The sequence below is a fragment of the Rhinoraja longicauda genome, chromosome 19 (genome assembly GCF_053455715.1).
Source record: "Rhinoraja longicauda isolate Sanriku21f chromosome 19, sRhiLon1.1, whole genome shotgun sequence".
Classification (NCBI taxonomy): Eukaryota; Metazoa; Chordata; class Chondrichthyes; order Rajiformes; family Arhynchobatidae; genus Rhinoraja; species Rhinoraja longicauda.
Genome location: NC_135971.1, coordinates 23458220 through 23530308, shown reverse-complemented (window position 1 = coordinate 23530308; position 72089 = coordinate 23458220). Strand labels below are relative to the sequence as shown.

General features: G+C 48.8%; 1 long non-coding RNA gene across 1 annotated transcript; it reads right to left on the bottom strand.

The window, feature by feature from the left end:
- Nucleotides 1–19039: 19039 nt before the first annotated feature.
- On the bottom strand, nucleotides 19040–26976 carry LOC144602804 (uncharacterized). Its single transcript, XR_013548513.1, has 3 exons — nucleotides 26952–26976; nucleotides 26216–26273; nucleotides 19040–19142 (listed from the first exon to the last, which is right to left on the bottom strand). It is a non-coding gene; the product is annotated as an uncharacterized LOC144602804 (long non-coding RNA).
- Nucleotides 26977–72089: the final 45113 nt, after the last annotated feature.

The window sequence follows — 72089 nt, the reverse complement described above, 5'->3', positions numbered from 1 at the left end:
GTGTTTAGAAGGACGAGGGGGGGGGGACACCTCATTGGAACTTACCGAATAGTGAAAGGCCTGGATAGAGTGGATGTGGAGAGGATGTTTCCACTAGTGGGAGAATCTAGGACCTGGGGGTTACAGCCTGAGGAATAAAGGACGCTCTTTTAAGAAGGAGATGAGGAGAAATTTCTTTTGTCAAAGGGTGGTGAATCTGTGGAATTCTTTGCCACAGACGGCTGTGGAGGCCAAGTCAATGGATATTTTTAAGGCAAGGATAGATTCTTGATTAGTACGGGTGTCGGTGGTTATGGGGAGAAGGCACGAGAATGGGGTTAGGAGGGAGAGATAGATTAGCCATGAATGAATGGTAGAGTACAAATCTACTCTTTACAAAATGTCCATTGACTTGGCAATGAATTCCACAGATTCACCATCCTCTGACTAACAACATTCCTCCTCGTCTCCTTTCTAAAAGTACTTCCTTTTATTCTGATGTTATGGCCTCTGATCCTTGACTCTCCCACCTGTGGAAACATCCTCTCCACATCCACTCTATCCAGGCCTTTCACTGATTCGGTAAGTTTCAATGAGGATCCCCCTCATCCTTCTAAACTCCAGCGAGTACAGGCCGAGTGCTGACAAACGCTCATCATATGTTGACCCACTCATTCCTGGGATCATTCTTGTAAACCTCGTCTGGACCCTCTCCAGCACCGGCACATCCTTCTTCAGATATACGGCTATCTGCTCAGGAGATAATTGCTCGCAATAATCCAAATGTGGTCTGACCAGTGCCATATAAAGCCTCATCATTACATCCATGCTTCTTGTATTCCAGTCCTCTTGAAATAAACGTTTCTCCAAACAAAGCTCTTCCCTCAGTGCAAGTGTACAGCAGTCCAGTGCCGCAGCTTTACTTCCCCATATCTTCTCTACGACACCGGGTGGCGCCACCAGCACTGGCTGCATCGCCAATAGTCTGTCTGACCTTTCTACTGCTTTGTTATTTTATGCATGTGTTAAAAGTATGTTTTAGTGTTTTTTAGTTTGTTTTGGGGGGGGGGAATTGGGGGAAACTTTTTTTTTCAATCTCTTACCTCGACGGAGATGTGATTTTTCTCCGTATCGCCTCTCCGTCCCCACTGCGGCCTAACATCGAGGAGTCGGCGGCCCTTCCTGGAGACCGGCCTGGCGCCTCAAGCCGCGGGCGCAGCGCGGACGTTAACAACGCGGAGCTTGCGATCCTTTGCCGGGGATCAACTGTGGAGAGCTCCAACCGCGGGGCCGGTGGACTTTAACACCGTGAAGCACGCGGTCTCTGGTGAGAAGAGGCCGATTCGGGAGCTCCATGCCACGGAGTGTTTTTTCCAACTGTCCCGACGTGGGGAGTTTCGATCGTCCCGACGCGAGGGCCTCGGACATTTGGCAGCGGCAACTGCGGACGGTTCAACAGCCCCAACCGCGGGTGAACAAAGAGGAAGCTGATTGAACTTTATTACCTTCCATCACAGTGAGGAATGTGGAATCCGCTGTGGTGGATGTTTATGTTAAATTTTATTTTATGTAGCTGTGTGTCTTGTTGCTTTTCACTTAGTATGGCTGTATGGTAACTCAAATATCACTGTACCTTAATTGGTACATGTGACAATAAATTGATCTTGAAATCTTGAAATCGTGACTGACGTTAGGATCAGAGCCCTGGAATTACCTGGTTTATCCCCGCTGCCCTTCTCGAATAAAGGAACCACATTTGACAATAGACAATAGGTGCTGGAAGCCATTCAGCCCTTCGAGCCAGCACCACCATTCAATGTGATCATGGCTGATCATTCTCAATCAGTACCCTGTTCCTGCCTTCTCCCCATACCTCCTGACTCCATTCAAGAGAGAGCTAGATAGAGCTCTTAAGGATAGCGGAGTCAGGGGGTATGGGGAGAAGGCAGGAACGGGGTACTGATTGAGAATGATCAGCCATGATCACATTGAATGGCGGTGCTGGCTCGAAGGGCCGAATGGCCTACTCCTGCTCCTATTGTCTATTGTCTATCCTTAAGAGCTCTATCTAGCTCTCTCTTGAATGCATTCAGAGAATTGGCCTCCACTGCCTTCTGAGGCAGAGAATTCCACAGATTTACAACTCTGACTGAAAAAGTTTTTCCTCATCTCCGTTTGCTGTCCTCCTGACCTCTTGTACTTCACTCGTTAAAGTGAACAGTATGGATCGCAGCCAGGTACAAAGCAATCTCCTCCCATAGCAGCCTGGGCTACAACCATCGTAAATCTCCTCTAAGGTATCTAATATTTCCTTTTTAATGGTAACATGTTCTAATGTTCAAGAAATGCAATATCCTTCCCTTCAGTAAATACAGAGCAGAGGTCAGTGAAACCCAGTGCAAATTGGAGGAGCAGCACCTCATATTTCACTTGTGTAGTTTACATCCCAGCGGTATGAATTTTGACTTCTCTAACTTCAAGTAATCCTGCTTTCCCTCCCTCTCCATCCTTCCCCTTCCCAGTTCTCCGACCAGTCTGACCATCCCCCTGATTACATTGTATCTCTGTTTGCTTTGTTGTCACCTTCCCCTAGTTAGCAGTGATCTATTCAGTCTGAGGAAGGGTCTCGACCCAAAACGTCATCCATTCCTCCTCTTCAGAGATGCTGCCTGACCCCCTGAGTTACTCCAGCTTTTTGTGTCTATCTTCGTTGTAAACTAGCATCCGCAGTTCCTTCCTGCACAAAGGAGAGGTTTTCATTTCAGACTTCACCTAGACCTTGTGGTTCCATATAGAGATGGGTCCCTAATGGGTCCTATCCTTTTACTGGATACACGGTGGCGCAGCGGTAGAGTTGCTGCCTTACAGTGCTTGCAGCGACGGAAACCCGGGTTCGATCCCGACTACGGATGCTGTCTGTACAGAGTTTGTACGTTCTCCCCGTGACCGCGCGGGTTTTCTCCAAGATCTTCGGTTTCCTCCCACACTCCAAAGACGTACAAGTATGTAGGTTAATTGGCTTGGTGTATGTGTAAAATTGTCCCTAGTGTGTGTAGGATAGTGTTAATGTGCGGGGATCGCTGGTCGGTGCGGGCTCGGTGGGCCGAAGGGCCTGTTTCCGTGCTGTATCTCTAAACTAAACTAAACTAAAACATAAAATGCTTTGGACCTATCCTTAATCTTGTCTGCCAATGATACATTTGTGTCCCTCTTTGCACTTGTAATGATTTTTTAATTACCGCTCTATACTTCTAACACTCAAAGTATTGACCCTGGGTGGCACGGTGGCGCAGCGGTAGAGTTGCTGCTTCACAGCACCAGAGACCCACCCGGTTCGATCCTGACTACGGGTGCTGTCTGTACAAAGTTTGTACATCCTCCCCGTGACCCGCGTGGGATTTCTCCAGGATCTCTGGGTTCTTCCCACACTCCAAAGGCGTGCAGGTTTGTAGGTTAATTAGCTGGTATAAATGCAAATTATCCCTGGTGTGTGTAGGATGGACACACACGTTTCCATCAGGGAATATCAGTGAGGGAAATGTGACGGAGGGGGGGCCACAGAGAGAGGGGGGCAAAAGAAGGAGGGAAAGGTGATGGTGGAAGGGAGAAGGGGGTAGGTAGAGGGAGGAGGTATTTAGACAGAAAGAGAGAAAGACACGGCAGAGAGAAAGAGAAATGAGCGAGAGACATCAGAGCATGGGAAAGGCATTTGGGGAAGAGAAGGGTGTTGGTGGGCAGGAAAGATGATGGAGAGAGGTGACGGGAGGGTGAGGGGTAACAGAGAGAGGGAAGCAAAGGTGATGCGGAGCGGTGAGCAGTGTCGGAATAACGGAAAGAGGTCATGGAGAGGAACAGAGAGAGTGGTAGAGAGAGATCATGGAGATAGGCGTGATTAAAAAGAGGGGTGGTGCAGATGCAGAGGGGGAGAGAGGTGACAGAGGGGGCAGTGGGGAAGATTACAGAGAGGGGCAGTGGGAGAGATTACAGAGAGTGGGGCAGTGGGAGAGATGACAGAGTGGGGCAGTGGGGGAGATTACAGTCATTAGAGGGAAATAGAATAGGGCAGCATGGAGGCGCAGCGGTAGAGCTACTGTCTTACAGCGCAAGAGACCTGGGTTCCATCTTGACTACGGGTGCTGTCTGTACGGAGTTTGTACGTTCTCCCCATGACCTGCGTGAGTTTTCTCTGAAATAAACTGAATATCCTCCCTGTACACTTCATGGAGCCCAGAATAAGGCACAATACCCAATGACCTGGGTCAGCATAAGTTCCAACCTTTGTGAACCAGTTAATAAAGCCCCAGATTATTTTTTGTTAATTCATCTTGCTTCCTTCAGCCTTTCCTTGTGTTTCCCTTTACCACATCCTCGCCTCAATACCAGTGTCTGGTTGTTATTTCTTTTCTGCAAGAAACAAAAACATCACGTGATTTCTCAGAACGTTCTGATCAAGATTGCTGTAAATAGAGCAGTCAGTTACAATAATCTCCAGAGGAAACACAGAGTGGTGAAATAGGCAGGTAATTACAATGATGATGTGACTTTAAAAAGGGCAGTGTTAGTAGTCAGTGACAAGATGGTATTACTGGGGGTTGCTGCCGTACAACGTCAGAGACCGGGGATCGATCCTGACTACGGGTGCTGTCTGTATGAAGTTTGCACGTTCTCCCAGTGATGTGCATGGGTTTTCTCCGGGTGCTCCGGTCTCCCCCCACACTCCAAACGCGTACAGATTTGTAGGTTAATAGGCTTGGTATGAATGTATATGTAAAATTGTCCCCAGTGTGTGTCGGACAGCGTTAGTGTGCGGGGATCGCTGGTCGGTGCGGACTTGGTGGGCTGAGGGGCCTGTTTCCACGCAATATGTTTACAGCATTACATTCCGTGTAAAATTACAGCTAATAATTTTAGCTGTACTAAAATTATATACAGCTAATTATGGATCAAAGTTCTCATCATGTCACTGTGTGGAGTTACTGTATACTGAGGCAAAGGTCCATTGTTAGTGCTGTGATCAGGATGAACCCATGCCTTTAGCACTAAAAAAACAAACACACAGATGGATACACCCCCCCCACTGTAGATACCCTGATACATGAACAGAACACAAAGTGCTGGAGGAACTGTGGTTTGTAGGCTCATTGGCTTGGTATAATTGTAAATTGCCCCCAGTGTGTGTAGGACAGCGTTAGTGTGCGGGGTCGGCGTGGACGTGGTGGGCCGAAGGGCCTGTTTCTGCACTGTATCTCTAAACTAAACTAAAGACTGATAACGGGCAGGTGGAGAGATGCAGAGGGTGGTCGTGGAGAAAGCACAGTCCTCAGGTTCTTGCTCATGTTTGGATGAGGGCGGGAACTGCAGAGGGGATGCGAAAGCATGTCATGGTACTTACGACCATGCAAGTGGAGGGTTGAAAGAGTAATGCAGCGGTCACAGAGGGTGGCATGTTCAAGGAACAGGCAATGGTATCTGCAGCGGAGACAGAGCAACTGTGCCTCGCTGTGCTTGCCAGCAGTGTGTTTGAACTGCATCAACCCCCATGAGAGACATAAAATCCTCATTAAATCCCTTCCAAAACTGGTACTCCTCACTTGAGCCCCATGCCCACTGGTTGCAAAGGCCACAACAGTTAAGTGGAGACTGGCGGTGGGAAACGTGCTCATCACCAGCAATGTCCTGAGGCGATGACCAGAGAGGCAACATGCCCATCTGCCAAGATGTCCCATCTACACTAGTCTCAACTGCCCACATTTGACCCATAACCTTTCCTCTCCATGTACTTGACCAAATGTCTTTTCAATGCTGTTATAGTACCTGCCTCATGTATCACCTCTCGCAGCTTGTTCCTTACACCCACCACCTTCTGTGGCTCCTATTAAATCTTTCCCCTCTCACCTTAAAGCCATGTCCTCTGGTTTTTAATTCCCCTACTCTGGGTAAAAGGCTCTGCACCCTACCCTATGATCAGAGATACCTCTATAAGATCACACCTCATCTTCCTGCGCTCCAAGGAATGAAGTCCTAGCCTGCCCAACCTCTCCCTATAGCTCAGGCCCTCAAGTCCTGGTGACAAGGTCCTTGTTGAGGTAACAGGACTCTCCGATCCCCATGCTGCTCCCAGGGATGTTAACCAAGATTAGATCTCAAGTCTTACTGGAAGATCATAACCTTGGAGAAAGAAGCACTTTGGTCTGCCTGAAACCTGTTGGACATTCGGTACAAGGGAAAGTTGCCAAACTGCACATTCTAGGCTTCTGGAGTGCATGCTGAGGGACACACTGAAGCTAATGCAGCCAATACAAAGAATTTGTGGGGAAGAACTACAACACCAGGAGATATTGTTGAGAGGGGCAAGATTTAGCAAAGAAGTCCTTCTGCAGTTGTATTGGGCCCTGGTGAGACGACATCTGGAGTATTGTGTGCAGTTTTGGTCTCCTAATTTGTGGAAGGACGTCCTTGCTATTGAGGCAGTGCAGCATAGGTTCACAAGGTTAATCCCTGGGATGGAGGGACTGTCATATGAGGAAAGATTGGAAGGACTAGGCTTGTATTCACTGGAGTTTAGAAGGATGAGAGGGGATCTTATAGAGACGTATAAAATTATAAAAGGACTAGATAAGCTAGATGCAGGAAAAATGTTCCCAATGTTGGGGGAGTCCAGAACTAGAAGCCACAGTCTAAGAATAATGGGGAGGCCATTTAAAACTAAGGTGAGAAGAATTTTTTTCACCCTGAGAGTTGTGAATTTGTGGAATTCTTTGCCACAGAAGGCAGTGGAGGCCAATTCACTGGATGAATTAAAAAGAGCGCTAGATAGAGCTCTAGGGGCTAGTGGAATCAAGGGATATGGGGAGATGGCAGGCACAAGTTGCTGATTGTAGATGATCAGCTATGATCACAATGAATGGCGGTGCTGGCTCGAAGGGCCAAATGGCCTCCTCCTGCACCTAGTTTCGATGTTTCTATGTTAATTGAGCTCCGTAAATTGAACCTGATGTGTAGGATAGAACTAGTGTATTGGTATTCGCTGGTCGGCAGACTTGGTGGGCTGAAGGGCCTGTTTCCACGCTGAGTGTCTAAACTATACTCCTACACAGATCAGTAAACACAATCAGAGCTTGTGGAATTGTTAGGTACCATGCCAGTTTAAAATGACGTGTTTTCCAAATATTAAGCAACGTTCAATTCACTCAAATTACACATGTACAATTAATTAGTTTAGTTTAGAGGTATAGCGCGGAAATACTTCGGTCCACCGAGTTAACACTATCCTACACATACTCGAGGCAATTTTCACTCACACCAAGCCAATTAACCTTCTAACCTGTACGTTCTTGGAGTTTGGGAGGAAACCGATGATCTCGGAGAAAACCCACGCAGACACGGGGAGAACGTACAAGCTCTGTACAGAACACCCATATCCAGTATCGAACCCAGGTCTCTGGTTTTTATTAACGGTTTGCAATTATTGGGACTTTTTTGCTAGTTATTTATTACCGTGGAAGGTGTGGAATTTCTGGATATTAAAGGCATTAAGTGATGCGAGGGTGACACAGCATCAAGTACAGTCCAGCTGAAAGGAGCAGGGTTGAATCCAATGACTGATAATCTATGCAGTAGAACCAAGGAACTGCAGATGATGGGCTACACAAAGGACAAAGTGCTGGAGTAACTCAGCAGGTCAGGCAGCATCTCTGGAGAACATAGATAGGTGATGTTTTGGCCCGGAACCCTTCTTAGGAGTCACGATGATTTAAGTTTATTATGTTTAGGAAGGAACTGCAGATGCTGGTGTACACCAAGTGTGACTACCTGCTGAAGTTCTATCTGTCCCCGGTGTTGCAGATGCCACGCAATGTGCCAGTCAACTGTACATTGCTGCACCATCAGTCGTTCTTGGAAAGGTTCTTCTGGACCAACACCTTTGACCACAAATCACGGGCAGGGGTCAGCACAGAACATCTTGCAGGCACTGCAGGAAAAGGACTCGATGGATCCTGTGGCGTGGTTCCCTGAGCAGAATGCCCAGCTTGTCAGGCAAAATGGCTCCACCAGAACTTGCCAACGAGCACCAAGACGTGGCTTGGCTGGTGGTGAGAGGGCCCCTCCCAGTCAGATCCTTCCCGCAACGGTTTATTAATGGTGGAAGCAATCTTACTACAAGTGCACGCTGCCCTCAGGACGGCTGCTGCAGAGAGGAGACGGTTGCCCACCTCTTTGCAGAGTGCGGATTCGCGAAGAGAGTCGGGAGAATGGTAAATCAAATTTCACTGTACCTTAATTGGTACATGTGACAATAAACCGACCTTGAAACCTTGAGAATGATGCAAGGGTCCTTTTTTACAGTTCATCACAATCAGCTCCATAACATAGGACACTCTGATCTATGGACTGTTCCCAGGGACACATTCGGAGAGCACGACATGTTTCTGGAAGATCGTCAACTCGGTGAAAGATGCCCTTTCGGCGACTGGTCCAGTCCAGACTACAGGAGCACATGCTGAGGGACTCGCTGAAGTTCAGTGCAGCCAATGCCAAGGCGCCATGGGGAAGGACCACAGGCTGAGTCCTTCTGCTGCTGGACATTGGTGGACATAGTCCTTGTCTCAAACAAGAGAATGGATATCAACCCAGGGACCTCATGCGTGGCAGGGGTGGTTGGTATAAGAATAGTTTGCAAACACTACATAATATAACAATAATGAATATATAAATGCTGAGAATGTCAGAAGAGACTTTTGCACTTTATTTGGTAGATATATTTTTTCAGAATGGAGTTAATTTTAGGTTAAAAAATCTGCACTTTGTAGAAAGGAACTGCTAATGCTGGTTTATACCGAAGATAGACACAAAGTGCTGGAGCAACTTGACGAGAGTTAATCCAGCACTTTTATCTTCTGCACTGCCACTGAGAAAGGCAAGTGTCCAGTTGCAAGGGGAGGTTTCAGGGGCTTCAGTCTTGGATGAGTTTGGATGGGATGATGGTGTTGAACGGCAAGCTGCATTCGATGAACAGCAGCCTGACATGTGCGTTTCTGTTATACAGAAACATGTGCGTTTCTGTTACACATCTGTGGAGTCATTTAAGTTCATTGGAACCATCATCACCAAGTACCTTAAATGGGGGGCCACCATCGACTCCACAGTCTAAAAGGCCCAACAGAGGATGTACTTCCTGCGGCAGCTGAGGAAACACAATCTGCCACAGGCAATGGTGGTCCAATTCTGTACTGCCATCGTTGAGTCCATCCTCACCTTCTCCATCGTGGTCTGGTTTGGCTCAGCCACCAAGACGACATCCGGAGGCTGCAAACAAATTGTTCGATCAGCTGAGGAGGTTGTTGGCAGCAACCTTCCACCCCCATTGACGAACTGTACACTGCAAGGGCCAAGAAGTGAGCGGGCAAGATCATCTCTGACCCCTCTCACCCTGACCACAAACTCTTTGAAGCACTTCCCTCTGGAAGGCGACTCCGGACTGTCAAAGCAGCCACAGCCAGACATAAAAACAGCTTTTTTTCCGCGAATAGTAGCTCTACTCAATAACCAAAAGTCTGTAGTCTCTTTTTGCTCTGGTTTATTTCACTCACATGTTTAAACGTAATGTTGTATTCTTAATGTTTTATGCTTTATTCTTAATTACTTACTGTATGTTCGTGTTGTTACTTGCGAGCGGAGCACCAAGGCACATTCTTTGTATGGGTACATACTTGGCCAATAAACTTATTTATTCATTCATTCAGATGATGCAGAGCAGAGAGCCACTGAGATGCCATCTGTAGTTGACCCGTTTTAGTGATCGGCAAACTAAAGCGGTGCTGAGAATGGAATTCATTTCTACCATAGCCAACCTCTCCAAGCACTTCATTTGGTGGATGTACATACCACCATATGGTAATCGAAAATACTCGCTTCTAATAGCACGTACAGCACAGGAACTTGCCCTTTGACACGCAACGTCCTTGTTGAACACGTTTCCAGGTTAAACTGCATAAGATTCATATCCCTCCATTTCCTGCCTATCGAAAAGCTTCTTAAATGCCATTCTCGTATCTGCCTCCACTACCAGCCCTGCCAGCACATTCCAGGCACCCTCCACCCTCTCGTGTTTAAAAAAGAAACTTACCCTGCACGTCTCCCAAGTGTCTTTCCATTCAACACAGAAACGTAACGGGCCAATCTCAGTTAGGGTCAGCTGCTCAGTGCATATTTTAGCCTGGCTGTGGGCAGTCGTGGCTGGCACATGTGTTCTCCTGAGATGTTGCCTGACCCGTTTAGTTCCTCCAGCACTTTTGCGTCTTTGTTTTGCAAACCAGCTACTGCAGTTCCTTGTGCTTCCAGTGAAGCATGAAACTCGGGTGATTACTGTAGCTGTGAAGGGTAACTGTGCCCCACACAACTCTGCCATTAGCTGTACGTCGCACAGTACATTACACAAAGTGCCCTCATTTGGCACTTTTGTGATCTGATGCTTGTCATTAGTTGTTCCGTGTTTCTAGGAATATTAAGACTGAAACTGCCCTTCTTCATTCGAGTCTAGGAAGAGGAACCCACTACAACTCTTGAACAAGTTCAGAATATCCTTTCTCTGCAGATATCGCAGCTGGCATTGGAGTAAGCTCTAGTACTTGCTCCAGGCATCTCGGTACATCAGAGCACCCAGCGCAAGGCTTGTGGTCAGTCCAGTGAGGTTCTGGCTCTGTACTCAGCACTGACTGTGCCCAGCGAGACCATTTGTCCCATCGCCAGCGCTGCAATCCCCTTACAACTGCAGACGGTCGCTTCCTTGATCGGTGAGTGAAACAGATTCACGTCCCAGAGAGGCTCAAGAACCTAAACATGCGGGAATCTTCAGCAAAAGAAGCACTGGAGGAACTCACACTGTAGGAGGGTCCCGACCTGAAATGCCGTCTGTCCATTTCCCTCCACAGATGCTGCCTGTTCCTCCAGCACTTTGTGTTCTGCTCATGTATCAGGGTATCTGTGTAGTGGGGGTGTGTATCCACCTCTGTGTGTTGGTTTTCTGAATGCTAAAGGCAGGGGTTCATCCTGCCACAGCACTGATAGTGCACTACAGTGTAGTCACTCCACACAGTGGCTACGTGATCAGAATATTGCACCATAATTAGCTGCACATTTCTGAACATAAAATAGATAAAACAGATATTGAAGGTGTGTTGCGTTTTACAGCAGCAAATAGCAGGGCTGTGAACACCGAGGACACGTGTTATATTTAGTTTGAAGAAGGGACCCGACCCCAAACGTCACCTATTTATGTTCTTCAGAGATACTGCCTGACCTGCTTAGTTACTCCAGCACTCTGTGTCTTTTTTTTTAAATGTTCCAGCATCTGCAGTTCCTTTGTGTCTACCTTGTATATTTTGCTTCAGCTGATTTAATGTTGCTTTCGCCATCCCATAAAGCTACCAGTTAGAACAGTTGGGGCCTGCCTTGATCTCAGGTATAAGAAAATAATTGCAGATGCTGGTACAAATCGATTTATTCACAAAATGCTGGAGTAACTCAGCAGGTCAGGCAGCATCTCGGGAGAGAAGGAATGGGTGACGTTTCGGGTCGAGACCCTTCTTCAGACTGATCTCGGGTCTTGTTGCTTTGGATGGAGGTTTCCTGTTGAACAACAGGCTTCTGGGTGGGGGATGTGTTAATTTACCCAGGCAGACGTCTCGGACAAACACTTGGGTTCAAGCCTGCAGACATTAGTGGGCGGGTGATTTTCTTTATTTAAAATATAAATTTTTCTCAGAATAAATGATATATACGGAACAGAAATTGTGCAAAACTCTATACAGTAATGTCACAATCAGTAGTATTTGCTTCTAGCTTTAAAGAAATCACCTTTGCCATTCCCAGCAGATTGTGACCCCCCTTCTCCCCCCCCAATGCCCCACAGCGGACAGACCCTAGACTGTGGTCCACCCACACACAGCCTTGCCGTCGACCGCACCGAGCTTCAGTGCGTCCCTCAGCACGTACTCCTGCAGTCTGGAATGGGCCAGTCGGCAACATTCCCCGATGGACGTCTCGCGGTGCTGGGAAGTCACAAGATTTTGTGCGGACCAAAGAGTGTCTTTCACCGAGTTGATGATTTTCCAGCAGCACTTCAATGTGTCCTTGGGTACATCCCATGAATCAGAGAGCCCTCTGTTATGGGGCTGTTTGGGATGAACCGTGACAAGGACCCTTGCATCGGGATCTGAAACCCCTCTCTGCGACGAGGTGGGCAACTGTCTCCTCTCCGTAACAGCCGTCCTGAGGGCTGTGGCATCAGATGTTCCATGCTGACCACTGCACATCACTTCACTTTCTCTCCAATCTCTGCCCCTCCTAATTTTGTCCATCATTTGACCCCACAACCTCTCTGCAGTCTCTCTTCATAACTCTCAGACAACACCCACATAATGTCCCAGGATATCTCCTCTGCATCCTCTCCAGGGATCATGCCTTTCCTATTGTGTGGTGAGCAAACTGCAGACCATAGTACCGACGTCATGTGGCGATGAGGATATAATGACTCCCCAATAGGGTACAGAGCAACGTTTCTCAACCAGGGTTCCCAGTTTTAATTTCATATTCGTAATTTTATTATACACGTACGGCATATACTAGGACAAAATCTTGGGTATTAGAATAAAGTCTTCAGCCTGTTATCTATATACTAAAACTCTCGTTTGATTGTTTGTTTGTTCCTGAACTACAGCCAAAACGGTACACGATAGCGCAACAATTTTAGGCCCACCTTACTCACCGTCGTCCCTTTGGTGCTAATGGAAGAAGTTTCATTGAAATCAGTGTTATATTTTTAACGTTATTCACATTTTAAAGTTTAAATCTATCTCCTAGGGAGGGGGGGTGTAAGGGGGGGTTGAGGGGGGATGGAGTGGGGGGGAGAGGAGGGATGGGGGGAGGGAGGAAGGGGGGAGGGAGGAAGGGGGGATGGGAGGGGGGAGGAGGGAGAGCGGGAGAGGGGAGAAGAGGGTGCTGCAACATTGCTGGAGAGGCTTGGGCCCAACGGGTCCACATCATTTAAAAGTATAATAATCCAAGGGGATATATTTAGCAATGTCTATACGGCGTCAGTGTGAAACGGCCTTTAGTGGTCAGTGGACAGGAGCTGTACGTGACAGATTCGTGTATCATGAAGTGACTCACTCGAGTACAGACGCATGCACGGTCTCCATCAGTCTTGTCTGTGCTTCCTAGCGTGCACGTACATCAACACGGTCATCCTCACCAAGCTCATCACCAAACTCTACCAGCTAGGCCTCAGCTCGTCATTATGTGACTGGATCCTGGACTTCCTGCGGGAACGACCGCAGGCAGTGAGAATGGGCCCGCACCTGTCCTCCACTATCACCCTGAGTACCGGCACACCACAGGGCTGTGTTTTGAGCCCCATGCTCTACTCCCTCTTCACACACGACTGTGTTCCTGCATTCGACACCAACACCATTGTCAAGTTTGCAGATGACACAACGGTGATCGGGCTGATCACCAACGGGGATGAAACAAACTATAGAGCGGAGGTGCAGAACCTGGCGGACTGGTGCTCGGATAACAACCTGTCCCTAAATACCACCAAGACCAAGGAGCTGATCATCAACTTCCGTGGATCACATAACGGGGAATATGCCCCGATCTCTATCAACGGGGACAGTGTGGAGAGAGTGTCCAGCTTCAAGTTTCTGGGCACTCACATTTCGGAGGACCTAACATGGTCCAATAACACTGCTGCGCTGATCAAGAAGGCACAACAAAGACTGTTCTACTTAAGAACTGAAAAAGTCTGGTCTACCCCAACAGCTGCTGACGACCTTCTACCGCTGCACCATAGAGAGCATCCTAACGCATGGCATCCCTGTGTGGTACCTCAGCTGCACGGAGGCAGAAAGGAAAGCTCTACAGCGGGTATTCCATAGAGCTCAGAGGGCCATCGGAACACCAGACTTCGAGGGCATCTACAACACACGATGCCTCAGAAAAGCCACCAGCATCCACAAAGACTCTTCACACCCCTGCAACAGTCTGTTCGAACTCCTTCCATCGGGCAGACGATACAAGGCCTTCTATGCCCGCACCTCCAGACTCAGGAACAGCTTCATCCCCAGGGCCATAGCTGCTATGAACTGGTCCTGCTGAGCCGGATGGCCACAACGCATAGATCAACTTGCACTTTACCCTGTCCAAAACTGTTACAACTGTTTCGTTTCGTTGGGTTGCTGCTGTCTAAATTACCTAAATTATTGCATCGTATGGGAGGCGCATTCCCAATCTCGTTGTACCCCTGGGTACAATGACAATAAAGATATATTGTATTGTATTGTATTGTATTGTACAGTCCCTCATTCACCTATGTTTTTGTTAGTTTATGAAAAGTTTGTGTGCGTTGTTTTCCCTCTCTCTCCTTATGAGGTCTCTTGAACAAGCAATTTGATTTCAGTCAGGTTTTTTCTGCATTGTCAATAAATTTGAGAAAAATGCAGGGGTTCCCTGAGACATGAAAATTATTTCAAGGGTTCCGCAAGGGTAAAAAGGTTGAGAAGCGCTGATACAGAGAGACTGAGTGAGGGGATGTGTTAAAGTTTGTTTTCTCTAGACAGACAACAATGCAACAAAGTTAGTGGTAAAACAGTAAAGTCTTTATTACTCCAGGCGGGAGTGGGGAGGTCAGCACCGGGTGTCTTCAGATACCCAAGCTCAGCTCGTGTCCCACTCCCCGAAACAAAGGACAAAACGGTATAGTTATATATTTTTCTTATCAGTGAATGAGGTGGCACCACTCACATCATGCCCATACAAGGTAGAGAAACAAATAGGACCATGTCCATATAAGGTATTAAGAAGTCATCAGTAAGTCATTTTTCTTTTTAGAAATAAAGCAATCTCAGCTGATTTGAGGGGTATCTCCACTGGACACTGCCTCCCAATGTCCAACAGTGGAAGGACCCTAGACGGTGGTCCTCCCCCATGGAGCCTTGGCGTTGGCTGCATCGAGCTTCAGTGCGTCCCTCAGCACGTACTCCTGCAATCTGGAGCGGGCCAGTCAGTAAAAGTCCATTTAAAAAGAGCGCCAAAGGGATGCTACCAGTCAGTCAGTAAAGGTCAGGAGAACTGGAGCAAGGACGACTGTTGGCTGAAAGAACGTAAGTGTTAATTGCAGGAAAAAGTCCGTTGAAAAAGAGCACCAAAGGCACGCTAGCAGTCAGTCATTAAAGGTCGGGAGAACAGGAGCAAAGCAGTCCAACCTTTCTGACTGTCCCCGCTTACATGTTATCTCTGCCTTGTTGTCACTGGCTAACAGCGATCTATTCTCCATGTTCCATGATCTCCACCCCCTTTACCTTGTTGTCACACCTTAACCTTCCTTCGCCCTGTGTCACCCTCTCCCCTGACTCTCAGTCTAAAGAAGGGTCTCGACCCCAAACGTCTCCCATTCATAGAAACATAGAAAATAGGTGCAGGAGGCCATTTGGCCCTTCGTGCCAGCACCGCCATTCATTGTGATCATGGCTGATCATCCACAATCAGTAACCCGTGCCTGCCTTCTCCCCATATCCCTTGATTCCGCTAGCCCCTAGAGCTCTAATTCTCTCTTAAATTCATCCAGTGAATTGACCTCCACTGCCTTCTGTGGCAGAGAATTCCACAAATTCACAACTCTCTGGGTGGAAGTTTCTTCTCATCTCAGTTTTAAATGCCCCCCCACCCCTTTATTCTTAGACTGTGTGGCCCCTGGTTCTGGACTCCCCCAACATTGGGAACAGTTTTCCTTCTCTCCAGAGATGCTGCCTGTCCCGTTGTTACTCCAGCTTTTTGTGTCCGTCTTTGATTTTAACCAGCGTCTGCAGTTCCTTCCTGCATCTTTATAGGTTTATATGTGGGTTAACACGGGTGTCAGGGGTTATGGGGAGAAGGCAGGAGAATGGGGTTGGGAGGGAGAGATAGATCAGCCATGATTGAATGGCGGAGTATACTTTATGGTTGATCTAGTCCAGAATTGAGTCCAGTCCTGGACTCTCACACTAGTGCAAACATCCTCTCCACATCCACTCTATTCAAGCCATTCACTATTCTGTACTTTTCAATGAGGTCCCCCCTCATTCTTCTCAACTCAAGAAGTTAAGAATGATCCATATCCCTCATATCCATGTACCTGTCTAACTGTTAAGAAACAGTTGCAATAGTCCTTGCCTCAACTACCTCCTCTAGCCGCTTGTTCCATACACCCACCACCCTCTGTGTGAAAATGTTACCCCTCAGATTCTTATTAAATCTTTTCCCCTTGGATAGAGTGGATGTGGAGAGGATGTTTCTACTAGTGGGAGAGTCGAGGACTAGAGGTCATAACCTCAGAATTTAAGGACGTTCTTTTAGGAAGGAGATGAGGAGGAATTTCTTTCGTCAGAGGGTGGTGAATCTGTGGAATGTTTTGCCACAGAAGGCTCTGGAGGCAAAGTCAGTGGATATATTTAAGGCAGAGAAAGATTCTTGAATAGTGCGGGTATCAGTTATAGGGAGAAGGCAGGAGGATGGGGTTACTAGGGAGAGATAGATCAGCCATGATGAATGGCGGAGTAGACTTGATGGGCCAAATGGCCTAATTCTACTCCTGTCACTTGTGATCTTCACCTTATTTCCCTTCCCTTGTTTGAGGGGTATCTCCACTGGACCCTGCACCCCCAATGTCCATCAATGGAAGGACCCAAGACTGTGGTCCTCCAAGCTTCAGTGAGTCCCTCAGCACGTACTCCTGCAGTCCGGAGCAGGCCAGTCAGCAACGTTCCCCGACGGATGTCTGACTGAAATTTCCTTACTGAAAGGAAGGGATTTTCAAGGCAGGAATGTGGGACCAGATGGATTGTTCTTACTCAGAGCTAGTCGTCACTCAATGGGCAGAATGGGCTTCATCCACATGTAAATCATACTGTACAATAGTTAACATCCCTCTACATAAACTGGCGCAGCGGTAGTTGGTGTCTCACAGTCTCAGAGACCCTGGATGGATCCTGACTACGGGTGCTGACTGTACGGAGTTTGTACGTTCTCCCCGTGACCTGCGTGGGTTTTCTCCGAGATATTCAGTTTCCTCCCACATTCCAAAGATGTACAGGTTTATAGGTTAATTGGCTTGGCATAAATGTAAATTGTCCCTAGCATGTGTGGGATAGTGTTAGCGTGCGGGGATCACTGGTCGGCGCGGACTCGGTGGGCCGAAGGGCCTGTTTCTGCACTGTATCTCTAAACTAAACCTTTTTGGTCACATCTTCAAAAAAACATACGTCGAGTGGATTCAGCTTTATGTTTTATTCCTCTTTCTGTTTCAGATCGCTGGATTTTGTTGAGTGTCCACTTCCGGTTTAGTGATGAGTGAGTGCTTGCAACTGGCCACTCTGGGCCGGCCTTTCCAGTTGGGAATGCTGTACGACTGCCGATCAGACACCCTGATCCCAGGTACTGGAATGTCTTCACACAAATCACAAAGTCACATGAGCCCAGAGTAGGTGAATCGAAAGACATGATAAGGGAATAACGTGAATAGTGCAAGGTAAAGCCAGCAAAGTCCAATCAAGGGTAGTCCAAGGGTCACCAAGGAGGTCGATAGTGGTTCAGGACTGCTCTCTGGTTGTTGTAGGATTCAGATATACCTTCCACTCAATGCATTTCAACATGAGGGATTTTGTCAATTGTCCTATGATATGGGTTGATATGAGGGGTGATTTTATAGAGCTGCATAAAATCATGAGAGGTCTACATCAGGTAGATTCACAGAGTCTCTTGCCCAGAGTAGGGGAATCAAGGACCAGAGGACATAGGTTCAAGGTGAAGGGAAAAAGACTTAATAGGAATCTGAGGGGTAACTTTTTCACACACGGGTGGTGGGTGTATGGGCCAAATACAGGCAGGTGGGACTGGTGTAGCTGGGACATGTTTGTCAGTGTGGGCAAGTCAGGCATCTTTACAGGTATAACAGGTATAACAGAGCTTTATTTGTCGTTCGGTACCGAAGTACCGAACGAAACTACATAGCAGTCATAGAAAAAAAAAAAAGAACACAAGACACATAACCCCAACACAAACGTCCATCACAGTGACTCCAAACACCCCCTCACTTCCACTCTCTTCCCCACGCCCACGGACAGACAGCTCGTCCCCGACCGACCCGCACAGTCCCCGCACCGGGCGCTGAAATGTCTCGCGGCCGAACCGGGCGATGAAAGGCCCGCGACCAAGCCTTGCGCAGCTAAGTCCCGTGGTCGAGCCGCACCGGGCGATGTCAAGTCCGCAGCCGAGCCGCACCAGCGATGAAAAGCCCCGCAGCCGAGCTGCACCGGGCGATGTTAAGCCCGGCAGCCGAGCCGCACCGGGCGGTGAAAAGTCCCGCAGCCGAGCCGCACCAGCGGTGAAAAGTCCCGCAGCCGAGCTGCACCGGGCGATGTTAAGCCCCACAGCCGAGCTGCACCGGGCGATGTTAAGCCCCGCAGCCGAGCTGCACCGGGCACTGTTAAGTCCAGCGGCCAAGCCGCACCGGGATGTAAAGTCCAGCGGCCAAGCCGCACCGGGATGTAAAGTCCAGCGGCCAAGCCGCACCGGGATGCAAAGTCCAGCGGCCAAGCCGCACCGGGATGTAAAGTCCAGCGGCCAAGCCGCACCGGGCGATGTTAGGCCCCGCAGCCGAGCCGCACCCCGCGCCGTGAGGAAGAGAAAAGTTCCCCCCACACCCACCCACACACACCACCACCCCCTCCCACACATACACAACCAAAAAATATATATATAAAAACCATCCCAACACCGACACACAACAAAAAAAGGGAAAAAAAAGACAGACAGACTGCTAGTCAGCCGCTGCCGTTAGGCGCCGCCACGTGATACATGCTGTATCACTCTATGATACAGTGGTGGTCAATACAGCGTCATGTTCAAGTGATCAATCTCATAATGGTGACCACAACTTTGTCAGTTCTAGTCCAGTATGCAATGGATTGAACATTTGGTGACACGATGGCGCAGTGGTAGAGTTGCTGCCTCACAGCGCCAGAGATCCGGTTTCGATCCCGACTACAGGTGCTATTTGCACGGAGTTTGCACTTTCTCCCCGTGAGTCTTCTCCAGGATCTCCGGTTTACTTCTGCTCCATGTCTAAACTAAACTAAACATGGATATGTGAAGAATATTTAAAGATGATCCAAATCACCGTCTATTCATGTTCTCCAGAATTGCCTCCTGACCCGCTGAGTTACTGTACCACTCAATGTATTTTTCATTCCGTTTAGTTTCGAGATGCAGCGCAGAAACGGGCCCTTCGGCCTACCGAGTCCGCACCGACCAGCGATCCCCGCACATTGTCCTTAATGTGTGTAGGATAGAGTCAATGTTACATTGATACCAAGTCAATTAACTGACAAACCTGTGTGTCTTTGGTGTACGGGAGGAAACCGAAGATCTCGGAGAAAACCCACGCGGTCACAGGGAGAACGCACAAACTCTGCACAGACAGCACCCGTAGTCAGGAATGAACCCGGGTCTCTGGCGCTGTGAGCGCTGTAAGGCAGCTACACTACCGCTATTGTTCACGTGATCAGTCCAGTGAGTGTAGTTTTGTACTTTCAGCCCAAGACACAGCCTGTACAGAGATCGAATCTACTGAAGGAATATTATTCACGTTGAGTAATTTTCACAACATTAACTGTTTTCATCGCTGATTTATCCTGTAGGCATCACCTTGTGGGACTTGCAGAAACTGCAGAGCCACCTTGACCACCGTGACCAGCCCAGCACTGAGTTCCACATCATTGCGTCAGACTCCATGGAGAACAAAGCCGCTGCCCTCAACGTGTCAGGGTCACTGAAGGCAAGTCTGCTGGGTGGGTTAGTGGAGGTGAAAGGGTCGGCAAAGTATCTCAGCGACACGAAGACATCAAACCAACAAGCACGAGTTACCCTTCAGTACAAAGCCACAACCAGGTTTGAACAACTGACGATGAGTCACTTAGGGAGGCAGAATATTACCTACCCGGGTGTGTTTGATGAGGGCTCAGCCACCCATGTCATTACAGCAGTGCTGTACGGGGCCCAGGCCTTCTTTGTGTTTGATCGAGTGGCTTCATCAGCAGAGAACATGCAGGATATTCAGGGCAACATGGAGGTGATGATTAAACGTCTGCCGAAGATTGCGATTGAGGTAGAGGCCTCCCTAGCAATGACAGACGAACAGAGTTCTCAAGCCGTGAAGCTTAGCTGCACCTTTTACAGGGGACTTCTCGCTGAAGAACAATCCCACCACCTTCCGAGATGCCAGACCTGCCAGAACAATCCCAGGCCGAGAGCAGGCAGGGTTTACCATCGACTGCTCTCTGACTATCATCGACACGCCAGGGTTCGGGGACACCAGGGGCATCAGCCGGGATCAACTGATCACTGACCACATCCACGAGTTCTTCAGTTGCCCACAGGGCGTTGATCAGATCAACGCGGTCTGTTTCATCGTCCAGGCCGCCCTGGCTCGCCTGACCCCCACACAGAAATATGTCTTTGATTCCATCCTTTCCATTTTTGGCAAAGATGTCGCGGAGAACATTCAGATACTGGTGACGTTCGCGGACGGGCAGCTGCCCCCAGTTCTGGAGGCCCTGAAAGCCGCTCAAGTACCCTGCTCCAAAGACAAAAAGGGATTGCCAGCGCACTTCAAGTTTAACAATTCCACCATTTTGGCCCAGCGTCTGACCTCTGGCGATGGGGGGAGATCTGACTACAGCGGGGAAGAGGATAATGGCTTTGACCTGATGTTCTGGAAGATGGGGACAAACAGTATGAAGAAGTTCTTTGTAGCCCTGAGCACGATGCAGGCGAGGAGCCTGCGCCTGTCCAGAGATGTTCTGAAGGAGCGTAGGCAGCTGGAGTCTGTAGTGGCCGGGTTGCAGACTCAGATCCAAGCAGGGCTGCCCAAATTGGAGGAGCTCAAGAAAACCCAACAAGTTCTGAACCAAACCCAGTCCAACCTGGACGAAAACAAAGATTTTGAGTACGAAGTCAATGTGACTGTTAAAGAACATAGGAAACTTCACAAAGGTGCTCCATTAATAAACAACTGTACGGTTTGTGAATACAGTTGTCACAACCCTTGTCCGTATGCAGGTTATATTTTCAAATACTGGTGTTCATCAATGGACGGGTGGGGAAATTGTAAAGTCTGTCCTAACAATTGCGCTATGCGCAAACACCTCAGGGAAGAGTACAGGTATGTCTGTGTAACATAAAAAGAGAAGAGGACCTACAACGATCTGAAGGAAAAGTATGTGGTGGCATACGGTGAGAAGATGAGCCAGCAGAAGGTTATGGAGTCACTTGAGAAGGACTTTACTGAGGCGGAGAACACAGTGCTGATGCTGATTCAAGAATTATCCCAGGGCATTAGACGACTTGAAGAAATAGCCCGGAGACCAAACCCACTGTCCACGCCGGCTTACATTGACCTCCTGATTCAGGCTGAGAAAGACGAGGCGAAGCCAGGCTTCATTGAGCGAATTCAGGCACTGACCGCTGTGAAGAAGCAGGCAGAGCTCCGAGAAAGAATCGCCAACAACGAGAAGCTGTTGCCAGAGTATTTGAAGGAAGGTGTGGCGGGAGGGAAAAATACTGGAGAAAAGTTAAAGGACAAAAGGTCAAACGTGATGAGTTGGTTCTCCAATCACTCCTCCTTCCCAGCTCTCCTACCACCCTGACCATCCACCCGATTACATTGTATCTCTGCTTGCTTTGTTGTCACCTTGCCCTGGCTAACAATTATCTATTCAGTCCGAAGGGTCTCGACCCGAAACGTCACCCATCCTTTCTATCCAGAGTTGCTGCCTGACCCGCTGAGTTACTCCAGCATTTTGTGTCTATCTTCGGAGTAAACCAGCAACTGCAGTTCCTTCATACACAGAGGAGAGGTTTTCATTTCAGACTTCACCAATACCTTGTGGTTCCACATAGAGATGGGTCCCTAATGGGTCCTATCTTTTTACTGGATACATAGTGGCGCAGCAGTTGAGTTGCTGCCTTACAGCGACAGAGACTCGGGTTCGATCATGACTATGGATGCTGTCTGTACGGTTTGTACGTTCTCCCCATGATAGCATGGGTTTTCTCTGAAATCTTTGGTTTCCTCCCACACTACAAAAACGTACAGGTATGTAGGTTAATTGGCTTGGTGTACGTGTAAAATTGGCCCGAGTGTGTGTAGGATAGTGTTAATGTGCGGGAATCGCTGGTCGGTGCAGACTCGGTGGGCCGAAGGGCCTGTTTCCATGCTGCATCTCTAAACTAAACTAAAACATAAAATGCTTTGGACCTGTCCTTAATCTTGTCTGCCACTGTGTGCCTTTTTGCACTTATAATCAATTTTTAATTATTCACTCTGTCGGTATGGCGGCGCAGCGGTAGCGTTGCTGCCTCACAGCGCCAGAGACCCGGGTTTGATCCTGACTACTAGTGCTGTCTGTGCAGAGTTTGTATGCGCTCCCCATGACCCGTGTGGGATGTCTCCAGGATCTCCCAGTTCCTCCCACACTTCAAAGACTTACAGGTTTATTGGCTGGTATAATTGTAAATTGTCCCTGGCGTATGTAGGATAGAGTTAGTGTCGGAATCTGTGGTTGGTGCGGACTTTGTGAGCCAAAGGGCCTGTTTGCGCACGGAGAAAACTAAACTACATCTCGTGGTTCCACATAGATTGATCTCCGATGGGTCTTATCCTTTTACTGGATAAACATAAAATGCTTTGGACCTGTTCTTAATCTTGTCTGCCAGTATTATTTTTTAATGCTCGTTACTTCTAATACAATTTTATCCCCTATTCCTTCTACATACTTCCCCCTTTCAATTCAATTTTTAGTAACTTTTCTCTTCCAAAACCAATAGGATAAATGGTAGACATCGATCTCGTGACAATTATATCTTATACCAGACATTATTCTTTCTGAAGACACAAAGAATCCACCAGGTGGTGCCAGCAATGGCTGCCTCGCCAACAGTCTGTCCTTTCCTTCTTTGTGTTTTAATTCTTTGTGTTTTAATTGTATGTGTTAAATGTATGTTTTTAGTCTTCTTTAGTTTGTTTTATGTGTGTGGGGGGGGGGGTGGGGTGGGTTGGGGGAAACCTTTTTCTAACCTCTTACATCGACGGGGATGTGATTTTGTTCCGTATAGTATCTCCATCAGCATTGCAGTCTAACATCGAGGAGCTGGCGCCCTTTGATGGAGATCGATTTTGAGAGCTCCAACCGCAGTCCCCTACGGGACTTTAACATCAAGGAGTTCGCGATCCCTTGGCCAAGGGCCGACCTCAGAACTCCAACTGTGGGTGCTCGCGGACTTAACAAAACGGAGCCCGCGGTCTCTGGTCAGAGACCGACTTTGGGAACTCCAAGACACAGGAGCTTCGACCGCCCCGACGCCGGGGCTTCGACCGCCGGCTGCGGGAGCTTCGATCGCCCCGATTGTGGATGATTCGATTGCCCCGATCGCGGGAGAATAAAGAGGAAGAGGCTTGGACTTTTTTCCCATCCATCACAGTGAGGAATGAGGAATCCGCTGTGGTGGATGTTTATGTTAACTTTTATGTAGTTGTGTGTCTTGTAACTTTTTCTTTCGTATGGGTGTATGGTAATTCGCATATCACTGTACCTTAATTGGTACACGTGACAATAAAGACCTTTGAAGAATTGCAGATGCAGGACTTTTGCTTACAACAAAGTGTTGGAGTAATTCAACGGGTCACGCAGCATCTCTGGAAGACATGGGTAGGCGACATTTCACGCTGTGCTGCTTTTTCAGATTATTGTAGTAGGAGGGAGAAAGCTGGAAATAAAGTGGGGATGGGGGAGAAGATACTTGACAGGCTTTGTCCTGTCCCATCCCTTCAGCTTTCTCCCGCCTATTTTGAAACGTCACCTGCCCACATCCTAGAGAAATGCTACTTGACCCGCTGAGTTACTCCGGCACTTTGTGTTTCTACGCATTATCATTTCAGACATAATCTGTAACTTTCCAACGGACTATTGTTTCAGATGATACTACGTTGTTGCTTCTGCATTTTAATGTATGTATGCCTGCTTTACATTGTATTGCAATTAATATATGGCTTATTCCAATAGAAGCTAATTTTTGAATTAAAAATTACAGATGCACTTGGATGAATTAATGTGTGTGTGTGTGTAAACTTTGACGATTTGTTCGGAAATCAGGTTCTTGATCTGGGACAATTGAGTAGTCACCGGAAGCTACAAATCAAGGAGAATGTACACTACCTATTGAGGAAGGACTAGCCACGTCTTCGCATCTCCACCCCTTTTCGCCTTCCGCAGAGACCGTTACCTCTGCAATTCCCTATTTAACTCATCCCTTCCCACCCAAACCACCTCCTCCCCAGGTAACTTCCCTGCAACCACAGGAGATGCAACACCTGTCCCTCTACCTCTTCCCACGACTCTGTCCAGGGACACCAACAGTCCTTTCAGCTTAGGCAGAGGTTCATTTGCACCTCCTCCAACCTCATCTACTGTATCAGCTGTTCAAGACATCAGCGAGACCATATGTATACTGGACGATCGTTTTGCTGAACACCTTCGGTCAGTCCGCCTGGACCTACCTGATCTCCCGGTTGCTGAACACTTTAATTCTCCCACCCATTCGCATTCTGACCTTTCTGTCCTAGGCCTCCTCCATTGTCAGAGTGAGGCTAAATGCAAATTGGAGGAACATCTCATATTTCGCTTGGGCAGCTTGCAATCCAGTGCTATGATTTTTAATTTCTCTAACTTCAAGTAACCCCTACACTCTCTCTCCATCCCACCCCCACCTAAGTCGCACCAGCTTCTCGTTCTCATCCAACAATCAGCTAGCAATGATGGCCTGTTTCCTTCATTTCTCTGAAAGTTCTGATCAAAATTGCTGTAAATAGAGCAGTTAGTTACAATAATCTCCAGATCAAACAGTGATGAAATAGGCAAGTAATAACAATGATGATATGATTTAAAGAAGGGCAAAGTGTTAGTAGTCAGTGACAGGATGGTACGACTGGGGCTGCACAGTGGCGCAGCACGAGAGTTGCTGCTGTACAGCGCCAGAGAGCGGGTATCGATCCTTACTAAGGAGTGCTGTCTGTATAAAGTTTGCACGTTCTCCCCGTGACCTGCATGGGTTGCCCCCGGGTGCTCCGGTTTCCTCTCACGCTCCAAAGACGTGCAGATTTGTAGGTTAATTGGCTTGGTATAATTGTAAATTGTCCCTTGTGTTTGTCGGATGGTGTTTGTGTGCGGGAATCGCTGGTCGGTGCAGACTCGGTGGGCCGAGGGGCATGTTTCTGCACTGTATCTCTGTATGCAAAAAATTATCTCATTGCACCTCGGTAAGTGGCAAATAACATACTGTACCATAATTGCAATAGAAGTTGTGGAATTTCTGGATATTAAAGGCATTAAGTGATGAGAGGGCGACACTCGAGTCCAATGACTGACAATTTAAATTGAAACAAGGAACTACAGATGATGGTCTTCCCCATAGGACACAAAATGCTGGAGTAACTCAGATCAGGCAGCATCTGTGAAGAACATGGTCAGGCTGCATCCGTGGAGACGGACACAAAATGCTGGAGTATCTCAGCAGATCAGGCAGCATCTCTGGAGAATATGGATAGATGATCTTTGGATTCAAGACCCTTCTTCACTCACATTGACTGACATTCAGGAATGAGTAGGAAGGAACTGCAGATGCTGGTTTACACTAAAGATAGTCACAAAAAGCTCAGTGGGTCAGACAGCATCTCTGGACTTTAATGCGGAATAGCGCAGAAAGAGGCCCTTTGTCCCACCGAGTTCATGCCGACCAGCGATCGATCCCTGCACACTCGTACTGGTGTGACGATGATAAAGGAAAGGACATTGTTAGCTGTTTGCTCGGTGAGAACTAGTTAGACAATATGACTCAACAAGACGAGCACCATTATCTGTACTTAAGATAAACGCAAAAAGCTGGAGTAACTCAGGAGAGAAGGAATGGGAGATGTTTTGGGTCAAGATTCTTCTTCAGACGAAGGGTCTCGACTCAAAACATCACCCATTCCTTCTCTCCAGCGATACTCCCTGTCCCGCTGAGTTACCCCAGCATTTTTTGTCTATCTTCGGTTTAAACCAACATCTGCAGTTCCTTTTTACACATTATCTCTACTTATTCTCACCTTGCAAACAGCTGTCAGTGGCCGCTGTTTCCTTTATCATCATTACTTTTTTGCATGTCTGAGAAACAGAGAAACACAGAAAATAGGTGTAGTCCATTTGAGCCATATTGATCATGGCTGATTATCCAGACTCACTTCCCCATTCCTGCTTTCTCCCCATATCTCTTGATTCCGTGAGCCCTGAGAGCTAAATCTAACTCCCTCTTGAAAACATCCAGTGAATCGGCCTCCACTGCCCTTCTGTGGCAGAGAATTCCACAGATTCACAACTCTCTGGGTGAAAATGGTTTTCCTCATCTCAGTCCTAAATGGACAGCCTCTTATTCTTAAACTGTGACCCCCCTGGTTCTGGACCCCCCTCCCCAATCCCACTCACCCCACCCCCCCAATACCACCCACCCCCCAACCCAAAACACCCAACCCCCCAACCCCATCCGACCACACCCACCCATCCCCCCAATCCCAAATACCCACCCCCCCCCAATCCCAAATACCCACCCACCCACCAACCCCCCCCCCAATCCATCCCACCCCCCTCCAACCACACCCACCCCCAATCTCACCACCCCCCCCAAAACCCCACCCCCACCCCCAACACGGGGAACATTTTTCCTGCGTCTAGCCTGTCCAATCCATGAAGAATTGCACATGTTTCTTTCATTCATTTGTTATCTCCACATCAGAGTTAATTATGTGCGTCGGCATCATTGCCATTGCACTGACATGTCCACTTCACCTTGGTCCTTGCTTTCGCTTTCACAACTGGTCGGAGCTTCCCCCGCCGAGCCCACAACGCCTCTGGTTTCCCGGCTGCTGTCCAGTCCCGGCTGGGGTTCATCGAGCTCCCGGGCCCGGGGAGAGTCTCGCCGTTCACCTCGCCGGTCCTCAAGAGCCCGCACTGGCAGCCTGGGTGGGGCTCCCGCTCGGACATGTTGTGTGTCGCCCGTCGGCGTCTCTTGCTGCTGCTGTTGCTGCTGCTTTCACTGTTCGCGGTTTGTGCGCTGGACGCGGAAGGTAAGTGGACAGTTTAATTCAGGACTGGACAAGGGATCAGCTTCAAAAGATGGGTTATTATTATTATTTTACCCCCTGTCAAAAGCGCACGGAACCCCCGACCCACACGTCCGCCGGCCGGTCGACTGACCGACGGAATGGCGCCAACAAGCCCGGGCAGCTCGAGCAGGAGTGTTGTCCACTCGTCACGTGACGCTCCCGGCGATGGCCAAGCGAGGGTCTGATGGTCACGTATCGCGGGTCGAGCCCGGGCGGGGGGCGGGGTTACGGGATGGTGACGTGACGCGCCCGCAGGGAGCCGAGCCGGAGCGGCTGCGGGAGGTTTCATTGATCACGTGGCGCACGCGGAGCGGCCGTTGCTGCCCCTGGCGCGTGAGCCGGGCGCGAGCGGGGACCGTTGTCCCATCACGTGTCGCGCTCGGAGATGCCCGAGCGGGGAGGGTCACGTGGCGCACGCGGAGTGGCCGTTGCACATTGGTCCCAGTGTCCTCCATTGGTCCCAGTGTCCTCTTTTGGTCCCAGTGTCCTCCATTGGTCCCAGTGTCCTCCATTGGTCCCAGTGTCCTCCATTGGTCCCAGTGTCCTCTTTTGGTCCCAGTGTCTGCCCGTTGGTCCCCGTGTCCGTCCGTAGATCTTGTTGTCCGTTGGTCCCGGTGTCCGTTGGTCCCGGTGTCCGTTATTGAATGGCGGTGGTGCTGGCTCAAAGGGCCGAATGGCCTACTCCTGCACCTATGTTTCTATTTCCTTCACAACGCCTACTTTGTTGTCTCCTTTTTCACACCTTGTCCTTCCTTAAGTCCTTGTCTCCCTCATCCTTGACTCCCAGTCTGTAGAAGGGTCTCCACCTGAAAAGTCACCTATTCCTTGTCACCAGAGATGCTGGTCTGACCCCTGACCTACTGCAGCTTTTTGTGTCTATAATTTCTTTAACTGCTGATGAAAGGATAACCCTCACATTCCAACAATTAGCCCAGTGAACACGCAAGGAACTGCAGATGTTGGAATTAGCTCAATTAATCTCTTTTGGTCTTTCTCTAAAGCTGGTTGGTGTACCCTATCTGAAAATATGCACTGTATTCCAGCAGACAAAACTGCTCAACCTGGTATGCAACCATTTCTCCCACTATCTCCCTGTGGGAGCAAGATCTAGATAATCTAGAAAGGTGCACAAAATATTCACAAGGAAGTTGCTTTGATTGGAGGATTTGAATTATCAGGTTAAATGAGATACATTGGGACTTGGAGGGAAGGAGACTGAGAGTTGACATGATACAGGTTCATAACATTTGAGAGGCATAGATAACCAGTGTTTGTTTCCCATGCTACGGGGCCTCTAAAACTAGAAGGCAGAGGTTTAATATGAGCTTTAAACGAGATCTGAGGCACAAATTTTCACACAGTTTTTGATATGTGAAAATCAAAAGCTAGGATATTATTTTAAACCAATATAAAGGTTTGGGGCAGCTGGAGTATTGTGCCCAACTCTGGGGTATATTGAAAGGTTATAATGCTGTGCAGAGGGGATTCCCCTCATGAAGATTACTGCTCTGTGGAATGACTGAAGGAGTTGAGGTTTGTGAACTGGTGCAGGGAAGTTTATCGGAAGATTTTACAGAGGTGGTTAAATTCAGCAGAAACTATGGGGCCAACAGAATCGTATGAATAAAGAAACGCATGAACTTGAGTGGTTCTTACTGTTGCTCATTTATATTTAAACTTTCCTCAACGTTTGTTCTCTCTCAAATAATTGGTGAAGTAGTTGACCTTATCCATTTCATCAAGAGAAAACTACAAATAGCCAGATCCAGAATACCAACTAAATAACCACAAAGTAGAGTCACAAACAGCTGGGCACAACTCAGCAGGTCAGACAGCATCTCTGGAAAATAGGAATAGGTGATGTTTTGGGTCAAGACCCTTCTTCACCGTACTTGACTGTTGCATTTGTTGCTGCATTTCAACGTTTTATTGCCTCAACAGTTCAAATGATTGTTTTCTTTTTATTCTATTCAGCAGAAACGGATGAAGTGGTGGGTTTCCTTGGTTCGTCATTTTTACTGGATCCCAAAATCACGGTTTGATCCCAGCAATGAGATGTTTTGGACTTCTCATGGCAGCAATGAAAGCATTGTTATTTTGGATCACGTCCCAGGTCTTTTCACAATGGAACCAAGTGAACAGTTCAAGAACCGGTCACAGTTCAATGCTACTAATGGCGCGCTGATGATAAATGGACTAAAAGCCAGTGATGAGGGAAATTACACCTTTACTGTCGATGGCAAAGATTTGAAAACAATACAACTGCTTGTCATTGGTAAGACTTTTCACTTTTTGTGGTGAAGCATGTGAAATCTGGGGCTGTTGGTTTCAAGAAAGGTTTTGTAGGAAGCCTGCCCTGGTAGAACAAGCACTGTAATGTTAGACATTCAGTCAGCTATGATGTTCCTGCCATCTTATGGAGCGGTTCACTTGGGATTATGATTCAATGTCCACCGCTGCGCTTGTGAGTTCAAAGTCGTTGAAAAGAAGATGGGGGAGGGAGGGAGCGATAGAACAAAGGCTAGATGCAAAATATTGGAGTATCTCAGCGGGACAGGCAGCATCTCCGGATAGAAGGAATGGGTGACGTTTCGGGTGAAGACACTTCTTCAGACCAATGGGAATATTTTTAATAGGGTGAGGCTTGAGAGGCCTCAGTGATAAAATGTTTACAATGTAATCTGTTTAAAGAGGGTAGTTCGAAGGAAGAGAGATAACATAAACAAAGGAGTGGAAACACTATGAAACCTCCAGCATGGCATCCCATACTAGTGGATAAAGAAAGACTGAGTCAATATTACAAATAGAAAATGTACATCGGAACTGGGTGGCCAGCTTCAGTACTGTCATGGTTGGCCAGGCCTGGTAAACACAACAGACTCCTCTCACTGAGAGCACGTGAGCCAGGTGAATAATTATGTAAATCCGTTAGATTCATTGTCACCATTCTTTTCATAATGTGAATTTAAATCTTGCAGTTGACAAGGTCAATTCCAAATTATTTAAACATCCTTTGCACCACCTCGCCCAGGATTCACAGCAACTGGGACCTCAACGCCTGTCATCTCGTCGCCCTTTCTCCCGTCATGCAGTGACCCTCTGTGGCTCCGGTTTCAACATACTAGGAGCATGGAGAACCAGCTGGGAACAGATTTTGCGACCTCCTCAACTCACTGTCGCACCGAACACCACAGCCTCACCCGGCTCGGACATGCCCCGCAAAGAGTGGGTCACCCTGAACCGGCTCCACACAGGGGTCGGACGGTTCAACGCCAACATGCATCGTTAGGGGTTGCGTTCATCAGCAGCCTGCATGTGTGGAGCAGACCAGCAAACAGGGCAGCACGTCATTTTTGACTGCGCTGTCCTCCGCCCCCTGGTGGAGGGGTAGACGTCACGGCCCTCGACAACAACACATTGCACTACAGCGCCTGGAGGGCGTTACATAACTTCTGCTGCCTCAAACGCAAGAAGAAGACAACTCTCTGGGTGAAAAAGCTTTTCCTCATCTTAGTCCTAAATGGCCAATCCCTTATTCTTCAACTGCGACCCCTGGTTCTGGACTCCCCCAACATCGGGAACATTTTTTCTGCATCTAGCCTGTCCAATCCCTTAATAATTTTACATGTTTCTATTAGATCCCGTCTCATCCTTCTAAATTCCAGTGAATACAAGCCAAGTCGACCCATTCTTTCATCATATGTCAGTCTCGCCATCCCGGGAATTAACCTGGTAACGCTGTACTCCCTCAATAGCAAGAACTCGTGTGAATGGGTGATAGATGGCGTGGATTCAGTGGGCCGAAAGTTCTTTTTCCATGCCGTATAGCTAAAACTAAAAAAATTAAAAGCCAAGCCTCACGCAGATATATAGTTACTGAATTAATCTGATATATAATTACTGAATTAATCTGAGCGTTGGTCAACATTCAAATTAATAACATTGTTTGAAATGAAATATGATATCGCAATTGGCAGAGAACTCCACAAATTCACAACTTTCTGGGTGAAAAAGTTCCTTCTCACCTCAGTTTTAAATGGCCTTCCCTTTATTCTAAGACAGTGGCCCCTGGTTCTGGACTCGCCCAACATTGGGAACATTTTTCCTGCTTGTCCAGTCCATTTGTAATTTTATACGTTTATATAAGATCCCCTCTCATCTTTCTAAACTCCAGAAAATGTTTGCTGTAAATATCCCTGGAGTGGTGGAAACTTGGGGAGTTGATGGGAACGTTGGAAAGTGTAGAAAGCAGAACCTAGATCAGTACGGAACAAGGACAAAGTGGCCACAGGGTGGCGCAGCGGTAGAGTTGCTGCCTCACAGCGCCAGAGACCCGGGTTCCATCCAGACTATGGGTGCTGTCTGTACGGAGTTTGTACGTTCTCCCCGTGACCTGCGTGGGATTTCCCCCACACTCCAAAGATATACAAGTGTGCAGGTTAATCAGCTTGGTAAAAGTGTAAATTGGCCCTTGTGTGTGTAGGATAGTGTTAGTGTGCGGGAATAGAAACATAGCAACATAGGAAATAGGTGCTGGAGTAGGCTATTCGGCCCTTCGAGCCAGCACCGCCATTCACTATGATCATGGCTGATCATCCACAATCAGTATCCTGTTCCTGCCTTTTCCCCATATCGCTTGATTCCATTAGCCCTAAGAACTGTATCAAAATCTCTCGAATACATCCAGTGAATTAACCCCTACTGCCTTCTGTTGCAAAGAATTCCACAGATTCACACCTCTTTGGGTGAAAAGGTTTATCCTCATCTCAGTCCTAAATGGCCTACCCCTTATTTTTAAACTGTGACCCCTGGTTCTGGACTCCCCCAACAACGGGAAATTTTTTCCTGCATCTAGCCAGTCCAATCATTTAAGAATTTTATGTGTTTCTATAAGATCCCCTCTCATCCTTTTAAATTCCAGTGAGTATAAGCCCATTCAATCCATTCTTTCACCATATGTCCGTCCCTCCATCCCGGGAATTAACCTGGTGAACCTACGCTGCACTCCCTCAATAGCATCGGCTCACCAGGTTAATTCCCGGGATGGCGGGACTGACATATGCTATTGCTGGTCGGTGAGCAAATGGGCCTGTTTCCACACTGTATCTCTACACTAAACTAAACTAAACTAAAGTAAACAGGCCCTTCAGCCCACACAGTCTGAACCCTGTCAGATAACATGTTGAATTAATCTTTGCCTGCACCTAATCCACGGTTGAATGGTGGACTAGACTTGATGGGCCGAAGGGCATAATTCTGCTCCTAGAACATGAACTCGTGAATCCATATCTCACTTTAGAGATGCAGCACGGAAACAGGCCCTTTCAGCCCACCGGGTCGGTGGCCACCAGCGATCCCCGCACACTAACACTATCCTATACCCACCAGGGACAATTTTTACCTTTACCAAGCCAATTAACCTACATACCTGCACGTCTTTGGAGTGTGGGAGGAAACCGAAGATCTCGGAGAAAACCCACGCAGATCACGGGGAGAACGTACAAACTCCATACAAACAGCACCCGTAGTTGGGATCGAACCCGCTGTAAGGCAACAACTCTACCGCTGCGCCACTGTGACCGCCCTATATCCCTACATATCCATATTTTTAAGTCTCTTAAAGCCTCTTAGAACCACTTAGAACCTCTTAAAGCCTCTTAGAACCTCTTAAAGCCTCTTAGAACCTCTTAAAGCCTCTTAGAACCTCTTAAAGCCTCTTAGAACCTCAAAGCCTCTTCGCCTCAGAACCTCTTAAAGCCTCTTAAAGCCTCCTTGAACCTCTTAAAGCATCTTAGAACCTCTTAGAACCTCTTAGAACCCCTTAAAACATCTTAGAACCTCTTAAAGCCTCTTAGAACATCTTAATGTCTCTTAAAGCCTCTTAGACCCTCTTAAAGTCTCTTGGAACCTCTTAGAACATCTTAAAGCCTCTTAAAGCCTCTTAGAACCTTTGAAATGCGTCTGAAATGCATCTGAAATGCCCGTGATAATAATGGGATTAGCATAGGATTAGTGCAGGTTAGGATGCTGAGTGCCGGCACGGATTCAGTGCCGAAGGACCTGTTTCTGTGCTGAATGACTCTAACTCGCCAAAGGTGAAATGACTTTACACGATCTTGTACAGTTCAATTTGTGACACTGACTGAAATATTGTCAGGGCTTTGAGAATTACAGCACAGAAACATTACCACAGACAGCTGTGGGGGCCAAGGCAATGGGTATTCTTAAAGCCTTTCCCCCCCTCCCTCTACCCCCCTCCACTCTCCACCCTCTCTCCCCTTCCCTCTCCCCTTCCCTCTCCCCCTTCCTTCTCCCTCTGCCCTTCCTCCCCCTCTCTCCCCCCTCTCTCCACCCTCTCCCCCTTCACTCCCCCTTCTCTCTCCCCTCCACCCTCTCTCCCCTCCCTCCACCCTCCCCACCCTCTCCTGCTCTCTCCCCTCTCCACCGCCCCTCTCTCACCCTGCACCCTCTCCCTTCCACCCACTTTCCCCCTCCACATCCTCTCACTCCCCATCCCCCTCTCCCCCTCCACCCCCTCTCCCTCTCCACCCCCTCTCCTCTCCCCAACCTCTCATCTCCCCAACCTCTCCCCCTTCCACCCTCTCCTCCTCCACATTATCTCTTCCCTCCACCCCCTCTCCTCTCCCCTTCAACCTCTCCTCCTCTCCCCTCCACCCTCTCTCCTTTCCATTCTACTTTCCCCCCTCTCCCCCTCCATTCCCTCTCCCCCTCTGCCCCTCCACCCTCCCCTCCACCCTCTCCCCCTCTCCCCTCCACCCTCTCCTCCACCCTCCCCTCCACCCTCTCCCCCTCTCCCCTCCACTCTCTCCTCCACCCTCTCCCCTCCAACCTTTCCACCTTCTCCCCCTCTCCTTTCCACCCTTTCCACCTTCTCCCCCTCTCCTCTCACATTTCCACCCTCTCCTCCCCCTCTGCCCCTCCACCCTCTCCTCCACCATCTCCCCCTCTCCCCTCTCCCCTCCACCCTTTCCACCTTCTCCCCCTCTCCTTTCCACCCTTTCCCCCTTCTCCCCCTCTCCCTCTCTCCTTTCCATCCTCTCCCCCTCTGCCCCTCCACCCTCTCCTCCACCATCTCCACCCTCTCCCCTCCACCCTCTCTTCTCCACCCTTTCCACCTTCTCCCCCTCTCCCCTCTCCCCATCTCCTCTCACCTTTCCACCTTCTCCTCCTCTCCCCCTCCACTCTCTCCCCTTTCCACCCTCTCCCCCTCTCCCGTCCACCCTCTCCCCTGCAAGAGGTGCCCAATGATCAGGAAGGCGTTACACACAAACTCACCGTAAAAGCAGTGACGTTCCTCTGGAGAAGAAAGGGGCCAAGTAACAGCGTTTGGCAGCAGGGCATCGATTCAAAACGAAAGTCAGATGTAAAGGGTATCTCTAGTGTTTTTCAAGGCGGTCACTTGTCCTGGAACTTTCCCCAGTGCCCTGAAGCAGTTCAGCTCGTACATTGACCCTGTGATGAAACCCTAACAGTTACATCGCCCCCACATTTTGCCACATTGACCTTCATCAGTCAGAGTATTGAGTATAGAAATTGTGAGATCATGTTACAGTTGTATAAGACGATGGTGAGACCACATTTGAAGTATTGTGTTCAGTTCAGGGCACCGTGTTACAGGAAATACATTGTCGAGCTGGAAAGGGTACAGAGAAGATTACGAGTATGTTGCCAGGACTAGAGGGTGTGAGCTACAGGGAGAGGTTGAGCAGGCTGGTGCGCAGGAGGATGAGGGAAGATTCCCTGGTGCGCAGGAGGATGAGGGGAGATCTTATAGAGATGCACAAAATCATGAGAGGAATAGATCGGGTAGACGCACAGAGTCTCTTGCCCAGAGTAGGTTAATCGAGGACCAGAGGACATAGGTTTGAGGTGAAGGGGAAAAGATTTAATAGGAATCTGAGGGGTAACATTTTCACACAAAGGATGGTAGGGGTGTGGAACGAGCTGCCAGAGGAGGTAGTTGAGGCTGGGACTATCCCATTGTTTAAGAAGCGGATAGACAGGTACACGGATAGGACAGGTTTGGAGGGATATGGTCCAAATGCAGGCAGGGGGACTAGTGTAGCTGGGACATGTTGTCCGGTCTGGGCAAGATGGGCCGAAGGGCCTGTTTCCACACTCTATGACTCCATGATCCTTTATGACTCTATAAATGAGTAGGAAGGAACTGCAGATGCTGGTTGACATCGAAGATAGACACAAAATGCTGGAGTAACTCAGCGGGTCAGGCAGCATCTCTGGAGAGAAGGAATTGTTGGCGTTTTGGGTCGAGACCTTTCTTCAGACTAAAAGATAGTGAGGGGGGGGGGGGGGAATATACTAGAGGCCGGAACAAAACCATACAGCTACCTCCTCTGCCAGCTTGTTCCACACACCCACCACCCTCCTGCACCTATTTTCGATGTCTGTGTTTCTATCTATCTCTGCCTTGAATATATCCACTGACTTGGCCTCCATAGCCTTCTGTGGCAATGAATTCCAATGAATTTCAAGCCGAGAATCTTCCATACAGACTGGACTGGACAGTCCGACCTGTTCATCTTTGGAGACCCGGGTTTGATCCTGTCTACGGGTGCTGTCTGTACGGAGTTTGTACGTTCTCCCCGTGACCTGCGTGGGTTTTCTCCCAGATCTTCGCTTTCCTCCTACACTCCAAAGACATGCAGGTTTGTAGGTTAATTGGCTTGGTATAAATGTAAGTTGTCCCCCAGTGTGTGTAGGATAGTGTAGTGTGCGGGGATCGCTGGTCGGTGCGGACTCGGTGGGCCTGTTTCCGCGCTAGTTTAGTTTAGAGATACGACGCAGAAACTGGCCCTTTGGATAAGGTTTCGGGTCGGGACCCTTCATTCCGAAATATCACGTACTGTATCTATGTCGACCAGCGATCCCCACTACACCAGGGACAATTTACAATTTTTACAGAAGCCAATTCACCTACAAACATGCACGTCTTTGGCGTGTGGGAGGAACCCGGAGAAACCCCACGTGGGTCACGGGGAGAACGTGCAAACTCCGTGCAGACAGCACCCGTGGTCAGGATTGAACCTGCCCACAATTACTCAGAGACCGTAGGTAACGATAAGATGGAGCAGGACATTAGGATCATTTAATACTTAATGATTTGCCAAGTCCAGTGGTAGCGTGTAAAATTGGAGGAACAGCACCTCTTATCTCGCGTGGGCAGCTTATACGCCAGCGGTATGAACATTGACTTCTCTAACTTCAAGTAACCCTTGCTTTCCCTGTCTCTCCGTCCCTCCCCCACCCAAGTCATCCAGCTTCAAGGTCACCTTGTTGCGTCTCATTGTCTGTAACTCGTTTTCACCTCAATAGTCAATAGTCGTTTATTTGTTACATACACATAAATGTGTAGTGAAATGAAACATTACCCGCAGTTGAACAATAAGACCAATAAGATTAATCAATAAAAATGCAATAACACATACAATCACAACTAACACCAAACAAAAAGAAACATCCATCACAGTGAGTCTCTTCCAGTCCCTCCTCACTCTGATGGAAGGCCAAAATGTCTTTTTCTCTTCCCCTGCCGTCTTCTCCCGCGGTCAGGCTGTTGGAGTTGCCACGTCGGGGTGGTCGGGGCTCCCGACATTGAAGCGCCCGCTGGGCGGTGAAAAATCCCGCGTCCTATTTCAGGCCGCGCCGGACGGTGAAAGGTCCGCGGCGGGCCGACCCAAGCCCCGCGATTCGGGGCTGGCGAACACGCTGTCACTGCCGCTGCCGGAGCTCCCGATGTCGGCCGCCATCCAGGGGCCTGCGGGCTTCCGACGCCCACGCGGCCCGCGCCGGAGCCTCCGGAGACGAGTCGCAGCCGCTCCCGCAGCATCCGCAGGCAGCCTGTGCCGCAGGTGGTGAGTCCGGGCCGCGGGCTCTGCGAACCAGAGCCCCAGGTGGTCCCAGGTGCATGGCCGGTGGTAGGCCGCAACGGGAACGGAGACACGACACAGAAACAAAGGTCGCGTCTCCGTTCGGGAGAGAGAATTTTACACTCCCCTTCCCTCCCACCCCCCCCCCCCAAAACATAACATACAACACTACATCATATTAAAACTACAATTCAGACAAAAACAACAAAAAACACAAAAGACAGACGGACTGCAGGCAAGCCGCAGCTGCGACGGCCACAGCCCACAGCTAACAATGGCCTGTTTCCTTTAACCCAACCCACGGCCTGTTTCCTTCCTCATCGTTACTTTTTTTGTGTATCTTCCATTCATTTGTTCCATACCCCACTACAACACCGTCTGTATCTTTCATTTACCTCTCCCCTGTCTGAAGAAGGGTCTCGACCCGAAACGTCGCCCACTCCTTCTCTCCAGAGATGCTGCCTTGACCTGCTGAGATACTCCAGCACTTTGTGTCTATCTCCAGAGATGCTGCCTGAGCCGCTGAGTTACTCCAGCACTTTGTGTCTATCTCCAGAGATGCTGCCTGACCCGCTGAGTTACTCCAGCACTTTGTGCCTATCTCTGTTTCCGCATGTGTGCTATCTTTAAGAGCTCTATCTAACTCTCTCTTGAAAGTATCCAGAGAATTGGCCTCCACTGCCTTCTGAGGCAGAGAATTCCACAGATTTACAACTCTCTGACTGAAAACGTTTTTCCTCGTCTCCCCTTTTGGCCCACCCCTTTTTCTTAAACTGTGGCTCCTGGATCTGGACTCCCCCAACATTGGGAACATGTTTCCTGCTTCTAACGTGTCCAATCCCTTAATAATCTTATATGTTTCAATAAGACATCCGAACAGGTGCATGGCACCTCCTCCAACCTCATCTACCGCATCCGCTGTTGCTGCCGTGGGCAACGCAAGGTTTAACCGGACTATGCCAGCTCAAATGGACATTAGTTTAGTTTGGTTTGGAGATTCAGAGTGGAAACAGGCCCTTCGGCCCATCGAGACCGCGCCGACCAGCGATCCCTGCACACTAACACTATCGTAGAGTCATGGAGTGATACAGCGTGGAAACAGGCCCTTCGGCCCAACTTGCCCAAACCGGCCAACAATGTCCCATCTACACTAGTCCCACCTGCCTACGCAAGGGGTGGAGGGGGTGGAGTGGAAGGAAGGAAGGGGGAGAAGTTGGAGAGGGGAGGGAGGGCGAGAAGTTGGAGAGGGAAGGGCGAGAAGATGGAGAGGGAAGGGAGGGGGAGAAGATGGAGAGGGGAGGAAAGGGCGAGAAGATGGAGAGGGAAGGGAGGGGGAGAAGATGGAGGGGTGCAGGGAGGGGGAGAAGATGGAGGGGTGCAGGGAGGGTAGGTGATGGGGGTGGAGTTTGGAGGGGGAAGGGTGTGGAATGAATAGATGTGGAGCAATGAGTGGAGGGGGGGGTGTGGATTGGGTAATGGATGGGGAGAGGATGAGGGGGAGAGGGGGATGGGGGGGTTGGTGGGGAACGGGAGGGGATGCAACAACCAGTAAGTCACAGAGAGCGTGGGTCTTTGGGAAAGCAGGAAGACCAAACCGTGGTGGGGTTGGGTTGCAGCTGGTGGCAAAGTCAAAGAATGACTTGGAGAAGGGTCTCCACCCGAAACGTCACCCAGCCCTTCTCTCCAGATATGCTGCCCGACCCGCTGAGTTACTCCAGCACTCTGTGTCTGTTTCCAGAGATGCTGCCCGGCCCGCTGAGTTACTCCAGCACTCTGTGTCTGTTTCCAGAGATGCTGCCTGACCTGCAGCGGGTGGAGCTAAAGGCAGTAGCGCCACTATATAAAGGGAAATGATCTGAGCAACTTGTGCAAACCCGGACATCCACCGTCCAGTGAGTATGTTTCACTGTTTTTTACAAATTGGATCACTGGCTGAATCCAGAGTGGGGATGGAAGCTGCTGGATGGAAGAACTTGTCTATCCCTCCCCCGGCTTCTAGTAGTTCGTGTGAAACATTTTCACCAGTCCACGTTAAGCCGCCTGTAAATAATGTAGCAGTCTGTCTCACTGCAGAGAGACACAGAAGTGCTGGAGTCACTCAGCGGGAAGGGCAGCGTCTCTGGAGATGGAGACCAAGTGCTGGGTAACTCAGCGGGCAGGCGGCATCTGTGGAGGTAAATACAAAGTGCTGGGGTAACTTAGCGGGTCGGGCAGCATCTGTGGAGATAGACACGGAGTGCTGGAGTAACTCAGCGGGACGGGCAGCATCTGTGGAGAGAAGGAATGGGTGACCTTTCGGGTGAAGACTGAAGTCTGACTTGAGTCTGAAGAAGGGTCTCGACCCGAAATGTAATCCATCCCTTCCCTTCACAGATGCTGCCTGGCCCGCTGAGTTATTTCAGCACATTGTGTCTATCTCAAGGCAAACTTATAGCAAACACCAGTAGGCGGCGACTGATCCAAAGATAAGCTTGGACTGAGCTCGCAGCGCCTGTGTGTGTGTGAGTGTGTGTGTATGTGTGTGTGTGTATATGGGTGAGTGTATATGTGTGTGTGGGTGTGAGTGTGTGTATATGTGTGTGTGGGTGTGAGTGTGTGCGTGTGTGGCCGATGTTTCAATTTATCATTCTGAATATGAGTTGAGAAATTCTCACCCCCGACAGTGGGAGGCTTTCAAATCTGTTGAGTCTTTATAAGAAGCCTCCGTTCGCCGCGACCAGCCAGTCCACTTTCAAATCCACTCAGGGTAAGTAGGTTTGCTTTCAGTCTTTGCGAAAGTTAACCCGGGCGGTCGGAATCCCTCAAAGCGCGGCTCAACTTTCCACTCAACCTTTAAAGTCACTTATAGAGAACTTGTTAGACGACAAGGGAACTCAGATAGACACAGAGTGCTGGAGTAACTCAGCGGGTCAGGCAGCATCTGTGGAGATAGACACAGAGTGCTGGAGTAACTCAGCGGGTCAGGCAGCATCTGTGGAGATAGACACAAAGTGCTGGAGTAACTCAGTGGGTCGGGCAGCATCTGTGGAGATAGACACAGAGTGCTGGAGTAACTCAACGGGTCGGGCAGCATCTGTGGAGATAGACACAGAGTGCTGGAGTAACTCAGCGGGTCGGGCAACATCTCTGGAGATAGACACTGTGCTGGAGTAACTCAGCGGGTCGGGCAGCATCTGTGGAGATAGAGACAAAGTGCTGGAGACCAGGGTTCGATCCTGACCTCAGGTGCTGTGTGTGTGTGCGCCTGTGTGCCACGTTTGTACGTTCTCCCTGTGACTGAGGGTTTTCTCCGGGTGCTCCGGTTTCGTCCTATATCTGAAAGACGTGCAGGTTTGTAGGTGAATTTGGCTTCGGTGAAAAATTGTAAGCTGTCCCCAGTGTGGGTAGGACCGTGCTAGTGTACGGGGTGATCGCTGGTCAGCACGGACTCAGTGGGCCAAAGGGCCTCTTTCAGTGTTGTATCTCCATAGTCTGAGGTCACTATCATACAATGGGTGATCACTGGTCACTGGCTTTGTACAGAGTTGTAGGGGAATGTTTCCGCATGTTTAATAAATATATGTATGTATCAACATCTATCTATATACTGAAACTCTCGTTTGTTTGTTTGTTTGTTCCTGAACTACAGTCAAAATGGTGCAAGTTAGCACAACAATTTTAGGCCCACCTCACTCACCGTCGTCCCTTTGGTGCTAATGGAAGAAATTTAATTGAAATCAGCATTATATTTTTTAAGTTATTCACATTTTAAAGTTTAAATCTATCTCCGAGGGAGGGGAAGGGGTGGAGTAAGGGGGGGGGGGAGGAAGGAAGGGGGGTTGAGGGGGATGGAGTGGAGGGGAAGGGGGAGAGGGGAGTGGGAGGGGGAGAAGAGGGTGCTGCAACAATGCAGGAGAGGTTTGGGTCGAACAGGTCCACTTGGTCTAGTAATGTATAATATTTTTTTTTAACTTACAGCTGTCCATGTTATCTTGGTGTTCTCAAATTCTTTGTTGTTTTGCCTGCATTATGATCGTAGCTTCATTGGCTGTGAAGTGCTTTGGTATATTTTGAGTAATTGAGGCAGTGCAGCATAGGTTCACGAGGTTGATCCCCGGGTTGGCAGGCCTGGCATACGAGGAAAGATTGAGAAGACTAGGTTTGTATTCACTGGAATTTAGAAGGATGAGAGGGGATCTGACAGAGACATATAACATTATAAAAGGACTGGACAAGCTAGATGCAGGAAAAAAATTCCCAATGTAGGGGGAGTCCAGAACCAGGGGTCACAGTCTTAGAATAAAGGGGAGGCCATTTAAAACTGAAGTGAGAAAAAACCTTTTTCACCCAGAAAGTTGTGAACTTGTGGAATTTTCTGCCAAGAGGAGGCCAAATCACTGGATGAATTTAAGAGAGAGTTAGATATTCGAGGGGCTAGTGGAATCAAGGGATATGGGGAGAAGGCAGGCACGGGGTACTGATTGTGGATGATCAGCCATGATTACAATGAATGGCGGTGCTGGCTCGAAGGGCCAAATGGCCTCCTCCTGCACCTATTTTCTGTGTTTCTATGTTTCTATGAGCTGCAGAATCTATTAAATACATGTCCCTTCTCGCATAAGGTCATAAGTGATAGGAGCAGAATTAGGCCATTTGGCCCATCAAGTCTATTTCGCCATTCAATCACGGCTGATCTGTCTCTCCCTCCTAACCCCATTCTCCTTCTTTCTCCCCATAACCCCTGACACCCGCACTAATCAAGAATCTATCTATCTCTGCCTTAAAAATATTCACTGACTTGGCCTCCACAGCCGTCTGTGGCAAAGAATTCCACAGATTCACCACCCTCTGACTAAAGAAATTCCTCCTCATCTCTTTCCTGAAAGAACGTCCTTTAATTCTGTGACTTTGACCTCCGTAGATGTTTTCAAGAGAGGGTTGGATAAAGCTCTTGGGGCTAACAGAATCAAGGGATATGGGGAGAAAGCAGGAATGGGGTAGTGATTTTGGATGATCAGCCACGATCATATTGAATGGCGGTACTGGCTCAAAGGGCCGAATGGCCTACTCCTGCACCTATCTAAACACTTAAACTCTCATTTGTTTGTTTGTTTGTTCCTGAACTACAGCCAAAATGGTACACGATAGCGCGACAATTTTAGGCCCACCTTTCTCACCGTCTCAATGGAAGAGATTTCATGGAAATTGGTGTTATATTTTTAAAGTTATTCACATTTTAAAGTTTAAATCTATCTCCTAGGGAGGAGGGAGGGAGGGAGGGAGGGAGGGAGTGGGAGGAGGGATGATAAGGGGGGTTGAGGGGGATGTCGAGGGGGGGGGGAAGGGGAGAAGGAGGGGGAAGGAGGGGAAGAGGAGAGGGGCAAGGGGGAGGAGAAGGTGCTGCACCAATGCAGGAGAGGTTTGGGCCCAACTTGGTCTAGTTTTCTATGTTTCTATGACCTCTGGTCCCAGACTCTCCCACTCAGCCATAGTGATCAGCCATGATCGCATTGAATGGCGGTGCTGGCTCGAAGGGCTGAATGGCCTACTCCTGCACCTATTGTCTATTGTCTATTGTCTATTGTCATGGAAACATCCTCTCCCCCTCTATCCAGGCCGCTCGCAATTCTGAACGTAAACTCTCTCTCCCCATTTTGTTTCTGCACAGCTCATAAAAGGCTGCAGTGGGTAACCTTGCACATGAAGAAGCTTCACCCAGCAATAAGGTGATCCATAGGGACTGTTCAACACACCTACCTCAGGCAGTTTTGTTGCCGATATGTTTCGTTGGCTTCTCTACCTCAGCACCCTGCATTACTGTGTTTTGTTCACAGAAGGTAAGTCACAGTGAGGGAGGGAGGCCAGGGCGCCGACTCAGTGGGCCGAAGGGCCTGTTTCCACGCTATATCTCTCAGGTGCAAAGGATGATCGATGGTCAGCATGGATTCTGCAGGCCTAACTCACCGAAGCAGCAAACCTCTCCTAATTCCTCAGTGCGGTCCTTTACATGAGAGGGGATCTCAGTGAAACATATAAGATTATTAAGGGATTTGACACACTAGAGGCAGGAAACATGTTCCTGATGTTGGGGGAGACAAGAACCAGGAGTCAAAGCTAACCGTTGATTTACTACCCCCTCCGAGTTTAGTTTATAGTTTAGTTTAGAGATACAGCGAGGAAACAGGCCCTTCGGCCCACCGAGTCCGCGCCGACCAGCGATCCCAGCATATTAAAACTACCCGACACACACTAGGGACAATTTTACACTTACACCAGCCAATTAACTTGCATACCCCTGTACGTCTTTGGAGTGTGGGAGGAAGGGGAAGATCTCAGAGAAAACCCACGCATGTCGCGGGGAGAACATACAAACTCCGTACTGACAGCGCCCGTGGTCGGCATCGAACCCGGGTCTCCGGCGCTGCAAGTGCCTTAAGGCAGCAGCTCTACCGCTGCGCCAAAGTTAGCCGAAGCATTCTTTTGAAACATCTATTTGTTTTCCGAAGCAGGCTTTGAAATGTGGTGCTGCTAATCCAGCTGATGTCTGAACAGTCGCACGGTGGCGCAGCGGTAGAGTTGCAGTGCTGGAGACCCGGGTTCGATCCCGACTGCGGGTGCTGTCTGTACGGAGTTTGTACCTTCTCCCTGTGACCTGCGTGGGTTTTCTCTTGTGATCCTCGGTTTAATTGGGATCATTGTAAATTGTCCCCAGTGTGTGTGGGACACACGGATTCTCTTGCCCAGAGTAGGGAATCGAGGACCAGAGGACATAGGTTCAAGGTGAAGGGGAAAAGATTTAATAGGAATCTGAGGGGTAACTTTTTCACACAAAGGGTGGTGGGTGTGTGGAACGAGCTGCCAGAGGAGGTAGTTGAGGCTGGGGCTATCCCAACGTTTAAGAAACAGTTGGAAGGTACGTGGATGGGACAGGTTTGGAGGGGTATGGACCAAGCGCAGGCAGGTGGGACTAGTGTAGATGGGACATTGTTGGCAGGTTTGGGCAAGTTGGGCTGAAGGGCCTGTTTCCACACTGTATCACTCCATGACTCTACGATAGTGTTACTGTGCAGGGATCGCTGGTCGGCGCTGTCTCGATGGGCTGAAGGGCCTGTTTCCGCTCTGAATCTCCAAACCCCAACTGAACTAAACTCCATTTTAGCTGGCGTAGTCAGATTAACCCTTGCGTTGCCCGCGGCAGAAACAGCGGTAGCAGTTGATGAGGTTGGAGGAGGTGCCGTGCACCTGATCCGATGTCTTATTGAAACATATAAGATTATTAAGGATTTGGACACGTTAGAGGCAGGAAACATGTTCCCAATGTTGGGGGAGCCCAGAACAAGGGGCCACAGTTTAAGAATAAGGGGTAGGCCATTTAGAACTGAGACGAGGAAAAACATTTTCAGTCAGAGAGTTGTGAATCTGTGGAATTCTCTGCCTCAGAAGGCAATGGAGGCCAAGTCTCTGAATGCTTTCAAGAGAGAGCTAGATAGAGCTCTTAAGGATAGCGGAGTCAGGGGGTATGGGGAGAAGGCAGGAACGGGGTACTTATTGTGAATAATCAGCCATGATCACATTGAATGGTGGTGTTGGCTCGAAGGGCCGAATGGCCTCCTCCTGCACCTTTTGTCTATTGTCCTTAGTATATTTTACAGCACAAGATGAAGCTGAGATTTATCGGCCGCCTGGCAGCTCGGTGATGTTTCTCGGAATGGGTGAAGAGGTGATGAATACTACTAAGGTACTCAACTGGGAGAAAGTGGACGTACGTTCAGGGAATCTGACCTCCACGGAATACGTTCTCCAGTTCCATGTTAGCGCTACAAAACCTTCCCTGATACAGAAATACATGGGGCGCATCCACTTCATCCCGCTCAATGGCTCACTGGTCTTCAGCAATCTAACCTCCGCAGACACTGGCCTTTACCGACTTTCCATCAATCTACGGACCCGGATCATTCGGCACGTCAGGCTTTGGATCATGGGTAAGTTTCTCGCGCAGGTTGAAGTAAGAATAATGGGAGGCTTGGATAGAAACAACGAAACATGGAAAATAGGTGCAGGAGGAGGCCATTTGGCCCCTCGAGCCAGCACCGCCATTCATTGTGATCATGGCTGATCATCCACAATCAGTGACCCGTGCCTGCCTTCTCCCCATATCCCTTGATTCCGCTAACCCCTAGGGCTCTGTCTATCTCTCTTTTAAATTCATCCAGTGAATTGGCCTCCACTGCCCTCTGTGGCAGAGAATTCCACAAATTCACAACTCTCTGGGGTGAAAGCGTTTTATTTCTCACCTCAGTTTTAAATGGCCTCCCCTTTATTCTTAGACTGTGTGTGGCCCCTGGATAGAGTGGATGCGGAGAGTATTTTTACCACTGGTGGGAGAGTCTTGGACCAGAGGTCAGAACCTCAGAATTTTAGGACGTTCTTTTCAGAAGGAGATGAGGAGGAATTTCTTTTAAGGAAAAGATAAAAACAAATATTCAGGAAAAGCTGTTCCTGAGTTTGTAGGTGTGCGCTTTCAAGCTTCTTTGCCTGCTGCCTGATGGGAGAGGGGAGAAGAGGGAGTGGCCGGGGTGCGACTGGTCCTTGATTATGCTGCTGGCCTTGCCGAGGCAGCGTGAGGTGTAGATGGAGTCAATGGAAGGGAGGTTGGTAGAGGTTTGTGCGATGGTCTGGGCTGCGTCCACAACTCTCTGCGATTTCTCACGGTCTTGGACGGAGCTGTTCCCGAACCAAGCGGTATCTTTTGCCAGATTTATTTTGGAGATACAGCGCGGCAACAGGCTCTTCGGCCCACCGGGTCCGTGCCGACCAGCGATCCCCGCACACTAACACTGTCCTACACCCTCTAGGGACAATTTTAACATTCACCAAGCCAATTAACCCACAAGCCTGATGTAAAATTGTCCCTAGTGTGTGTGAGATAGTGCTGGTGTGCGGGGTGATCGCCGGTGGGCGTGGACTCGGTGGGCCGAAGGGCCTCTTTCGGCGCCATATCTATCAACTAAACCAAACTAAACAAAGTACAAAGTGAATTTTCTTCAACCGTGATACGGCCTTAAGAACAAAATTCTGGTTCAGGCTTAGACTTATTATCGCCACGTAGGCAAGGTTACTGTGAAAAGCTTTCTTTTCCCAGCGATCCCAACAGATCAGATATACCACACATTGATACAATCAGTTCAAACTCAAAAGTAAAACGTGGAGTAAAAGGGGAAGATATAGAGTGCAGAATATAGTTCTCAGCATTGTGGCGCACAGTTCCAGAGACAAAGTCCAATGTCCGCAATGGGGTAGAGGTGAATCGGACAGTAACCTAGCTTATGGAAGGGGCGTTCAGAAGCCTGGTAACAGAGGGGAAGAAGCTGTTCCTGAGTCTGGTGGTGCGCGCTTTCAAGCTTCTGGACAAGTCTTTGATGATGTTGGCTGCTTTCCCGAGGCAGCGTGAAGTGTAGAGGGAGGCGGTGGTGGGGGCGTCTGGTCTGTGTGATGGACTGGGCTACATGCACAACTCTCTGTAATTTCTTGCGGTCTTGGGCAGACTGTTCCATCTGCTGCCATCATCTGTCGGCACTGGGCCTGTACTCGCTGGAGTTTAGAAGGATGAGGGGGATTGAAACGTACCGAATAGTGAAAGGCCTGGATAGAGTGGATGTGGAGAGGATGTTTCCACTGGTGGGAGAGTCTAGGACCAGAGGGCACAGCCTCAGAATTAAAGGACGTTCCTTTCAGAAGGAGATGAGAAGGGATTTCTATAGCCAGATGGTGGTGTATCTGTGGAATTCTTTGCCACAGAAGTCAATGGATATTTTTAAGGCGGAGATAAATAGATTCTTGATTGGTACGGGTGTCAGAGGTTATGGGGAGAAGGCAGGAGAATGGGGTTCTGAGGGAGAGATAGATCAGCCAAGATTGAATGGCGGCGTAGACTCGATGGGCCAACTGGCCGAATTCTGCTCCTAACACTTATGGCCTTATGAAGTCTATGACAAGCCCATTACATGTGTAGGAAAGAACTGCAGATGCTGGTTTACACCGAAGATAGACTCAAAATGGTGGAGTAACCCAGCGGGACAGGCAACATCTCTGGAGAGAAGGAGTGGGTGATGTTTCGGGTCGAAACCCTTCTTCAGACATTGCGTCTGGTTTCTCCTGCAGAGAGGCTGTCCAACCCTTCGATACGGAGCAACGGCAGTTCTCCAGGTGCCACCATCCAGCTCGAATGTACCGTTGTGGGAGATGCCCGAAGATATTCGTGGCAGAAAGATGGAGTGGACATCCCCCATCACCACCTGGCAGAGGGGAACAGAAGCCTAGTCCTCCTAGATGTGACCAGAAAGAACTGCGGCATTTACACTTGTATCGTCAGCAATCCTGTCAGCTATGTCCAGGCAGACTACACTCTCACCATTTATGGTAAGCTTGCCCTGCCGATGATACTGTACTTCACACTGGATCATACTGTATTTCAGACTTGATGATACCGTACTTCAGACTTGAGGAAACGGTACTTCAGACTTGATGATACCGTACTTCAGACTTGATGATTCCGTACTTCAGACTGGATGATACGATACTTCAGACGTGATGATACGGTACTCCAGACTTGATGACACCGTACTTCAGACTTCATGATAAAATGCGTTCTACGGCGAATCTGTAGAAGTTGGTGAGAGTTGTTGGGGAACATGCCGAACTTTCTAAGCCTTCTAAGGAAGTAGAGGCGTTGGTGTGCCTTCTTGGCCATTGCTTCAATTAGGGTGGATGGCATCATTGAAGTGATAAAGGGCAGGTTTATTCCCCCCCTCGAGTACGTTTATGGTGTCTCTGATGATACCGGTGCAGAATCAGTTCCATGTAAGAATGCATCTGCCAACATTATCAAACCCACCCATTGACTTCCCCTTAGTAAAATCTCTCTGTGAATTAAGTTCAGAAGTGATAGGAGCAGAATTAGGCCCTACGGCCCATCAAGTCTACTCCACCATTCAAATAGAGCTCAGAGCGTGGCTAATCTGTGGAATTCTTTGCCACAGAAGGCCATGGAGGCTGTCAATGGATATTTTGTAAGGCAGTGATAGATAGGATCCTGGGTGTCGGGGGTTAAGGGGAGAAGGCAGGAGAATGGGGTTAGGAGGGAGAGATGGATCAGCCGTGGTTGAATGGCGGAGTAGACATGATGGGCCGAATGGCCTAATTCAGCTCCTTTCACTTATGACCTTCTAACACGGTGCCCAGAACTGAACACAATACTCTAAATGCGGCCTCACCCACGTCTCATACAACTGCAACACGACCTCCCAACTTCTAAACTCAATGCTCTGACTGATGAAGGCCAAAGTGCCAAAAGCCTTTCTGATCACCCGATCCACCTATTTTCTCTGGGCATCCCTTTATGATCCTAATATGGAAGTTTTATTTTGCAGGCCTTCAGCAAATGGATATCGTTGTTATTGTGGCATCAATTGTGGGAATAATATTCCCTACTACGTCATTTATTGGACTGCTGGTTCTCTGTATCAGCAGGAAGAAACTGGTGCAAGGTATTTGTTGAATGGGTCTAATTTACTCCTATAAACCAAGGGAACCCAGATCAATTAATCTGATAGTAAGATGCTGGTTGACAAAAACTATACAGAGTAACTCAGCGGGTCAGGCAGCATCTCTGGAGAACGTGGACCGGTGACGCTCTGGGTTTAGTTTCGAGATACAGCGTGGAAACAGGCCCTTTCAGCGCCCACCGGGTCCGCGCCGACCAGCGATCCCCGCACACTAGCACCATCCCACACACACAGGGGACAATTTACACTTTTTACCGAAGCCAATTATTCGACAAACCTGCACGTCTTTGGAGTGTGGGAGGAAACCGGAGATTGCAGAGAAAACCCACGCAGGTCACGGGGAGAACGTGCAATCTCCCTACAGACAGCACCTGTGGTCAGGATCGAACCCGGGTCTATCTTCGGTGTAAACCAGCATCTGCAGGTCCTTCCTACAATGCTGAGGACTATATTCTCTGCTCTGTATCTTCCCCTTTGCTCTCCCTATTCCACTTGAGTTTGGCTTGATTGTGTTTGTGCATAGTAGAGTCTGAAGAAGGGTCTCGACCCGAAACGTCACCCATTCCTTCTCTCCAGAGATGCTGCCTGTCCCGCTGAGTTACTCCAGCATTTTGTGTCCATCTTTGGCGTAAACCAACATCTGCAGTTCCTTCCGACACGTTACCTCATTTTTATTGGGTCGTGTGCAAAATACGTGGCAATAATAAAGCTCAACTTCAACCTACTTTTGTGTTTATTTCTCCATAGCTCCGCTGAGGCAGCACAAACGATGGGTCCTACTACTGGTTGCCTCGAACACTATCTCTCTTGTCGCCATCTTCATTGCCCTCATTTTCTGGATGGTGATCAGAGGTATGAGCCCACATTATATTTTGTCAGACAGGTCTGTGAGCAAGGAAACAGAAACGTAGAAAATAGGTGCAGGAGGAGACCATTCGGCCCCTCGAGCCGGCACCACCATTCATTGTGATCATGGCTGATGGTTCACAATCAGTAACCCGTGCCTGCCTTCTCCCCATATCCCTTGATTCCACCAGCCACTAGAGCTCTATCTAACTCTCTCTTAAATCCATCCAGTGAATTGGCCTCCACTACCCTCTGTGGCAGAGAAATCCACAAATCCACAACTCTCTGGGTGAAAAGGTTCCTTCTCACCTCAGTTTTAAATGGCCTCCCCTTTATTCTAAGACTGTGTGTGGCCCCTGATTCTGGACTCGCCCAACATTGGGAACATTTTTCCTGCATCTTGCTTGTCCAGTCCTTTTATAATTTTATATGTTTCTATAAGATCCCCTCTCATCCTTCTAAACCCCAGTGAATACAAGCCTAGTTTTTTCAATCTATTCCTATTCAATCTACTCCTATTTTCTATGTTTCTATGTTTCTATGATTGAACCTCCGTGTCATTACTGTGCATCATTATTGCAGGACCTGCCTCAGTCACTGTGGTTGCTTCCTGCACTGCGTTTGTCCTCCTGCTGTTCAACCTGTCGTTGACCATCACTGTTTGGAAATTGGGCTGCCATTGCATCGCGCGCCTCTTGGACTGCACAGGTAAGGAGGAGGCCGCCCACGGGGTGGAATGCCGCTCTCGGACGGCGGGACCGTTCCCCTAACTCCACTCCGCTCTCTGTACCCGACAGGTGTACGGGCCTGGATGGACGTCTGCGGTATCGTCAGCTCCTTCCTCGTTCTCGTCAGCTCCATCGTCATTCTCCTCGAAGAGACTCAGCAAAGAAGTAAGTTTGGCAACAGCCTGCTGTTATACATCTGGGAGCACGGGAAACAGGCCCTTGAACCCACCTTACAAGTAGGGTTGCCAACTGTCCCGGATTAGTTGGGACATCCTGTATATTGGTCTAAATTGGTTTGGCCCGTACAGGACTGCCCTTGTCCCATATTAGGCGCGGGAGGCACTGCAGGACTGGATACTGTAGGCCCGGAGGACACTGTAGGCCCGGAGGACACTGTAGGCCCGGAGGACACTGTAGGCCCGGAGGACGCTGCAGGCCCGGACGCTGCAGGCCCGGACGCTGCGGGCCCGGACAGTGTAGGCCCGGGGGCCGCTGTAGGCCCGGACACTGTAGGCCCGGACACTGTAGGTCCGGAGGCTCGGGCTCCTCCTAACGGAGGTTGTATTACAACCCGCCTCCCGGCACGGGCGGCCGCCATTGGTGCAGCGGGAGCACGTGGCCGCTGGCTGGGTGAGGTCACGTGGGGCGCGGGGCGGTGAAGTCACCTTTTGTCCCTTATTTGGGAGTGAGAAAGTTGGCAACCCTACTTACAAGTCATTAGATCATAAGTTGTAGGAGTAGAATTAGGTCATTCGGCCCATCAAGTCCACTCCACCGTTCAATCATGGCTGATCTATCTCTCCCTCCTAGCCCCATTCTCCCCGTGACCTGCGTGGGTTTTCTCCAGGATCTCCGGTTTCCTCCTTCGATTGTTACTCCTGTATCGGCACATTGTAGATGGCGTGATTGTGATCATGTACAGTCTTTCCGCTGACTGGATAGCAAGCAAGAAAAAGCTTTTCAAAGTATCTTGGTACACCTGACAATGATTCACTAAACAAAACTGAACGCATCAATTTTGCACAATTTACTTATGTATTTTTTATTTCAGGTCAAGGTTGCTACGAAACTATTCTAACCTGGAGCATACTGGCCCCAATTATCATCAGTGTTGTTCTGATCTTCCTTGCTTTTTTCGCAGTATGGCATGGTGAGTATTAAAGATTTAAACATCTTTTTATATAAGGACTACAGTTATGGCTCATAAGCAACAGGAGCAGGATTAGGCCATTCGGCCCATCAACTTCCAAGACGTACAGGTTTGTAGGCTAATTGGCTTGGTAAATGTAAAAATTGTCCCTAGTGGGTGTAGGATAGTGTTAATGTGCGGGGATCGCTGGTCGGCGCGGACCCGGTGGGCCGAAAGGGCCTGTTTCCGCGCTGTATCTCTAAACCAAACTAAACTAAAGTCTACTCCGCCATTCAATCATGGCTGATCTATCTCTCCCTCGTAACCACATTCTCCTGCCTTCTTCCCCTAACCCCTGACACCCGCACTAATCAAGAATCTATCCATCTTTGCCTTAAAAATATCCACTGACTTGGCCTCCACAGCCTTCAGTGGCAAAGAACCCCACAGATTCACCGCCCTCTGACTAAAGAAATTCCTCCTCATCTCCTTCCGAAAGGAACGTCCTTTTATTCTGAGGCTGTGACCTCATCGTGAAAGATTTTGCCAATAAATCCAGCTCTTGCAATAACTTTAACTTGAAGTGAAAGGATTGGATAGAGTGGATGTGGAGAGGATGTTTACACTAGTGGGAAAGTCTAAGAACAGTCAACGCCTTGGAATTAAAGGACGTTCCTTTCCAAAGGAGATGAGAAAGAATTTCTTTAGCCAGATGGTGGTGAATCTGTGGAATTCTTTGCCACAGAAGGCTGTGGAGGCCATCAGTGGATATTTTCAAGGCAGAGATAGATAGATTCTTGATTACTAAGGGTTTCGGGGGGTGTCATAATACTGACAATGAAACTCACCAGAACAACAGTGAAACTAGTAACTTGACTAGGGGGGGAGGGATGGAGAGAGAGGGAAAGCAAGGGTTACTTGAAGTTGGAGAAGTCTATGTTCATACCGCTGGGTGTAAGCTGCCAAAGCGAAATACAAGGTGCTGTACCTGCAATTTGCGCTGGGCCTCACTCTGACAGTGGAGGAGGCCCAGGACAGAGAGGTCAGTGTGGGAGTGGGAGGGGGAGTTGAAGTGTTTGGCAACCGGGAGATCAGGTAGGTCCAGGCGGACTGAGCGGAGGTGTTCAGCGAAACGATCGCCGAGCCTGCACTTGGACTCACCAATATACAGGAGTCCACATCTTGAACAACGGATACAAAAGATGAGGTTGGAGGAATTGCAGGTGAACCTCTGCTTCACACTATATACCTATTCTCCTGGATCCAATACTGCAAGAACTACGTGTGTCGGAAGGAACTGCAGATGCTGGTTTAAACTGAACAGAGACGCCAAAAACATGGAGTAACTCAGCGGGTTTGGCAGCATCTCTGGAGAGAAGGAATGCGCGACGTTTCGGTTCGAGACCCTTCTTCAGACGAAGGGTCCTTCAGAAGAAGTCTCACCCTGCAACGTCGCCCATTCCTTCCCTCCAGAGATGCTGCCTGTCCCACTGAGTTACTCCAGCACTTTGTGTCCATCTGCAAGAACTATATACCTGTACTCCAAGATCCCTCTGCTCTGCAACGCTCCTTAACTAGAGATGGTCTGGGGTTCAATGTCAAGAAGGGTCCTGACCTGAAAGGTTGTCTGTCCATTTGATAAAGGCCAAAGGTCATCTTCACCACCATGCCCACCTGTAATGCCACTATCAGGGAATTATGTACTTGAACCTCTGGCTCCATCTATTCTACAACAATCCCCTCGTTCTACTGTTCCTACCGTTCTCTGTGGAAGTCCTACACTGGTTCAAAGTTCCCTGGGAGAACACAAACTAAGTGGACTAAACGCAATAGTCATCATAAGGTCATAAGTGATCGGAGCAGAATTAGGCCATTAGGCCCATCAAGCCCACTCCGCCATTCAATCATGGCTGATCTATCTCTCCTTCCTAATCCCATTTTCCTGCCTTCTCCCCATAACCCCTGACAACACCCGCACGAATCAAGAATCTACCTGTCTCTGATTTAAAGATATCCACTGACTTGTCCTCCACAGAACTTCTGTGGCAAAGAATTCCACAGATTCACCACCTTCTGACTAAAGAAATTCCTCCTCATCTCCTTCCTAAAGGAACGTCCTTTAATTCTGAGACTACGACCTCCAGTCCTGGACTCTCCCACATCTAGTTTCCATGAGTGGAAAAAAGTCAATCTCAGATATTTGTTAAATGATTGAAGAAAAGATAAGCCATACAAGGTGAAAGAATTAACAAACTTTTTTTCTTTACAGTTGGAAACAAAGACACCACCAACAATGTAAATAATGAAGAGGAGCAACCGGTAATTAACTGCTGTTACTCAATAGAACATGGAACATAGAACTGTACAGCACAGGCCCTTCGGCCCTAGGGTTGCCAACTTCCTCACTCCCAAATAAGGGACAAGGTGATGTCACCGCCCTGCGCCCCACGTGACCTCACCCAGCCAGCGGCCATGTACACCTGCTCCACCAATGGCGGCCGCCCGGGCAGGGAGGTGGGTTGCTACGCAACCTCTGTTAGGCGGCGCTCGGGCTTCCGGACCTACACTGTCCGGGCCCACACTGTCCGGGCCCACACTGTCCGGGCCGACAGTGTCCGGGCCGACACTGTCCGGGCCCACAGCGTCCGGGCCTACACCGTCCGGGCCCACAGCGTCCGGGCCTACACCGTCCGGGCCTAAAGCGTCCCCTAATACGGGACAAGGGCAGTCCCACACAGGAAAACCAGTTTAGCCGAAAATACGGGATGTCCCGGCTAATATGGGACAGTTGGCAACCCTATTCGACCCACAATATCCATGCCGAACATGGTGCCACTTAAACTGAAGTGAAACTGATCTGTTCTGCCTGCATGTGATCCTTATCCCTCCATTACCTGCACTTCCATGTGCCTATCCAATAGCCGCTTAAACGCCACTATCGTATCTGCCTCCACCACCACCCCTGGCAGCACGTTCCAGGTCCCCACCACCCTCTGTGTAAAACACTTGTCCCACACATCTCCATTAAACTTTCCCCCCTCTCACCTTAAAGCCATGGCCTCTAGTGGTGGACATTTCTGGGGAAAAAAGGTTCTGACTGTCTACCCAATCTATCCACGCCTCGCATAATTTTATACCACTTGTATCGAGTCCCCTCAACCTCCAGCATTCCAGAGAAAATGATGTAGGTATTTACCTTACGGTCTAATGCTGATTTAATATGAGCGGAGAATGTCACACGTTTACAGATCAAAATGTTCCTGATGTTGGGGGAGTCCAGAACCAGGGGTCACACAGTTTAAGAATAAGGGTCGGCCATTTAGAACTGAGATGAGGAAAAACCTTTTCACCCAGAGAGTTGTGAATCTGTGGAATTCTCTCCCACAGAAGGCAGTGGAGGCCAATTCACTGGATGTTTTCAAGAGAGAGTTAGATATAGCCCTCTGGGCTAACGGAATCAAGGGATATGGGGGGAAAGCAAGAACGGGGTACTGATTTTGGTTGATCAGCCATGATCATATTGAATGGCGGTGCTGGCTGGAAGGGCTGAATGGCTTACTCCTGCACCTATTTTCTATGTTTCTAAAGCTTTAGTGGGCTTTTAATCTAAGCTATTGACCAATACAAGGGTACAGTTATGTGCAGGAAGGAACTGCAGATGCTGGTTTACACCGAAGATAGACACAAAATGCTGGAGTAACTCAGCGGGACAGGCAGCATCTCTGGAGAGAAGGAATGGGTGACGTTTCGGGTTGAGACTACCTCAGACTGAGAGTCAGGGCAGAGGGAGACACAGAGAGAAGGAAGGTTAAGGTGTGAAAATGAGACATCAAAAGAGATGTGGTTCAAGGAAAATGTGGAATAGATCATTGTTAGCTGGGAGAAGGTGACAACAAAGAAAACAGCATCAAAATTGCTCTCCCTCTCTCTCCATCCCTCCCCCTCCCCTTTCCTAGTTCTCCGACCAGTCTGACTGTCCCCCGATTACATTTTATCTCTGTTTGCTTTGGCAAGATTTCGGACAGAACCCACGCGGGTCACGGGAAGTACGTACAAACTCCATACAGACAGCACCCGTATTTGGGATGGAACCCGGGTCTCTGGCGCTGCAAGCGCTGTGAGGCGGCAACTCTACCGCTACAGCACCGTGCCGCCCAAAGTGGTGGAGCAACTTGACACGGTGGTGCAGCGAATGCAGCGCCGGAGACTTGGGTTCCATCCCGACTACGGGTGCTTCTATACGGAGTTTGTACATTCTCCCCGTGACCTGCGTGGGTTTTCTCCGAGATCTCCAGATTCCTCCCACACTCCAAAGACGTGCAGGTTTGTAGGTTAATTGGCTGGTAAATGCCTTGGTAAATACGCTTGGGGAGCCTACAGCCCAGCGGTATGAACATTGACTTCTCCAACTTTAGATAGTTCGTCTGTCCCTCTCTTCCCCTCCCCCTTCCCAGTTCTCCCTCTGTCTTCCTGTCTCCACCTATATCCTTTCTTTGTCCCGCCCCCTCCCCTGACATCAGTCTGAAGAAGGGTCTTGACCCGAAACGTCACCCATTCCCTCTCTCCTGAGATGCTGCCTGACCCGCTGATTACTCCAGCATCTTGTGATACCTTCGATTTGTACCAGCATCTGCAGTTATGTTCCTACATAAAAATTGTCCCTAGTCGGTGTAGGATGGTGTTTAGTGTGCGGGGATCACTGGTCGGCGCGGCCCGGTGGGCCGAAGGGCCTGTTTCCGCGCTGTGTCTCTAAAGTTTGTGTGGTGATATCCCGTCGTTGCATGTTACAAGTGCATTGTATTTATTTCAGGAGGAGATTCAATTGAACAACATCAACACTGAACACGCAGCCTCTGAAGATGAGGGTGGCAAACTGAAATCATCGAGCCTTCGTGATGCTGAGAACGGATCTGCTGATCGCTCTCTCCACTGAGAAACACAGGGCCATTGCAACAATCGCTGGTGCTTCCAATGGATCTTTGATGGCTTCCCGCTGCTATTGAAACGTGTTTACTTTAGTTTAGTTTAGTTTAGTTTGATGTCATAGAGTTATAGAGTGATACAGTGTACAAACAGGCCCTTTGGCCCACCTTGCCCACACCGGCCAATATGTCCCAGCTACACTAGTCCCAGCTGCCTGCATTTGGCCCATATCCCTCCAACCCTGTCCAATCCATGTACCTGTCCAACTGCTTCTTAAACATTGGGATAGTCCCATCCTCAATAGACAATAGGTGCTGGAGTAGGCCATTCGGCCCTTCGAGCCAGCACCGCCATCCAATATGATCATGGCTGATCATTCTCAATCAGTACCCCGTTCCTGCCTTCTCCCCATACCCCCTGACTCCACTATCTTTAAGAGCTCTATCTAGCTCTCTCTTGAAAGCATCCAGAGAATTGGCCTCGACTGCCTTCTGAGGCAGAGAATTCCACAGATTCACAACTCTCTGATTGAAAAAGTTTTTCCTCATCTCCGTTCTAAATGGCCTACCCCTTATTCTTAAACTGTGTGACCCTGGTTCTGGACTCCCCTAACATTGGGAACGTTTCCTGCCTCTAACGTGTCCAATCCCTTAATAATCTTATATGTTTCAATAAGATCCCCTCTCATCCTTCTAAACCCCTCTCAACTACCTCCTCTGGCAGCTCGTTCCTTACACCTACCACCATTTGTGTGAAAAATTAACCCCACTGGGTCCTATTAAATCTCACCTTAAACCTATGGCCTTTAGACTTTAGACTTTAAATTATAAAGTTTATTGTCCCGTGTACCGAGGTAGTGAAAAGCTTTTGTTGCTTACTAACCAGTCAGAGGAAAGACAACACCTGGTTGCAATCGAGCCGTCCATAGTGTACAGATACAGGGAATAACGTGAATAGCGTTAAGTGCAAGATAAATCCAGTAAAGTTCGATCAAGGATAGTCCGAGGGTCACGAATGAGGTAGATAGTAGTTCAGCACTGCTCTCTGGTTGTGGTGGGATGGTTCAGTTGCCTGATAACAGCCGGGAAGAAACTGTCCCTGAACCTGGAGGTGTGCGTTTTCACACTTCTGTACCTCTTGCCCGATGGGAGAGGGGAGAAGAGGGAGTGGCCGGGGGTGAAACTGGTCCTTGATCATGCATCAAGGACATTTAAGGCACCAGTGTATTCACCCGATCTATTTTCCCCGGGACCTGCATCTATTGTCTATTGTCTATTGCTCTTGTTCCCTCCCACTCTCCAAAGACGTGCAGGTTTGTCGGTTAAGTGGCTGCGGTAAAAATTGTCCGTGTGGGATAGTGTTGGTGTGCGGAGATCGCTGGTCGGCCTGGACTCGGTGGGAGTAAGGGCCTGTTTACGTGCTGTATATCTAAAATCTAAACTCTAAACTCTAATCAGTGTCTGCAGCATTATGGTGTCAATATTCTAAATGACATCTTTTTAACTAAAGAAATATGTAATATTTTTATGCTTCATGTTATTTATACTTAAATATTAATTAAATTTAAATAACACATTCAATGTATTGTTAATATTATTTATTATCGTACTTGGTGTGTAGGGAATGGATGTGAAAATGGGATAACATAGAAACATAGAACAAAGGTGCAGGAGTAGGCCATTCGGCCCTTCGAGCCAGCACCGCCATTTAATATGATCATCCAAAATGAGTACCACGTTCCTGCTTTCTCCCCACATCCCTTGATTCCATTAGCCCTAAAACCTAAATCTAACACTCTTGAAAACATCCAGTGAATTGGCCTCCACTACCTTCTGTGGCAGAGAATTCCACATATTCACAACTCTCTGGGTGAAAAAGTGTTTCCTCATCTCAGTCCTAAATGGCCAACCCCTTATTCTTAAACTATGACCCTTTATTCTGGACTCCTCCAACATTGGGAACATTTTTCCTGCATCTAGCCTGTCCAATCCCTTAAGAATTTTATATGTTTCTGTAAGATCCCCTCTCATCCTTCTAAATTCCAGTGAATATAAGCCCAGTCGATCCATTCTTTCATCATATTTCAGTCCCGCCATCCCGCGGATTAACCTGGTGAACCTACGCTGCACACCATCAATAGCAAGAACTAGTGTGAACGGTGATTGATGGTCGGCGTGGACTCAGTGGGCCGAAGGTCCTTTTTCCATGCCGTATAGCTAAAACTAAAAAAACTAAAAGCCAAGCCTCGGGCAGATATATACTTACTGAATTAATCTGAGCTTTGGTCAACATTCAAAATTAATAACATTGTTTAAAATGAAATATGACGTTGCAAATGGAAAACTATTAAGGTCACAAGTGATAGGAGCAGAAATAGGCCATTCGAACCATCAAGTCTACTCCGCCATTCAATCTCCCCCTCCTAACCCCATTCTCCTGCCTTCTCCCCATAACCCCTGTCACCCACACTAATCACGAATCTATCTATCCCTGCCTTAAAAATATCCACTGACTTGGCCTCCACAGCCCTCTGTGGCAATGAATTCTACAGATTCACCGTCCTCTGACTAAAGAAATTCCTCCTCATCTTCTTAAAGGAACGTCTTTAATTCTGAAGCTATGAGTTCTGACCCTAGACTCTCCCACTAGTGGAAACATCCTCTCTGCATCCACTGTACAATGGAGGACCCGGCGTGGGGGGGACCACCGTGAGGGAAGGGGAAGAAGTGTGTGGGAGGAAACCGGAGATCTCGGAGAAAACCCACGCAGGTCACGGTGGAGCAGTGGTAGAATTGCTGCCTTACAGCGAATGCAGCGCCGGAGACCCGGGTTCGATCCCGGCTACGGGTGCTGTCTGTGCGGACTTTGTACGTTCTCCCCCCGTGACTTGCGTGGGTTTTCTCCGAGATCTCCGGTTTCCTCCCACACTCCAAAGACGTACAGGTTTGTAGGTTAATTGGCTTGGTATGTGTATGTGTAAAATGGTATCTACAACACACAATGCCTCAGAAAAGCGACCAGCATTCACAAAGACTCCTCACACCCCTGCAACAGTCTGTTCGAACTTCTACCATCGGGCAGACGATACAAGGCCTTCTACGCCCGCACCTCCAGACTCAGGAACAGCTTCATCCCCAGGGCCATAGCTGTTATGAACCGGTCCTGCTGAGCCGGATGGTCACATCGCACAGTGTGCCGGCACAGATCTACTTGCACTTTATTCTGTTTTAAAACTGTTTCTAATTTTGTTTCATTGGGTTGTCTAAATTTATACTGCTTAGCTAATTAATTCATTGCATCGTATGGAAGGCACATTCCCAATTTCGTCGTACCCCTCTACAATGACAATAAGTAAAGTCAAGTCAAGTCAATTTTATTTGTATAGCACATTTAAAAACAACCCACGTTGACCAAAGTGCTGTACATCTGATTAGGTACTAAGGAAAAAAAAAGAAACATACAGTAGCACGCAAACAGTTCACAGCGCCTCCTCAATGAACCTCAAACGCTAGGGAGTAGAAATAGGTTTTGAGCCTGGACTTAAAGGAGTCGATGGAGGGGGCAGTTCTGATGGGGAGAGGGATGCTGTTCCACAGTCTAGGAGCTGCAACCGCAAAAGCGCTGTCACCCCTGAGCTTAAGCCTAGACCGCGGGATAATGAGTAGCCCCAAGTCGGAAGTCATCCCGACCACGGAATAAAGATATATTGTATTGTATTGTATTGTACTGTATTGTATTGTAATAAATGTCCCCAGTGTGTGTAGGATAGTGTTAATGTGTGTGGGGATCGCTGGTCGGCACGGACCCGGTGGGCTGAAGGGCCTGTTTCTGCACTGTATTTCTAAACTAAACTAAAAACTAAACTAAACAGTCAGAGAGGGAGGTTCCCGATCGGCTGATTATTGGTTCGGGATAGCGTGATCCTCCACTGTCAGAGTGAGGCCCAGCACAAATTGGAAGAACAGCACCTCATATTTCACTTGGGCAGCTTACACCCCAGCGGTATGAACATTGATTTCTCTAACTTCAGGTACCCCTTGCTTTCCCTCTCTCCATCCCCATCCTAGTTCCACTGTCCTCCTGATTAAATATTATTGATTGTGTGCCTCGTCATCACCTTCTCCTCAGCTCACAACGATCCATTCCACATTTCCCCATGAATTTCTTCCCCTTTTCATCTCTCCTTTTCACTCCTTACCCTTCCAAATCTCCGTGCCTCCCTCTCCCCACCCCCCACCGACTCTCAGTCTGAAGAAAAGGTTCCCGACCCTAAACGTCACCCGTTCCTTCTCTCCAGAGACACTGCCCGTCCCGCCGAGTTACTCCAGCACGTCTGTGTCTGTCTTCGGTGTACACCAGCACCTGCGGTTCCTTCCTACACGTGACTCTAAATGAGAACGTTTGCAATTTTGTCGGCACCAGAAACTTGGCGACACTTTTGTGTACTTTGTGTATTGAGTGCGAAAACTAAGAACTGGGTGGCACAGCGGTAGAGTTGCCGCCTTAGAGCGCTTGCAGCGCCAGAGACCCGGGTTCGATCCCGATCACGAGTGCTGTCTGTACGGAGTTTGTACGTTCTCCCCGTGACCTGCGTGGGTTTTCTCCGAGATCTTCGGTTTCCTCCCACACTCCAAAGACGCGCAGGTTTGTAGGTTAATTGGCTTGGTAGAAGTGTAAATTGTCCCCAGTGTGAAAAGGATAGTAGGTAATGGTCGGCCCAGACTCGGTAGGCCGAAGGGCTTGTTTCCGCGCTGTATCATTAAACTAAACTAAACTACACGGTACCTCGGTATACGTGACGTATCATTAAATCAGTGCACGGGTCAGTCAGGTTTGTGATATTTTTGTGTTTAATATCTTGTTCAGCCAGTTAACAGAATTGAATTGAATTGAATACATTTTATTCGCCAACTATATACACATACAAAAAAATTCCCTTGGTGCTTTGCTTGCAAGTAACACATGACACACAGTAAACAATTAAGAATGAAACAATTTAAACATGTGAATCTATGTGGATCTCTAAATGGAATAAAATAGTGCAAAAGGAGGCTACAAACTGTGGAGTTATACGTCACAAGAGGAAGGTTGACAGATTTCACAGAGGTTTCAGAAAGCAGACTGCTGGGGTGGAATGCATCCTTGACAAGGACTGTAACATCGTTAGGAAGGGTCTCGACCCGAAATGTTAGTTTGGTTTAGTTTATATAAGTGAAACAGTGCCAACAGGTCCTCTTCATAATAAGAGGAGTTGAGTATAAGAGCAAAGAGGTCCTTCTGCAGTTGTACAGGGCCCTAGTGAGACCGCACCTGGAGTACTGTGAGCAGTTTTGGTCTCCCAATTTGAGGAAGGATATTCTTGCTATTGAGGGCATGCAGCGTAGGTTTACTAGGTTAATTCCCGGAATGGCGGGATTGTCATATTTTGAAAGACTGGAGCGACTAGGCATGTATACACTGGAATTTAGAAGGATGAGAGGGGATCTTATCGAAACATATAAGATTATTAAATGTGTTGGACACGTTAGAGGCAGTAAACATGTTCCCAATGTTGGGGGAGTCCAGAACCAGGGGCCACAGTTTAAGAATAACGGGTAGGCCATTTAGAATGGAGACGAGGAAAAACGTTTTAATTCAGAGAGTTGTAAATCTGTGGAATTCTCTGCCTCAGAAGGCAGTGGAGGCCAATTCTCTGAATGCATTCAAGAGAGAGCTAGATAGAGCTCTTAAAGATAGTGTCGTGGTTACCGGTGTTCGAAATGAAGCAGATGACACGGAGAATTCTTCAAGAAGTTAAATGCCTTTATTTGCAAACAACGGCTGGAACAATCAGGATGTCAACCATCTGACTGCCCACTTAGTACACCGGGCAGCCTATTTTTATAGGATCATTCTAAACCTTATCTCCTTTGCATTACCTCATACCCACACTCCTTTCTTCAGTCCTTCATTGCTTTGTAGTACCTGTTTGTCCCGCCACCATTAAATCCCATTTAGTAATATATCCTTATCTCAATGCTCACATCCCTTCATATTTCGCCTCCCTTATTTCCTGCTAGTTCATCCCTCACATCCATCCATCACCCCAAGGCCTATGTTTTTCCTTATCTCTTCTCTTGCCACCATTAAATCCTATTCATTGATGAATGTCTGCATCTCTTCGGATTCTGCTACCCTTATCATCTAGGCTAAAGCAAAGGTAAAGGCTAAAGCAAAGGAGTGTTATGTTACAGAGACGTGTCAAGGGTAAGGAATGTCTAGAGCGCCTTAATTAGTTACAGAGAGGCGCCTAATGCCTAAGTAGTTACAAACCTTAAACAACAATGTATAAAATAATATCGTAACAATGTCTAATGTATAAAATAATATCAAGTAATATCATGCATAAAATAATATCATATTATCTCCCATAATAGCGGAGTCAGTGGGTATGGGGAGAAGGCAGGAATGGGGTACTGATTGAGAATGATCAGCCATGATCACATTGAATGGTGGTGCTGGCTCGAAGGGCCGAATGGCCTATTCCTGCACCTATTGTCTTTTGTCTAAAAAACAGGCCCTTCGGCCCATTGAATCTGCACTAGCTCCTGCTTAGCCTGAAGAAGGGTCTCGACCCGAAACGTCGCCCGTTCCTTCTACCCATAGTTGCTGCCTGTCCCGCTGAGTTACTCCAGCATTTGGTGTCCACCTTTGATTTTAAACCAACACATATAGTTCCTTCCTACACAATGTAATATAGTAGCTGTTCAATTTTCAGTGTATATATTTGATACTCACGAATATCTATTTCACGATGTGCTCGGGTGGTGGGTTTGGTGTATTGTTTTTGCATTGCACATATTATTCATGTAAATTAGAATTTTTACATGAAATTTTTTTAATTTTTAAATTTTTAGATTTTTTTAAAAAAAAATTAAAAAGAAGGCAGGCTGCTGGAGGAACTCAGCGGGGCGGGCAGCATCTGTGGAGGAAGAGTATTGGAGACTCTATCGGCTGTGCAGGGACCAGCCCGAAACTCCGACCAGCCTCCCCAGATGCCGCCAAGTTCCTCCAGCAGTTTGTTTTTTCATCCCGGTGGTCTGGTGCGGCTTGGTCGATTCGAGAGTAAACGCGCTGTTGGAGAATGGATGGCGGGGCGAGGGGAAAGATTCCGTGCTCACGGCTCGAAAACGTTGCACTCTCTCTCCCTCTCCCCCCCTCCCCTCTCCTCCCCCAAACTCTACCCCTCCCGGACTGAAGCTCCCGCGGACGGGGCAGATCGCTACTTCTGCCTTCTCCGTGATCGCGGCACTCCGTATTTCTCCTCCATGCAGCGATCCAGAAACGCCGACACGCTGACCGTCATTAACAGCTCCCGTAGCCTGCAGAACAGAGAGACACTACAATGAGGGAAGGCTGTGGATGCCAAGTCAGTGGATACTATTAAGGCAGAGATAGATAGATAGATTCTCGATTAGTGCGGGTGTCAGGGGTTGTGGGGAGAAGGCAGGAGAATGGGGTCGGGAGGGAGAGATAGATCAGCCATGGTTGATTGGCGTAGTAGGCTCGATGGGGCCGAATGGCCTAATTCTGCCCCTATTCCTTATGACATGACCTCGTGACGAATGAGCCCCCAGATTAGTAAGAGTGTGCAGGAAGGAACTGCAGATGTTGGTTTAAACTGAAAGCAAAACCAAAACTACCACGTTGGGGCAACGATTGTAAATTATCCCTAGTGTGTGTAGGATAGTACACACTTCAGTCTGAAGAAGGGTCTCGACCCGAAACATCACCCATTCCTTCTCTCCCGAGATGCTGCCTGACCTGCTGAGTTACTCCAGCATTTTGTGAATAAATCGATTTGTACCAGCATCTGCAGTTATTTTCTTATAGGATAGTATTAATGTGCGGGGATCGCTGGTCGGCACAGACTTGTTGGGCTGAAGGGCCTGTTTCCGCGCTGTATCTCTAAAGTAAACTAAAGCCCACAATGTCTGTGCCGAGGAGAATGACAAGCCAAACTGATCTAACACGTTCAGAAGGATGAGAGGGGATCTTATAGAAACATATAAAATTATAAAAGGACTGGACAAGCTCGATGCAGGAAAAATGTTCCCAATGTAGGGGGAGTCCAGAACCAGGGGCCACACATTCTAAGAATAAAAGGGAGGCCATTTAAAACTGAGGTGAGAAGAAACTTTTTCACCCAGAGTGTTGCGAATTTGTGGGATTCTCTGCCACAGAAGGCAGTGGAGGCCAATTCACTGGATGAATTTAAAAGAGAGTTAGATCGAGCTCTAGGGGCTAGTGGAATCAAGGGACATGGGGAGAAGGCAGGCACAGGTTACTGATTGAGAATGATCAGCCATGATCACAATGAATGGCGGTGCTGACTCGAAGGGCCGAATGGCCTCCTCCTGCACCTGTTTTCTATGTTGCACACAGGCAGCACGTGCAAACACGCGTGTAAAAATATACACACACACACACACACACTTACACCATATCGGGTGGCACACACACTTACACCATATCCTATGTGGAGAAGGGGGTGAGGTGGGAGAGATAGGTCAGCCATGAATGAATGGCTTAATTCTACTCCTATCCCTCTTATGACCTTAATGGAAATTCTCCTAACTCACCCGCAAAACCTCGAACAATAAAATTATGAGAGGGGTAGATGGGGTAGACAGAAACAACCATTTTGCCCAGAGTAGAAATGTCCAATGTTAGAGTAAAGTTAAACCTAATGTTATAGAGTCATGGAGTGTGGAAACAGGCCCTTCGGCCCGACTTGTCCATCACGCCCCATCCACACTCGTCCCACCTGCCTGCGTTTGGCCCATAACCCTTTCTTTTTCCACTCCAAAGAAGGGTCTTGACCCGAAACATCACCCATTCCTTCTCTCCCGAGATGCTGCCTGACCCGCTGAGTTACTCCAGCATTTTGTGTCCACCCTTTCCCATTAGTTTAGTTTAGTTTAGTTTAGTTTAGTTTAGAGATACAGCGCAGAAATAGGCCCCTTCGGCCCACCGAGTCCGCGCCGCCCAGCGATCCCCGCACACTAACACTATCCCACACACACACTGGGGACAATTTACAATCTTCACCGAAGCCAATTAACCTACAAACCTGCACGTCTTTGGAGCGTGGGAGGGAAGATCTGGGAGAGAACCAACGCCGGTCACGGGGAGAACGTGCAGACAGCGCCCGTGGTCAGGATGGGACCCGGGTCTCTGGCGCTGTGAGGCGGCAACTCTACCGCTGCGCCACCCTGTGAACTCACATCTCACCTGCTCCAATTGTCCTGTTTCCGCTTCATGCGCGTTTTTGTTGCCACTTTGTGAACTGTGATAAACGCATCAAATGTTAAAGTATTACCCTCTCCCCCCTTCCATCACCTACAGCTCCCCACCAGCCCCTCTCCCTCTCTCTCCTCCCCCTCCTCCCCCTCTCTCCTCCCCCTCTCACCCTCCCAGTCCCCCTCCCTCTCTCCCCCTCCCTCTCACTCTCTCCCCCTCTCACTCCCTCGCTCTTTCCCTCTCCCTCCCTCCCAGTCCCTCTCCCTCTCTCCCCTCCCCCTCTTTCTCCTCCCCCTCACCGTCCCACCCTCTCTCCCTCTTTAGCCCCTCTCTCCCCTCCTCCCAGTCCCCCTCCCTCTCCTCCCCTCCCTCTTCCTCTTTCTATCTCTCTCCCCCCACCCTCCCTCTCTCTCTCTCCTTCTATCCCTCCCTCCCTGTCCCTCCCCCTCTCCCCTATCTCTCTCTCCCCCCTCTCCCCCTCTATCCATCTCTCCATCTCTCCCCCCATTCTCCCCTTCTCTCTCTATCCATCTCTCCCTCTCTCCCCTCCCTCTCTCCCCTTCCTCTCCCTCTTTCTCTCTCTCTCGCCCTCACCCTCCCTCTCCCCTATCCTTCTCTTCCACCCTCTCTCCCTCCCCCTCTCACGCTCTCTCCCTCTCTTTCTCCCTGTCACTCTTCCTCTCACTCCCTCTCACTCTCTCCCTCTCTCCCCCTCTCTCTCTCTCTCTCCCTCTCTCTCTCCTCCCTCTTTCCCTCTCCCTCTCTCCCCCCTCTCACTCTCTCACTCCGTCTCTCTCTCTCTCTCCCTCCCATCTTATGCTCTCTCCCTCTCCCTCTTCCTCTCTCATTTTTCCTCTCTCTCTCTCTCTCTCTCTCTCTCTCTCTCTCTCTCTCTCTCTCTCTCTCTCTCTCTCCCTCTCTCGTTCAGATAGCATCTTCACCATGACCATTTTTGTTCACCCTGCTATAGGAAGGTCCCTTCTAGTCTGTCCCATTTGCCTGAACCGTCCTCTCACCATCTAGAGAGCGGTCCTGACCTCCCATCTACCTCACTGGAGTTTAGAAGGATGAGAGGGCATCTTAGAGAAACATATAAAATTATAAAAGGACTGGACAAGCTAGATGCAGGAAAAATGTTCCCAATGTCGGGGGAGTCCAGAACCAGGGGCCACACACAGTCTAGGAATAAAGGGGAGGCCATTTTAAACTGAGGTGAGAAAAAAACTTTTTCACCCAGAGAGTTGTGAATTTGTGGAATTATCTGCCACAGAAGGCAGTGGAGGCCAATTCACTGGATTAATTTAAAAGAGAGTTAGATAGAGCTCTAGGGGCTAGTGGAATCAAGGGATATGGGGAGAAGGCAGGCACGGGTTACTGATTGTGGAGGATCAGCCACGGTCACAATGAATGGCGGCGCTGGCTCGGGGCCGAATGGCCTCCTCCTGCACCTATTTTCTACGTTTCATTGGAGACCTTCGGACTATCTTTAATCGGACTTTTTCTTGCACTAAATGTTGTACTCTTTATCTTGATTGTAATCATGTATAGTCTTGCCATTGACCGGATAGCATAACAACGAAAAGCTTTTGATTTCAAAAGGTTCATTGGATACATTCAGAGTGGATGTGAAGAGGATGTTGCCATGAGTGGGAGAGTCTCAGACCAGAGGGCACAGCCTCAGAATGAAAGGAAAGAAGATGAGCAGGGATTTCTTTAGTCAGAGGGTGGTGAATCTGTGGGATTTGTTGCCACACAAGACTGTGGAGGCCAAGCCAATGGATGTTTTTAAAGGCAGAGATAGATAGATTAGAAACATAGAAAATAGGTGCAGGAGTAGGCCATTCGGCCCTTCGAGCCTGTACGCACCGCCATTCAATATGATCATGGCTGATCATCCAGCTCAGTAACCTGTACCTGCCTTCTCTCCATACCCCCTGATCCCTTTAGCCACAAGGGCCACATCTAACTCCCTCTTAAATATAGCCAATGAACTGGCCTCAACTACCCTCTGTGGCAGAGAATTCCACAGACTCACCACTCTCTGTGTGAAGAAATGTTTTCTCATCTCGGTCCTAAAAGACTTCCCCCTTATCCTTAAGCTGTGACCCCTGGTTCTGGACTTCCCCAACATCGGGAACAATCTTCCCGCATCTAGCCTCTCCAACCCCTTAAGAATTTTATATGTTTCTATAAGATCCCCCCTCAGTCTCCTAAATTCCAGCGAGTACAAGCCGAGTCTATCCAGTCTTTCTTGCCATCCCAGGGATCAATCTGGTGAACCTTCTCTGTACTCCTTGTAAGGCAAGAACGTCTTTCCTCAGATTAGGAGACCAAAACTGCACACAATACTGCAGGTGCGGTCTCACCAATGCCCTGTACAACCCAGATTCTATGGGTGTCAGAGGTTACGGGAGAAGGCAGGAGAATGGGGCTGGGAGGGAGAGATAGATCAGCCATGATTGAATGGCGGAGTAGACTTGATGGGCTGAATGGCCTCATTCTGCTCCTAAAACCCACAAACAATTCCTTTTCTCCGGGAGGGCGTGCAGCGTAGGTTCACTAGGTTAATTTCCGGAATGGCGGGACTGTCGTATGTTGAAAGGCTGGAGCAATTAGGCTTGTATAGACTGGAATTTAGAAGGATGAGGGGGGATCTTATTGAAACATATAAGATAATTAGGGGATTGGACACATTAGAGGCAGGAAACATGTTCCCAATGTTGGGGGAGTCCAGAACAAGGGGCCACAGTTTAAGAATAAGGGGTAGGCCATTTAGAACGGAGATGAGGAAGAACTTTTTCAGTCAGAGAGTGGTGAAGGTGTGGAATTCTCTGCCTCAGAAGGCAGTGGAGGCCAGTTCGTTGGATGCTTTCAAGAGAGAGCTGGATAGAGCTCTTAAGGATAGCGGAGTGAGGGGGTATGGGGAGAAGGCCGGAACGGCGGTGCTGGCTCGAAGGGCTGAATGGCCTCCTCCTGCACCTATTGTCTATTGTCTAGACTATTGTCTAGACTATTGAATTGTCTATTGAGATGCTGCCTGTCACGCTGAGTTACTCCAGCATTTTGTGTCTATCTTCAGTGGAAACCAGCATCTGCTGTTGCTTCCTACACATGGAGAATCTTCACTTTCCAAAACATCTGAAATTTAATTTTTTCGAGGAGCAACAGTTTTACCTTCCTTTTGTTGGCTGCCATGTCCGTTTGACGTTTCTGCAACAAGTCCTGGCATCCTGTAGGTAACAGAGTGACAGTGTAGAGCGATAGAGTGATACAGCGTGGAAACAGGCCCATCGGCCCAACTTGCCCACACCTGCCAACATGCCCCAGCTACACTGGCCCCACCTGCCCACGTTTGGTCCATATCCCTCCACACCCGTCCTATCCATTTTGAGTATTGAGGGCGTGCAGCGTAGGTTTACTAGGTTAATTCCCGGAATGGCGGGACTGTCGTATGTTGAAAGACTGGAGCGGCTAGGCTTCTATACACTAGGAATTTAGAAGGATGAGAGGGGATCTTATCGAAACATATAAGATTATTAAGGGGTTGAACACGATAGAGGCAGGAAACATGTTCCCAATGTTGGGGGAGTCCAGAACCAGGGGCCACAGTTTAAGAATAAGGGGTAGGCCATTTAGAAGGGAGATGAGGAAAAACTTTTTCAGTCAGAGAGTTGCAAATCTGTGGAATTCTCTGCCTCAGAAGGCAGTGGAGGCCAATTCTCTGAATGCATTCAAGAGAGAGCTAGATAGAGCTCTTAAGGATAGCGGAGACAGGGGGTATGGGGAGAAGGCAGGAACGGGGTACTGATTGAGAATGATCAGCCATGATCACATTGAATGGTGGTGCTGGCTCGAAGGGCCGAATGGCCTACTCCTGCACCTATTGTCTATTGAGTCTCGACCCGAAAAGTCACCTGTTCCTTTATAAGTGATAGATCAGAATTAGGCCATTCGGCCCATCAAGTCTACTCCGCCATTCAATCAAGGCTGATCGATCTCTCCCTCCCAACCCCATTCTCCTGCCTTCTCCCCATAACCCCTGACACCCGCACTAACCAAGAATCTATCTATCCCTGCCCAAAAAATATCCACTGACTTGGCCTCCACAGTCTTCAATGGCAATGAATTCCACAGATTCACCACCCTCTGACTGAAGAAATTCCTCCTCAGCTCCTTCCTAAAGGAACGTCCTTTAATTCTGAGGCTGTGACCTCTGGTCCGAGACTCTCCCACTAGTGGAAACATCCTCTCCCCATCCACTCTACCCACTAAACCTGAATCCCTGGTCCTGGCCTCGAACTTTCTGCAGAGATGCTGCCTGACCCTCCGAGTTACTCCAGCATTTTGCGTCTTATCTCCACTGAGTCATTTATCTTTTGCCCACAATTAGATTCTAGAGATACAGCTGGGAAACAGGCTCTTGCTGACCAGTGACCCAGCACACTCGCACCATAGAAACATAGAAAATAGGTGCAGGAGGAGGCCATTCGGCCCTTCGAGCCAGCACCACCATTCATTGTGATTGCAGCTGATCATTCTCAATCAGTACCCCGTTCCTGCCTTCTCCCCATATCCCTTGATTCCACTAGCCCCTTGAGCTCTGTCTAACTCTCTCTCTCTTAAATCCATCCAGTGAATTGGCCTCCACTTCCCTCTTGTGGCAGAGAATTCCACAGATTCACAACTCTCTGGGTGAAAAAGTTCCTTCTCACCTCAGTTTTAAATGGCCTCCCCTTTATTCTAAGACTGTGTGGCCCCTGGTTCTGGACTCACCCAACATTGGAAACATTTTTTCCCGCATCTAGCTTGTCCAGTCCTTTTATAATTTTATACAAGATCCCCTCTCATCCTTCTAAACACCAGTGAATACAAACCTAGTCTTTTCAATCTTTCCTCATATGACAGTCCCGCCATCCCAGGGATCAATCTCATGAACCTAGTCCCGCCATCTCAGGGTCTCTTATATGTCTCTATAAGATCCCCTCTCATCCTTCTAAACCCCAGTGAATACAAACCTAGTCTTTTCAATCTTTCCTCATATGTCAGTCCCAGGGATCCTACGCACACGAGGGGCAATTGATTAGTTTCCAACCAAGCCAATTAACCTTTGGAGGTCTTTGGGGTGTGGGGGGGAACCGGAGCACCCGGAGAAAACCCACGCAGGTCACAGGGGAGAAGGTACAAACTCCGCACATACAACACCCGAGGTCGGGATGGAACCAGGGTCCCTGGCGCTGTGAGGCAGCAACTCTACAGCTGCGCCACCTGCGGTCCAGTTTCATCTTATTAACCTGGAGCTCAGCCCTGAGACTCTGAGACCCTGGGGAAGGGTCTCGACCCGAAATGTCACCCCTTTCCTTCTCTCCAGAGACGCTGCCCGACCCGCTGAGTGACTCCAGCACTTCTGTGTCTCTCTGCAGTGAGACAGACTGCTACATTATTTACAGGCGGCTTAACGTGGACTGGTGAAAATGTTTTTCACATGAACTACTAGAAGCCGGGGGAGGGATAGACAAGTCCTTCCATCCAGCAACCCAATCCCACAACTCTGGATTCAGCCAGTGATCCAATTTGTAAAAAACAGTGAAAAATACTCACTGGACGGTGAATGTCCGGGTTTGTACAAGTTGCTCAGATCATTTCCCTTTATATAGTGGCGCTACTGCCTTTAGCTCCACCCCGCTGCCGTTAAAATAAGAAGCACACACGTGGAAAGAAACACAGACAATAATAACTCAGCAGGTCACGTTGTATCTCTGGAAACAGACACAGAGTGCTGGAGTGACTCAGCGGGTCGGGCAGCATCTCTGGAGAGAAGGGCTGGGTGACATTTCGGGTGGAGACCATTCCCCACGTCATTCTTTGACTTTTTCACCAGCTGCAACCCAACCCCACCACGGTTTGGTCTTCCTGCTTTCCCAAAGACCCACGCTCTCTGTGACATTACTGGTTGTTGCATCCCCTCCCGCTCCCCTCCAGCTCCCCACCCCCTCCATCCCCCCTCTCCCCCTCCTCCATCCTCTCCCCATCCATTACCCAATCCACACCCTCCCACCCTCTCCCATCCCCTCCCCCTCCACCACCCTCCATCCCCTACTTATCCCCTACCCCTCCATCCCCCCTCACCTCCCCCTCCATCCCCTCCCTCCCCCCTCCATCCATCCCCCCCTCCCCTCCTCTCCACCGTTCCTCCCACTCTGTCCCCTCTCCCCACCCCCCTCCATCCCCTCCACCCACTCCATCCCTTCCCCCTCCCCCTCCATCCTCTCCCCTCCCTCCCCTCCCCTCCACCCTCCCTCCATCTCTTCCCCCTCTGTCTCCCATCCCCTCTCAATTCAGAAAACCAGTTTCTGTTTCGAAACTCAATCGACCAGCAATCTAACTGGTGTGCAGGAAGGAACTGCAGATGCTGGTTAAAACCGAGGATCGACACAAAATGCTGGAGTAACTCAGTGGGACAGG